At 36.1% G+C, this 72,089-nt stretch overlaps 3 protein-coding genes across 3 annotated transcripts in view; 1 reads left to right on the top strand and 2 right to left on the bottom strand.

The window, feature by feature from the left end:
• Positions 1 to 33,954: 33,954 nt before the first annotated feature.
• Positions 33,955 to 47,856, top strand: LOC121420406 (3-oxoacyl-[acyl-carrier-protein] synthase, mitochondrial-like). Its single transcript, XM_041615023.1, has 12 exons — positions 33,955 to 34,157; positions 35,876 to 35,992; positions 36,759 to 36,823; positions 37,238 to 37,345; positions 38,069 to 38,140; positions 38,868 to 38,954; positions 40,759 to 40,910; positions 41,882 to 41,996; positions 43,070 to 43,136; positions 43,867 to 44,004; positions 45,132 to 45,283; positions 47,375 to 47,856. Exons 1-12 carry the CDS (start codon positions 34,034 to 34,036, stop codon positions 47,555 to 47,557), a joined length of 1,380 nt encoding a protein of 459 aa, XP_041470957.1. The 5' UTR covers positions 33,955 to 34,033; the 3' UTR covers positions 47,558 to 47,856.
• A 995-nt stretch (positions 47,857 to 48,851) lies between these two features.
• On the bottom strand, positions 48,852 to 67,744 carry LOC121419668. The gene is made up of 9 exons (XM_041614127.1): positions 67,607 to 67,744; positions 58,440 to 58,867; positions 57,778 to 57,981; positions 55,821 to 56,062; positions 55,162 to 55,296; positions 53,688 to 53,857; positions 52,538 to 52,720; positions 50,816 to 51,103; positions 48,852 to 50,472 (listed from the first exon to the last, which is right to left on the bottom strand). Exons 2-8 carry the CDS (start codon positions 58,714 to 58,716, stop codon positions 50,845 to 50,847), a joined length of 1,470 nt encoding a protein of 489 aa, XP_041470061.1. The 5' UTR covers positions 58,717 to 58,867; positions 67,607 to 67,744; the 3' UTR covers positions 48,852 to 50,472; positions 50,816 to 50,844.
• A 3,060-nt stretch (positions 67,745 to 70,804) lies between these two features.
• The window catches only part of LOC121420405 (ATP-dependent RNA helicase cgh-1-like), a 20,988-nt gene continuing 19,703 nt past the window's right edge, over positions 70,805 to 72,089 (bottom strand). The window contains exon 10 of the mRNA XM_041615022.1: positions 70,805 to 72,089. This exon is cut by the window's right edge and continues 8,291 nt beyond it. The gene's annotated coding sequence lies outside the window, so the exon portion shown is untranslated.

The raw sequence follows: 72,089 nt of genomic DNA, 5'->3' as shown, positions 1-72,089 counted from the left end.
TACTACTCTAACTCGCACAAGATGTTCAGTGATACATGGTTACTCTTATGTCCTCTTTTTATGAACTAGACCAATAAACTTACAGAGATATGATGGTTATTCAACAAAAAACCCCAACATGGCCAAAGTTCATTGACCTTACATGACCTTTGACCTTGATCATGTGACCTGAAACTGGAACAGGATGTTCAGTGATACTTGATTACTCTTATGTACAAGTTTCATGAATCAGATCCATAAACTTTCAAAGTTATGATGGTAATTCAACAGATACACCCAATTCGGCTAAAGTTCATTGACCTTTGACCTTGGACATGTGACCTGAAACACGCACAGGATGTTCAGTGATACTTGGTTACTCTAATGTCCAAGATTAACGAACTAGACCAATAAACTTTCAAAGTTATGATGGTAATTCAACAGATACCCCCGATTCGGCCAAAGTTCATTGACCCTAAATGACCTTTGACCTTAATCATGAGACCTGAAACTTGCACAAAATGTTCAGTGATGCTTGATTACTATTATGTCCAAGTTTCATGAATCAGATCCATAAACTTTCAAAGTTATGATGGGAATTCAACAGATATCCCCAATTCGGCCAAAGTTCATTGACCCTAAATGACCTTTGACCTTGATCATGTGACCTGAAACTTGCACAAAATGTTCAGTGATGCTTGATTACTATTATGTCCAAGTTTCATGAATCAGATCCATAAACTTTCAAAGTTATGATGGGAATTCAACAGATATCCCCAATTCGTCCAAAGTTCATTGACCCTAAATGACCTTTGACCTTGGTCATGTGACGTGAAACTCATGCAGGATGTTCATTGATACTTGATTAACCTTATGTCCAAGTTTCATGAACTAGGTCCATATATTTTCTAAGTTATGATGACATTTCAAAAACTTAACCTCAGGTTAAGATTTCGATGTTGATTCCTCCAACATGGTCTAAGTTCATTGACCCTAAATGACCTTTGACCTTGGTCATGTGACATGAAACTCTAATAGGATGTTCAGTAATACTTGATTAACCTTATGGCCAAGTTTTATTAACTAGGTCCATATACTTTCTAAGTTATGATGTCATTTCAAAAACTTAACCTGAGGTTAAGATTTGATGTTGACGCCGCCGCCGCCGCCGCCACCGCCGCCGCCGCCGCCGCCGTCGCCGTCGGAAAAGCGGCGCCTATAGTCTCACTTTGCTTCGCAGGTGAGACAATAAAATGGATCACCAAAGATATAAACTTACCAAAAGAAGTTTCTCTGTGGTATTTTAGGATCCAGTCTGCCTGGACCTAAAGGATGAAATAAAAATATGAAATGTGAAATTATTTATCAGAAAAACAAAAGCAGGTTTCTGAGATCGTGAAAACAAAATATAACCAGACATCCAGTGGAAACTACAACTTGGGAAATGGTCCCCAAACTTTAAGCTTTGAAATAGAAAAGAGTAAATTTAAAACATGTATTAAAATGTCATCGCAAAAGCATGTACATGCATTATGTGTTGATATTAAAAGTATAAAAATCAGAGCAGTACTGAGAGAAACTGAACACCATTGTGTCAGGAGATCTTGTGGATGAAATACACCTTTTGCAAATACTTTTTTCAAAATGTAGTATCAAACAAAAAATAAGTTAAATTGTGTAAAGCACATATATTGTACATTTACAAGGCGAACGTCACTTTAAAACATAATCTGTACATTAAACCAAATCAATGTTTTAGGCCTATAAAATATATACTGTATTAGGCACGAGTGTACAGAATGGTCACACTCTATTGAAAATTACAACGACAAAACTCTATAAAAAGTTCTCTCTCAACCAGACTACAGTAGACAATAACAAGTTCATCATATGTCATGACCTAGTGTAAGGACACACTCCATTGTTAGTCTCAATTCAGGAGCAAAGGATATTCTCACAAAATAATCCAAAATAATAAACCCCTATCAGACTAAACTCGTGCTCTCATCACATTGGAGTTTTCTCGCAATCAGATAGATTTAATGCACAGTATTCAAATCAACAACTTTTATTTTAGAATCCCTTTTTATATAGAATTTGATATTGTTCTGTGTTTGTGAGTGAGACTAACTACACCAAGCCAGCTGGCTCTGGTGTTTGTGTATGTGGGGATAGGAATGTGCAGAGCAGAGCCAGGTGTGGTCCATTTGAATTGTTCAGCGCTGAAAAAATGTACACCTACACCTACATAGATTTGAATTGCACAGTATTTACCAAACAAACTCACTATATTTTTACAATTACAGTGTACAGTTGATGTTATTTTGTCAGAGTACATACTGTAAAAAGTCAAATTTCCCATTTTGGATTATTTAAAAAGAGGAGTGTAATATACAGTTAGCACTGTTTTTTTAATCAATGGACTACATATCATGACTTTTCGAGTGCAATATAATATAACCTTTGGAAGTAACTGATTTGCTATCGTGAGATGATACTCTATTGATTCTGCTAAACAATCAGCACAAGAAAATGATGCACTTTGGCCATGAATATTATGTTTACACAATTGATCCATCGCACAATATACAATGTACACTGTACTGCCATTAAAGTTTTACAGACAAAAAAAATCACAAAAATAATAAGTCAGGAGTTTAAAGACAAGAAATTGCTACAATAAGACTCTGTTCAATGGGATACAGTGTAGTATTCCATTCGAATCAAAATGACAAAATAGCTTCAGTTTGAGAGAATGACTGCTGGGTTTGTCGATGACATCAATAACAGATTCTCTTTCTATTTAAAAAAACAATAAGTCATTTTCCCAAAATGACCAAGTTCTTATCATCACAGCGATGATATATGATTAATATGGGTCATTATTGCTGGGGTAAAATCCCAAAGGTCAATTAGATAATCTGATGGTGTCAACTCATATCACATGTTGCTTGTTATACTTAATCCTGATAAATTGATACAATCCACCTCAGTCATGGAGGAGACTGGTCGGACATATTAAAGATAAATTCCAGTTTTGGTAACGATCTCAAAATGACTTTTTACAGAATATAATAAAATGACCACCCAAGTGTCTGTTTGTATAAATAAAAAATATGTGCCAAAGGATTCTGGGAGAAATTGTGTAATTGCTGAGAAATAAGCAAAATAAGCGCGGATTCGGTCACTTCCGTCGGGTCTTTTATTCCAGCAATAATAATACACTGTCCCACGTGTGCCTATCTGTGTTAGTGATCTTCAGTGTGAACGTTTTTCAGCGTAGATTTCAAGATTTCACAAAGTTCAGTTTATGTAACTGTACCAGATCTAGATCCTCGATGATATACTGACAATTAAGCCTGGTTTTACAGACTTTCTCATGAAATCAGTGTTTACTGCAACTACTGGAATTTCTCTTTAACACCCAGATGCTATTTTTAATACTGCAACGAGTATCTAGACTTTCTTTGCGATGATGGGCCTACATATGAAGCACTATAAATATCACTTCTAAAGGGTATAACAAAAATACTTACATGTAAAAAAAAATCTTTAAATTCCTTTTATTGTTCGAAATAGACAACAGAAATTAAATACTCAAAAAATTTGTTTTGCCCAATTGATCGTGGGCCCGGCAGCCGCTGTGCAGCGCCAGATCGACAAGGCTCTACTATCCCTTTATTGTTGAACGCCAAACAGGGTACCAGCAACTCCCACCTTTTAACGTCTTTTGGTCTGACGCGGCCGGAGTTTGAACCCCCGACCTCCCGGTTGTGAGACGGACGCTCTACCAACTGAGCCAACACAGGTTCCAACTGAGCCAACACATGTATACTGTACATGTATATGTACCTGTATGTAAATATTTGGGGGGTGGGGGGCTAATCTTTAAGCTCACCAGCCTAACATAGCTACATTAACACAGTTTATATTAGACCCTATAGAAATTTCGGGGGCTCTTTTTTTTTTAGGGCTCTTTGGGACTTTTGGCGGCAAATTAAACCCCAAGCCCTCATGTATTTTTTTTTTAAATCAAGGCTTGTGATCATGGCCTAAATGTTACTGCAATATACCTGTCTGTCACATCTTCTGGGAAGATCATAATTTCAGGAATTTTATCCTTTGGCAAGACATAATCTAATTTGCAATGCTAAACCCACCTTTTCTTTATGTAGGTATAAAATTAAATGCGTGCCTGGCAGGAATTAATTCTTCAATTGTTTAGTGCTGTATTAATAAGGCTCTCAGGCTTTGAAAGCTGGGATAATAATATCCAAATTCCAAACATATTGATGGATGTAATGAAATAGTCTGCTCACGTTTTCTCGCATCACGTGTGATATTAACTTGATAAAAACCATGGCATTCTATTTCTAGACAACGCCCTCAATAGATGAAGTTCATTAATATGCAAAGACAGAAAGCCAACAATCCACAAAACCTAGGGATTTTTCCACATTACTCTCACTTCCATGCATATATGTATGCACAGTGTAAAAATACCAAGTGTTCAGAACATCAGCCATTGGTATTCTAAGCAGGCAAAAAAAATTGTTTTCAGTGGCTACTTTTCACAACTTACATACCTAAATCTGCAACAATTTATTGCAGTCAATGGAGATATTCAAGGGCTCTTTGAGCATTTCAGGGGTGAAATCAACAGAGCTCCCATCTAATTTTTCCCCTAATTTATGAGGGAACAATGCAGTTAGAACATACCATACACAGAACACCAAACAAAGTTTGATCATAATATATTACACTGTCTGATTTAATAAAAAAAAAGATTACTGACATACTGATTCAATTTATGTTTTGACATACAAATTATTTTTAAATGAAAAGAAAGTAAGAAACACATGGCGACAATTAGCATACATGTACACTATGAAAACAAACAATCAAATTCGCAGTGAAACGTGAGCACGAAGCTCCCCTGAAAACGAGGTTGAAATGCTGAGGCATTACAAATGCGAGAGGACCAGATGACTAAAGTCATCAAGCCCATGTCAGTTACTATTTGCTTCAATTGAGGAAATGGCCGATTTCGATCTAATCTCCAGATACGGTATACATGGACACCAAGTTCATTTGGAGCCATGTTGAGCATTACAGAGAGATCACACTCTCGCTGGAATGTGGACTACTTCAGAGGAAATACAGGCTTCAACAGGTTCATCAAATTTGAATCAAATTGATGATTGGTATCAAGTGGTTGAAGTGGTATCAGGGAATATGTTGATTGTAGAACAGTTTCTACTTCCTATATGTAAAGGATAAGATTTACATGTAAACCCTTCAAGAGTATTATGACAATCTGAAGATAGTTAAGTAGATTTAAATGAGTCCAAAGATCTCTTCAGATTGAGTAATGTCACAACTTGAATTAATTTGATGATCGGTAACACACAGTATCAGTGAGCATGTAGGCAGGAAAATATATGGGCCATTACTTCCTACATGTACATGTATATAGATTAAAACCCATTCAAAATTAAAACCTACAAGATCATCATTCAAAAAAATGTGAACAAGGAAGGGGTTGATTTGCGTGTCCTCTCAAGATATTTAAATAAATAATGTCATAACTGTGAAAAAAAATCAAAGGCCAAGTCGACTCATGGTAAACTTCAAAAAAAGATTGAATACAGATTCTTGTAATACATGCAGTATCTTGCTTTATGAGTAAAGTGGAAATTTGAATTTTTTTCTCATCAAGGCAAAGAATAGATATAAAATAAGGGACAAATAATTTAAATGTTTTATTTCAATATTTAAATTGAAGTAATTTGAAGCCCCAATATTTTCATGTACAGCTATCTGTACATTGTTGATGCCAACATGTAATAATCTAGTGAAGACCTTTTAAAGAATCAAGGTTCTGGTAGCAAACCGATTACGAAGGACGTCCCATAAACCATCCCATTATCAAAGCAGTGTCAGAATCACTTTGTAGATGACATCCGTTGCCTGACGGGGTAATTACTCTACCAAACTTGTGCACTATTTTGTTTGGTCATAGAGTGGACATCACGTTTAATAGCAGAAAAGACCCTGATCGTCCAATATTCTATCACGTTAGGATGAAAATTGAACCTCCAATATTGGATCATCATCAAGCATGTTAAGCAGTGCATACGAGGTTGCAATATTACAAAAATGTACAAACAATCAATCAATGGTCCCCCAAAGCGTCCCTCTCTGGGTTCTCCCTGCACCCCTCCCCCATGTGTACAAGAGAAAGATGAAAATGTGCCCCCTCCCGCCCCTTTGTTGCAAGTGTTGAAGGGACCAATCATCACCATGACCCCTCCCCATCATGTTTTGGGGGGTTTGGTTCACATTTTGAAGGCTGATATTTTTCCAGATTCAGGCAAGATTCCCCCCCCTTTTTTTTAATTCCCGTCACATCTAAGGTTCTAATTTCATTATTTCTATTATTATTATTTGTTTGGGGTCACCTGTGCCTGGGAGGCGAAAAGCAAACTGAATCACTATGACCCGCAGCCGCAGGTCTCTCCTCCCGATATAACTGATTGGGGGGAATGCAGGTGGACCACTACACCTGGGTTTCCCTCTATTCTTAAATAGTGCAGTGGTTTCCTTACGTGCAAAGGTGGTGAGTCTCCACTACACGGGGCTTCCATTTAATGTCCTCTCAAAGGGACGGAGTGTTTTCCACTGTAAAATAGCCTGTATCTATGCAACAGAGAGACGCTTACACACAACGCACTGGCTTCAGTCATCCGCCCGGGATGAACTCGAACCCACGATCTTTGCTTCGATAGGCAGATGCAATACCGTCTGGAGCCAACTTTGCTCTCACATTTGATAGGGCCTTTAAGTTTCAACCCAAGCTTGTACATGTACTTGAAGACTCATCCTATTAACAGCTTCCAGTATACTTGATGGCATAGTGATGAGAGATGGTGAAGAAATAATGAACACTAAATCTTTCATGATGGTTAGCCACAGTTCTAATTGACTTCCCTCATCAGGAGCCCATCACCAAAAGCATCCGACATGTACAACTGGTACATTATAATGATATATTATAACAACAATAATAACAATAATAATAATAGGCATTTATATAGCGCCATCTATCTAGCAATATTCTATTCCGAGGCGCGATGTTATTATTATTATCCCAGCTTTAGCTCGAGCTGCCTTTCAGCGCTCATGTATTCAAGGAATGAATCCTCCGGGTACCCATTCACCTCACCTGGGTTGAGTGCAGCACAATGTGGATAAATTTCTTGCTGACGGAAATTACGCCATGGCTGGGATTCAAACCCACAACCCTCTGTTTCAAAATCAGAAGACTAATCCACTGGGCCACAACACTCCACATTATACCATCCAATGGGATCCCTTGGGCCAATCTTATTTGAAAGATTTTGATGATTTGACTCGCGAGCTCATCGTAATGTTTCTTCCTCCTGATTGACACTGGAGCATATCATAATGATCTTTCTGGAGCCATAAAAACATTGCGGTCTTTTTAACACAAGTGATTGCGCAATGGATTGAGTTACCCACACCCAGCTTGCTTTGCCTGTTGCCTTGGCAACACAACAATTTAACACAAAACATCACTGATTTTCGGATCATTGGATGCACATTGTGATTAATTTACTCGCGATAAAAGAAAAACTGCAAGACCAATGATGTTTCATGCGGTCTTCATCGTGGAGTTTCGTGCGGGTTTTCTGTTTTCATCCAGAAAAACCCGCACGAATCCTTGCAATGATTCACGGCTAGTGTGAATACCCCTCAAGGCATGTGCATTGTATCTCGTAAATTACAGTTTGTACATATTACGCAAGAATAACACCTTTAATTATCAACATACATGTACAAAGTTCACAAACAACTAAATTTTTGTCGATTTTTTATAATACATGTTGACATCAGAAAGAAAGAGAAGGTTGAATATTTTGGATGCTGACTGCTTCAACAAAATTGAAGTCAACAACTGTTGCAGGTAACATTTCAGCACTTTGTTCTCTGGCCTGAAAATTAATGATTTATTCCATTTCTGTCAATCGGCCTATTTCAATCCCGCCAGTGGTAAACACTCCATGTTCAGACTATCTCTCAAGAACCGGGGGTTTTCCCTGTAACTCGAAAAATTCCCGTGAAATAATGTGGATGCCTTTACAGGTATACACTGCAATTTATTTGGAGCGTCGTAGCCCAGTGGATTAGTCTCCGGACTTTGAAACAGAGGGTCGTGGGTTCAAATCCCAGCCATGGCAGAGTTTCCTTCAGCAAGAAATTAATCCACATTGTGCTGCACTCAACCCAGGTGAGGTGAATGGGCAACTAGCAGGAATTCATTCCTTGAAATGCCGAGCGCATAAAAGCCGCTTGAGCTACAGCCAGGGTAATAATATCTAAGTCCTTTGGAAGTGCATAGAGACATTATTCATAATGTGTTATGCGCTACATAAGAACTGACTATTACTGTAGAAGCTGTTATTTTCGCGGGGGTTTTATTTTCGCGGATTTCGCGAATTTCAGATCGGCCGCGAATTTAACAACACGCGAAAATATTGACACATTTCTTAGTCAGTGCCAATGTCCCCAACAGCAAAGCTTTACTGTAGAAAACATCCTGTGTAGTGAGAAAATGGAGATATGCACCTGTATATGTACAAAAAAATTAGGCTTAAGAAGTACAGTTAGTGATTCAAAAAGTTAGCTAGAATTTCACTTTTTTAATTTCTCAAACAAAATCAGAGCCTAAACTATTTTTTTTTTAATATTTTACAAATATTTATACACTCTCTGTAATATCAAAATGCATTTTTCATGAAATAATTTGATTTTATTTTCATCGGATTGATTCTATACACATGTAGTGGAGCGTTGTGGCCCAGTGGATTAGTCTTCGGACTTTGAAACAGAGGGTCGTGGGTTCGAATCCCAGCCATGGCGTAATTTCCTTCAGCAAGAAATTTATCCACATTGTGCTGCACTCGACCCAGGTGAGGTGAATGGGTACCGGTAGGATTTTTCCTTGAACGCTTTAGCGCCTATTAATATGGCGGCTCAGCTACAGCCGGGGTAATAATATGATACCAAGTATCAAAGCGCAGTTGAGTATATGCACATAGTAACTGCGCTATATAAATGGACATATTATTATTATTATTATTATTATTATTATTGGCATCTATTTGCATACTCATTAATATTCATAAGTCACATGACCAGAGCTTTTATAAGTGAAGATTCTGTTCACAAAATTCCACATTTTTGCACTTTTACCAACTTTTTGAAAAATGAATCGAACAAATCACAAATTCCAAAGATTGGTTAACCCTGTAGATTACAGATCAAATTGTGGCATGATGAATTTTCAGATCTAAAGGTAAAAAAAGTAAAATTCAAGCCACCTTTTTCCACAGTTTGTATCTGTTTTTACAGGGACATATTTATGTACAAAACACACATCAGCATGGGGATTTTGAGGAGTATAGATTTGCACTAGTTTTGCTTCTTAGAAATGCTGTGGAAATGTTTTGTACATCTTCCAATCGCGAATTTAACGACCCGCGAAAGTGTCGGGACCCCCATGATTTGCGAAAATTCTGTATGCAAAAATAACAGCTTGTACAGTATTTATTTTATTCATTTAAATTTGGGGGTTTTAGAGTGACTTTGGGTGCAGATTATAGCCTACCTATTTAAAGTTAAGTGACAAAAAAAATGATGAAATGTTTCCCCTAGTCCTGTTGTGACTGCCTCTGACTATGAGAGACAATGTGAACGTAGGAAGAATCACAAATACTTCACTCTCCTTACACATTTCAATTAAGAATATTTTCAATTTGCCACCACCACCCTCTGACATATCCCAGACGAGAAATGAACAACGCGCCGCCTTTTCGCTATCACCTTCACCCCCAAGCCGCCCACTCTAATCCAATTTAGTCCTGGAAACGCTTCAAGCGTGGCACATCGGATGGAACAGTTTATGTGTAGCTTGAATAATAGGCTTTTGAATGGAAATAATATGCTAGTTAAAAAGTGCAATAACTATTGGAGAGCATGTACATGTACACTACTGTCTTTCAAAGTTGTTTTTCCACATATTCCAGAGAAATATCAAACTTTACAAACATTCATCAACCAAACCCTGTAATGTTGTGTTCTGGCCTTTCTCTCTGATAGTAACTTGTGAGCAAAGGGAATATTAACAGAACTTTATATGGAACTATCACAGAATTTCAAAATAAAAGGCCCCGAAAATATTGTAAAGGGTCAATAGCAGACACTCCAATCTTAAAAACATGTAAATGGCTTTTTAATTATCCGTAGAGTCTTTGTGAACATCTCAATTTTCAATTTGAGGACATTTATCAGTTATCACAATCTTTTTGGTATTTTGAAGGGCCTTTGGAAGTTTTAACACTTACAAATTCAGTAATTTTTGTATATCAGAAAGCTAAAAATGAATATATATCAATAATGTAGTTTATACTTTTAAAAATTCACATTACATTTTTTATTTGTTTGGACCACTGATCAAAGACATTGATTTATAACCTAGCGGGACATTTGATTTAATTTCAAATTTGGTTTAAGATATTACACAAATCATTTCCATTAATTTGTTCCTGTTTGTGTAGTAGGCCAATAGTTCCTTCTTTGAAGTAAAAAGATAGTCTTACCTGCACATCCTGTTCTGCTTTAAAAATATTTTTCATGTTTAATCTCATACAGGTTCTTAGAATATACTGTAAACAAGCCATTACATTCTTTGTTTACTATTACTCAAACCTGCCATGTAAACTGAATTGTTTTTATTATGAAGGTTTTATAAAGTATTGTGCATACAGTACATGTGTCTTCATCATTTTGCACAAACTCTAAAATAAAATCTGCAGTTTGGCACGAAAGTCACATAATTGAATTCACTTACATGTACTTCTGAAAGATCACAGTATAAACAGTTTTCTTTTTTTTAATACAATGCTGTTTTTATATTACACTTTTATTACAATTATTATATACACTGTATGAACTTTACATTTAATACAGTTTACAGTTTTAAACAAGTTAAACATACTAATCTTCCATCAATTATACATGGTTTTTATTGAACTGTTAAACAATGGCTATAACGGTCATGAAGTAAATATCGTTTTTACTTTGAAACTTCTTATTTTGTATTTTAATTCTAAAAAAAAAAACCTGGTCTGAAGAGGTAATGATATTGTTACTGTCATATTATGCTACTAGTTTCCTCACAACACAGTTCCCCATTCACTATTTGAAGGACAATTCCTGTTTTCTACAATCCATTTTGCTGCTGTCGTAATACACTATATGATTGCACAGGTCTGTAGGTCAGCAAAATAACATTATTCAATCCACTCTTCGCACACACAAAAAATAACTACAAAGAATGTAAATTTTTATACATGTACAAAGGCCGGCGTGTACCCTACATGTGTACACAGCTCTGACTTAATATGATTTAAGAACAATAATAATACCAATGTTAAGATACATGTACATGTACAAATTATAAATTCAAACCCATACATGTAGGTGGGGATTAGATTGAACCCCCTAAATTTTCAAAAGCAGGAAAAAAAAATAGGGGATGAAACCAGAGGGCAAATTGGACAACAGTTTTTGCTGAATACCTTTTTTTTTGCTTGTCAAATTTTTAACCTGGCAATGGGCCTGAAATACATGAAGTATATACAGTAATCAAATAAAATGAAAGCCACTTGCCGTTTCTTAGCAGGAAAGACACAGCCCTCGTGTTTTTTTTAACATAGTGCCTTGGCCCAAGAAAATGCAGTGAAGTGTACTTGTAGGCCCTACACAATTTTTAAATATTTTATGTGCTACTTTTCACAACCTACTGAGGAAATCTGAAATTCAGAAAAGCTTTAACAGTGAATGGGGATTTTCAAGGGCTCTTTTGAGCAAGTTTGAAATTGGCTAGTATTGCTGCAGGTTCTTTATTACTTGTGAACAGCTGTACTAACCACCCCCCCCCCCCTCCCACAAAATCAGGTTATTCCAGGGCCCCATCTTACAAAGATTTACAATCAATCCGATCAACATAAAAATCTAGGAAATCCAACAATGTCGTTACAACTTTTTGTAAGACCGGGGCCCTGGTATTTTCTTAATAGAGGGGGTGTGAGAGAACCTAACCAATATCTTGAACTTTGTGAGGTCAAAGGCCACCAATACACTCCTTACCAAGATCTTTATCCTCAGACTGGTAGAACCTAGTCTACACGCACAGACCCTGGTGTAAACTTTAATCAACAGATGGGCCTTGGCAACAACCCCAACATATTAGTTGTTTCTATCTCAGGGATTGGTACGCGATTAAATCTAGCCCAGGACTGCTGCAGGCTGAAGATTCCGACCATTTTTTCTTGTTTTGACAAATCTGGGCCTACAGAGTCTGCATGAAACTACAAGAGGTCTATGGTGTCTGCAAGCTAGACAGACCTTTGTACACACTGCAGGCCTACAATGTACTATGGCTGCGTTTATGCGACCACAACCCAGAATCATGATTGGAATCACGATTTGAATCATGATTCAAAACAGCAACATGAATCACGATCCGACAGAATCAGCGTTTATACGACCATCTTTCTAACGCTGTTTCTCCCTGAATTCGGGCCGATCCAGTGCGCATCACAGTGCGCAGTTTGACCCAGGAAGTATAGGTCAACATTTTCGCGCGTGTTTCTAACTTCACGTCGGCTGCTAGATTTTTGCTGCCACCGGAGCTAACGCGCGATCGTTTGTGCAAGTGCAACTCGGCTTCCGAAAAATAAATCTTTTACTTCCAGAATTCCGTGTATTGTACCTCGTATTGTTTTTGTTTACTTGTATTCAATCTTGTCGGTTCATCAAAAATGGTGTTCGGTAGCCGTAGTACTGGGCACGAATTCTGTTAATTTTGTCTCGACAGGCGGTGCCACATCTCCGTTGAAATCCCTCCCTTGCAAGCGCCGCTGAAAGGGACTCGTAGATCGTCTTATATTTCTGTGAATCCCGCTTGTGCTTCAGGCTGAGCCCAAAGCACAAGCAGAGCCCTGAGTTTGTCGTCAGTCCAATTTGTGCCTTTGGAACTTGAAGACATGATTGATGAAAACAGTGAAATCAGGGTGACCAGACGTCCCGTATTTCCCGGGATTGTCCCGTATTTCAGAATATTGAACAAAATGTAGTTAATACATTTTGTTCAATTTTCATTAAATAACCAACAGCTGACGAAGCAGGGACAACAATTAAATCGATAACTGTAAACTTTTGCAAGTTCTGCGATGATTTCTTGCTAATACATTGCAAACGAACTGGCCTCCTGCCTGTGTGTGGCAGGCTACTAGCTAGGCATGGAGGATCGAAGCAAATTCTCAAGATGCAAACATCTCACATGATAAACAGTTTTTCCACCAAAATAATCACAAAATCGGCGGCAAATTCTTATAATTATACTATGGATTCTCAGTTTAATGATTTGGAGATGTAATCGGAGGAAAATGTTATTGACTTTTCATAGATCTAGTTGTTTCAGCTTTCGTTTTGAGTCTTGGTGTGCACGATGCCGCGATATTTAAGTTTGACAATATGTTTCACTTTGAAATTTTATTCATTTCTAAAACATTTTATGTTTAAAATTTTAAAAATACATTTAAAAAAACACCAAATAAAGTTATGATTTTTATTAGATGATTGGATTTTTTGTTTACTTGAAGTTTGAACTTTTCCCTTTTCTTTATTTTATATATACCCTATCCTTTCTGCTTGCCCTTTTTTGTTCCATCTATCTTTATTTCCTATCTTTCTTTCCTCGACATTTTCTTTTCTCTCTCTCTCTCTCTCTGTTCATTTTTCTTTCTTTCCTTCTTTATCCAATATACTTTTTTATTTCCTTCATTCTTTCTTTCCTTTTAATTACCTTGGCTTCCTTCTCTCTTCGTCTCCTGTTTCTTTTCGTTCTTTCTCTCCTTCCATTATTTTCTATTTTTTCGTTCTCTTCCCCTTCATTCTTCCCTTCCATTCTTTATTCCTTTCTTCATTTTTCCCTTCTTATTCTTTTCCCTTATTTTTATTTTCTTTCTTTTGTTTCTTTCTTTCAAAGAATGAAGGAAACATGTTTATTTCCTTCATTCTTTCTTTCCTCCTTCTTTTTCTCACCTTTCCCCCTTTAATTGTCTCCTTTATTTTGCGAGACATTTATTAATCTTCCCTTCCTTTCTTTCTTTCTATATTCATTTCAAAGAATGACGGAAACCTTTTTTTATCTCTTTTATTATTTCTTTCATCCTTTTATTCTAACTTTCTGTTATTTTTTCTGTTTTCCTTTATTTTCTTTCCTTCCCAATCATCTCTTTTCTTTCTCTCCTTCATTCTTTCGTTCACCTTCCCTTCTAATTCTTTATATTTTTTTCAAAAGTCTTATTATTATACTATGGATTCTCAGAAGCCCACACTTTGTGTGGGCTTCTTTGTTGATCTTCATTTGTCAATTTTCCCGTATTTCATTTTGTGAAATCTGGTCACCCTGAGTGAAATATACAAATGACGCTACAGTACAACCCCGGGGTACAATACACAGAATGATAATTCCTAAATGCACATGACAATTGGCATATACCGTACTAGTACACTGGCAATCTGCTACACGAAAATTAACCTGCACGAAACACAGCGCGCGCCTTTGAGTCGAACCCGGAAGAAGCACGACACAATGACGTCATAGAATCATGATTCAAATCACGATATCGTTTATACGACCCTTTTCGTTCGTGATTCTACAGAAACGTCTTTCCAAACGCCCCTTTTTCCGTGTTTCATGTTTGTGATTTGAAAGACGTTTATTTCCACTTTCGACTAAACGCAATCGTGATTCTGCAGAATCGTGATTTGAATCATGATTCTAATCATGATTCTAGGGTAAAAAAGTGTCGAATAAACGCACCCCTAGTACACCATGCAAGGGTTTTCAGTCTACAAGGATACTCAGCATTGTGCTGCATAGAGGTCTGGTGGTAGACCTGTTTTGATGTGGTGGTATTGGTACAATGAACTTTGAATGGAGACAGGCAGAAAGCATCTACATACATGCATGTACATGGTTGACTGCACTGACTATACCAAGTACGTGTAGTGTACATGTACATAGGACTCAGCTCTGTCTTGTTATAAAACCGTATCTAGATGTCCCAAAGTAATGGAAAAGTATGGAATGACTTTTGAATGTAGCCTCCATGTAGAATGGGTATAGCATTTCCCCCCAAGAATGTAAAAGAATTATCAAAAGAGCTCAGAATGGTCTAAATTTGGATCATCCTCCGAATTCATAAGTCCCAGCCCCTGTGAAAATTTTCCACCAAAATATACATACATGTATGTGAACAATGCTCAGTAATTAAAGGCAGGTACACTAGTATACAGGGCATGTACATGTACATACTGTACATTTAAAAACTCATACATGTATATGTAGGCCTATATGTAATGTATATTCACAGAAGTACAGCAGCTGCATTTCAATAACTTTTGAGTAGACCTGCATGATTGCATTCAAGTGCTCTGGGTCAGGTGTGTTGTTGAAATAGTTTGAAGAATATGCCCTTTTAATGCCCTACAGAAGCCAATTAAATGTAGCATACCATATACATGTAATCAATAAATCATTCTAAAATCTACATCATATACCCAGGTCTGCATTGTTCTGTATGCATGCAGGTCATTTAATATGCATTTGCTGGTTTTATAAATGTACATTGCTCTAAACAACAATGTGAGTATAGAATGCAGACACGTACATACATGTACAAATGCTACAAGTGAGAGGGAGCAGTACATTTTGCCATGAACTCAAAGTGTATAACAAATCAAAACAAAACAAAAATACCAAAATAATGTGAACAGTTTGCATCTTCTGGTCAGCTCAGTAAGAGAGGAGAAGAACTTACAATTTCTTTTTTTATACCAATTTAACAATGGTACCAAATTCAGCAGAAATGTAATGTCAGGAAATAATTTTGCTTTACAAATTTGAATTTTATAGCATTTTTGGTCATAAAAGAAAAGCTCTCAACTATTAAAGTGATTGGTTAACATTGGTTTGACTTTTAAAAAAAAATGAGCTAGAAGGTCACACTTGTCACCTGTGTCTGTGATATGTTACAAAAATGAAGCCCAGAAAAAATTGAGTTCGAAAATAATTATTTAGTGCTTCAAAAATTGAAATATAAAGTGACCGGAAACACCATCTTAATTTCATCCCATACACTTATGTGTACTATTTAGGTGTCTATAAGACGCCTATTTACAAAATCGGGGTTTGCCCTGTAGTTCTAGCTTTTCATTCTCAATAATGGTTGTTTTCAGGGTTTATTAGCTCTAATACATGCACTTGTACACATGTTTCATCTTGGTTTGAGAATTTTTTAAATCGGCTGCTCACAAAGTTAAACAATACCTTTAAACAGTAAGTACTGTAGGCATAAATACAGAAATGGGTATCTGTGTGCACAGGTAAATATAGGCCTAGGCCTTTGGTGAGCAGAAAATAATACTGACAAGCCCAGGCTGTGGATTCATTCATTATACTCCAGATAAAATGGCCGTGAATGACAGAAGAATAATAGCCCTTTGTCTCTCTCTCACACCCCATTGCATTCATAGAGGTGTGGCCATTAGAACCTCTTTCTACATGTAGTCTTTTCTCAGACCTTCACAAAACAGCTGCAGTATTCACAGGTGCATACGACTCTGTACAATTTGTCTGACATTGTGAGAAGCCTATTTGCTGGTCATGATTGATAGAGTTTTATCTGACAGTTGTGTTTGTTTTCATTTGTTGAATGAATACAATGATAACACAAATTAGTACAGTCTTGAGACCAGCCTATTATCAGCAGCCCTTTCAGGCTGTAATATACATACATGTAGGCCAACATACATCAGAAAGTAGCTGAAATACATGATGTAGGCCTATGTTACTGAGTGCCTTCAATTTTAATATTTTCATGAAAAATCCTTGCACCTGAATGGCTAAAAGCAAATTTGCCAGTGAATAAAAATAGATATATTTTGTGAAACAACTCCAGAAAAAAACAAGTAGGCCCTATATGATAATGGATAATAGACTGGCAAGGATTAGCATTCAGATAATTAGACCCTTTGTGCTATTGCAAGTTTAATTGCTCTCATTAAACCCAACCTGTGCTTCTTTACTTTAAAGACAGCACCATTGTTGTCTATTATGTAACATCTCCTGAGTGGTACTATTATTCCTTGCCGGACCTCTAGTCAAAACACAATGAATGTATTACATGTATGCATGCATGCTGTATTAAATTTGTACACATACATGTACATGTTGTGTATGTATGCAAGGTAAAATAGATTGTCCAACACAGAACAGGTACATGTAGAACATAATAAAATGAATAAAGTTGGGCTCCATCAGAGATGCCAAGGTCAAAGACGAGCTATGCGTGAGATTTTCTGTGAATCTGAGTGAGATTACAGACATTGTGTACAATGTGGGGATAGGCTGTGATACATGTAGTTGCGTGAGACAGAGACTTGAGGGGATGAACAAGAGTCCAAATTCCAAAATGCTTGAGTCTCACGCATAATGCGTGAGACTTGGTAGCTCTGCTCCATTTGGGTAAATTTTGCAATGGGCCTGTGAAAGAACTCCACATGGAAGTTACAAAATGATTCAGACACATTTGAATTCAAGCCCTGGGTAAAATGTTTTTGGAGCAGTAGTAGGAGTGAAATTTTATCAAAATGTTAAACTCTAGACTAAGCTGGGTACAGTACACAAAGGTTAGCGACTAATCGTACGCTTGATTTTCACAATTAATAGTACACTGTAGTCAATGCAATCAATCGTCAATAAATGATCTACAATGATTGCTACAAAGCTTTGTGTTCCAGGCCTGCGATTGATATTTAAATTATATTACCTATAAATTTACACACATTTTTAATTTTAGAGACAGGCACATGTACATGTTGTAATAACCTACACTACTAAAAGGCAAAACAATATCTTTTCAATCAAGTGTTGTTTTCATACTAGTGTGCATTCCGAATGTTCATTTCTTTCAAAGAGTGAACAAATAAATAGCTTAGAAGTGTAGCATTGTCAATATGAAAATTGTAATGTGTGGTCCAAATCCAATTACATGTTTACATTTTTTATTCAATACAGGTACCTACATAGGGCTACAGTGTGAGGGCTGCATGGCTTCATTTTTACAGCATGCTATACTGTACCGATCAGTCTTATTTTCACTGGATTATTTCAAAGGCCTTGTCACTGTTTAATTTACCAACAGCACTAAGAAGACAAGTCAATACTGGCAAAGCTAGAGAATTAATTTCTGTTTACAATGAAGTAGGATCATGCATGTGTGTTATTGCAATGGCTATGAATGTGGGCCCGTATAAGGTACATCTATTGTTTTGTAGGGGTCTGTTATTTCAGTATTACAGAACCTCAAATATATGTACATGTATTTCATAACAAATAGGTGAATATTTAACAATAATTCAATGGACATAATATTAAAATAAAACTCATTCATTGGTCTTCTAAAACTAGCATGCAAAATTAACTCTCTCATACACCTGTACCACAGCCACACCCACATAACCAACTCCAGACCGATCAAGTTATTTCCAATGGCATCATCGGTCGATTTGGTACCAGTTCTGCAGGTGTGACTGCACTGCAGGGTAGCATCACTGTCATAAAGATGAACTTGGGCAGACAGAACTGGATTAAGAGCTCCAAGGGATTAGGATCTTATTAGTTTCATCACCTGTCCTTTATCGCGTTAAAGAGATTTTCCTCAAAACGCTTTGCGCTTTTCACACTGGCATAATTTTGCTTAACCCCCCCCCCCCCCAGAATTGGTTGGACTTGGGCTTCAGTCAACCAATTAGCCCCAATAATTTCCGAGACTTATGCCAAGCCCAGCTCTTTTTCATAAGACTCCAAGTGGACATAGCCCGCAGAATAAAAGTGGTCTGCACAGAAATACATGTACTACTGCCTTTATGGTGCCAATGCTATTAAAGCATGTTCATGCAAACAGGAAAGAGTTACATGTACGTGTAGTATGGGATTAAGAAGCCCAAAGTAGAAATAAAGTACATTCATGGCAGATTGAATGATGCTCAGTGCAAAAACATGAAACTGTAATCCCTACACTGTATTACGAGATGACCCAAAAATGAGTAAACTACACAACCGTATGGTAGTATGGAGCTTTTTAGGATTGTACTATAGGGAGCAAAACAGGGTGTGAAAAGCATATGAGCTGATGATGGCATTTAGGGGGTCAGCTCAATATAATAGCCTGACGGTGCCCAGTGGGAAAAACAATATATGCAGTCACTGTGGCTGATTGCCAGTTTTCTTGCAAAAGTGGCATGTGTATCGTTGCACACTTGTGAGCTTCCAGTCTAAAGGAACAGGTTTATAGCATCTTATAACAAAAATGTAGATGCATCCTTCAAAAAAAAAAATTACAATGTATCTGGCTAAATTATACTATGCAACTATAACAAAACAGTGTACTCTCTTTCTGCATGAGGGCCGCAGACGTGCTAGTGGATGTACAGTACGCCTCTAAAGGACAGTTTATACACTTTTTTTCAAGAATTTTGTAACATATTTGAATCAATAAAACAGCTACATGTAGGTAGATCTCTTCAGCAATTGTTGGACAGGACACAGGCGCATCAAGCACCAATATAATAAAAACAGTCCACAACCATCCCTATGGTTTATACATATATTGGGACTCCTTCTAGCAATTGCTAAAAATTACATTGATTACAAAATGCAGGGTCATCAAGAAGAAGAGTATGCGTACCTTACCTGAACAAAAAAAATACATTTTTATTCTGACACTCCACACTTACTACAGTAGTAGGCCTACATGAAAGTATAAGTTTACCACTTATGTCAGGTATAAACAAGGGTCATATTACATTGTGTCTTTTATTGGTAACTTGAAACAAGAACGTGATTAACAATCATTTATTATTGCTTAAAACGGTCATGAAATTTATACAAGACAAACAGGACATTGCAAGTTTACGAGTTAAGTATGTACACTGCAGGCATTTTCACTCCTAATCATTAGCAGGTTCACAGAAAATAAAAAAATTAATGAGTAAGCCTCATTTACCATAATACAAACTTTGCAACAGTGCATTTTTTAATGCCTTTATTACTTGTTTTGATGCCTTTAATACTTGCATGTATTTTCAAAGTTAGAAATTTGTCCATTGGCACAAAATTAATAATTTTGACATAAGTTTCAAAGAATTCCAGTTTAAGAAAGATTCAAACATGGAACAAAGGGCAAGGTCAATAATGCAATGTAAAGAACTACTGTTGATTAGGCGGTAGCATTTTGTATGTTTCTGCTTATATTGAAGTCCTACATGTATGTATTTTGAATGAATTTTAGGAAATGTGTTTATCAGAATTCAGAAACGACAAATGTTTGTATTAAACTTCGTCATAAATTGGCTTTATTCTTGCGGATAATTTGCCATCTAATGTATGTAAATGGGCTCAATGCTAATGGTTAGATACAAGAACCTTGATTTTAAACATACATACATTGTTACATTAACGTGTAGACATGTGTATGGGTGGGTGTGTGCGTGTGTACACATGTAGGTCTACATGTTTGACCTTTATTCATGTAATTTTCATATTGCTGACCGACATATCCCCACCAATCAACCTACATTGTACATCGGGTTGTACGATAATGGGACTAGATCAATACAGATATCATTAAACCAGTTTCCAATGTCACAGCGTCTGATAAGTCGATACTCGACTGTACTTTGACACTCCCGACTCCATCTTAAAGATATCACTCTGTTTTTATCTTTCGGTACTCTAATTTGATTTAAAAGTGTAACTGCAATACTTTATTCATTTGAATCAATAAATGTAGGTCTATACGTGTATGTCAAGAAATGCATACAGAGTTTGTTTTCTTAAAAAACAAATACATCTAGGTCAAGGATACTGTATATGCTTTGTGTGTGACTGGGAAATATCACCTTTACAGTATTTCTCATATCTATAGGGCCTACCTCAAAATAGAAAAAGCTCTGATTGTATAAGGTACATGTACAAAGGCTTATCAAAAAAAAATTATTTAACTTTGCAGGCATTCTGGGAGCAAATCAACTAGCCCCTGCATTATACGGGTAAGGCCTATATTAATGCCTACATAGTGTACATGAAGGCTATAAAAGTTGATTTGTGAGTATTCAACAGTACAGGTTGTATGGAATATAGATCGTCTGATTTTAAAGTGTTCAAGGTAAGATTATCCATCACTCTGGGCATTTTATAAAGGTCCACACAAAAATTTGCAGTCTACCAAATATTCCCTGGCATTGCCAGTGAGGCTTTTTTTAGGACTCCAAAACCACACAGTACTAACACCACACAATACAGACAGCTATACAATTTCTCATTGAAGAGAAGGATGTAGGATTGTGTTAATAATGCACTGCCATGCCCCATGAGCCTGCTGCATTGCTCAGATGACCTCATGCTGTGAGGTCACCCCAAGCTGGAGTCTGTTTTCACTCAACATCTACAATGCATGTTCAACTGGAAGTCGTGCAAATGCATGTATGTGGAACCTCCACGGTTATTATGCACTTTGTGGATGCAGCGTTGCGCTTGCAGAGTTTCTGATCAGATGTAAAACTTTCTCATACCGCCTTTTCACTTTTTGTGCCCCCTGACCCACTTGCAGCCCCACTTGCAGCCCCTACATTTCTCTGCATGTTTGTTTTGTTTCTCTGGTATTTAATATTGTATAAGTGGTTTTTTTATAAAATGTCAAATAAATAAATTAAAATAATACTGTACAGACGTACATCATGAATCAAGTACTGTAATTAAATTGCACTGCTATTTTACACTGCTTTACTCTTGATGTGAATTGCACATTATTAGCAGTACATGTACATGTATGTTGTGGTTGTTTTTCGAAATGGAGATAGAGGTGGTGATGCGGGGGAAATGACATGGGGGCTCAGACCAATTTCTTGAATCTAATCTGCTCAGGGCAAAATATCGAGTGAAAATTACTGAATATTTAATACCATGAGTCAGTGTACTCCATGAATATTCATGATGACATTGCATGTTCACACAAGCTTTCAGGGAAATAATAACACGAGGACTCGGGGCTAATTCGTCCTGAAAACCCCAATAGCCCTGGAAAACTATTTTTTTTAATTAAAAGAGGCCACTGAAAATTTCATCAAAATTGGATGTAAAATAAGAAAGTTCTGGCACTGAAGCTTCGCTTATTTTTCACAAAACAGTGATATTACAACTTAGTGGCATGCAAATGAGAGAGTTGATGATGTCCGTTACTATTTCTTTTGGTTTTTATTGTTTGAATTATACAATATTTCATTTTTCACAGATTTGAAAATAAGGACCAACATGACTAAACCATTTAGTATTAAACAATGCTAATTCCACATGTTCAGGGAAGAATTAATTGTTGTTTCACTTGACAATGAGGGGAAAATTAGAATATTTCATATTTAATATAATAAAATACAAAATAGTGATTGGATGATGTCATCAGTCTCCTCATTTGCATACCGACAGGATGTGCATAACTATTTTGTGGAATAAAACAAAACTTTAAAATCTCTTTCTAATTTTACATCCGATTTTGATGAAATTTTCAGTGTTATACTTGTTGGAAGAGCTGTTTATTCAAGTGAACTTTTTGTTGGGGTAGACTTGTCCTTTTATTAAAGACTAAAAAATTAAACCGAAGAAAATCAAACGTGTATGTATACATTGCATATAATAGGACCATAGACTGATAATCCCCTGTTTCTGAGTTTTTAAACATTTTCTGATTTTTTGGGGTCCTCCTCCTACACAGACTGATGACGGCCATTGGGCTCGTAATGGTGGAACAAACAACCGCTGCTTAACTAAAGCATCTATGGAGTAAGGGTGCGATTTTGTACCCTCCTTAAATGTACCCTCTTAAATTTTGCTTTTTGACGGGGAAAAAGAAAGAAATAATCAAGATAAACTTAATTCAAGCTTACCACCTTTCAGCTAAGTTCTTCTTCGATCGACATAGCTGTAGCTGCGCTGATCTGTTTGTCATCAAAGGTGGTAAGCTGAATGTATTTAATATTAATTTATCTTTATTATTGGTGCAGTAAATCTCTAAATGCAGAGAAAATCGGCAACTGTTTGTAATTTCATATTTATCCTATGAATTTTTATAGTATGAACATATTTTACATATTGAGGCAGAGGAAATACTATTGTTTTGCATGATAAATCGAGTGCGTAGCTTTAGGGCCCCTTCTACATCGGGAGGCAAAATCAGGTGTTTGGAAAACACGGCGGGATTTTTGTATGAGTTTTGTGATATTTTGTTCTTGGTTAAGTTTTATTTACATGTAGAATATTTGCCACAAATTAGACCGTGAAATATAATTTGTTCAGATATTAAAATTGGTAGAGTTTTTATCGTTGGTAAACAAAGTGCGTAGCTTTAGGTCCCCCCAATATGCAAACGTCTCCTCTCAATCATTCTCAATCTCTTACTCAGAATCAGTCTCTCTCACTCAGAATCAGTCTCACTCACTTTCTACATCAATTACATGTATGACGATCTAGTTTCTTCTGTCAAAGTTTCAGTGACACAGTCAGTCACAATTATAATTTAGACGTCTTCTTCTTACCACATATGTTATTGTTTACCCAGAAAGACATTATTACGTTTGGACTTTCCGAGTTATGTTTAGAACTCCACCCCAGGCCAGGCCAGGGTCGAAAGTCCACCACCCACAACAGCGCGTAGCTGCTCTATTGACGGGGTTGAGCCCGGTCAGATACACACACAGGTTTCGATGGTAGCCCTCTCATGCGTGCAGGAATTATCATACCGGTGTCACAACTTACCGATTTAGTGGCAGTAAAGTTGGCAAAAATCACCTCTGAATTACCACAGACTGCAAGATGACAGGCATAGATATAGCAACGAAATAGCAATATGTTCTTGATAAAATCCAGTACAGTAGTCCAGTTGGATATAGACAACTAGCGCCAATGAAATTATGAAATAAATCATGAAATTTCCCTAGATTCGACTCGAAGCTTGCTCTCTGAATGGGCCACTTTGCAGCTCTATATTTTTAAAAGGTTGCGCTCTATGAAATATAGTCCTGTCTTCAGTTGAAATCTTAGGCAAATTTCTCCATCACATCATTTTATTCTCCTGAATAAGAATTTTGTATTGATGAAAGAGTTCACTGTCATTTGTTTATCAACAATTTCTCAAAATAAAAAGTTATTTACCACTTCTAACTTTAAAGATTTTCATCCGCGAGTTATGCGGTCACGAACATGGCTGGCTTGTGTATACATTGCATTACACACGCACAAGTGCGATGCTTGCAAGGCTAAATACTTCCTGGATTTTTTTGTCAGCATTTTGGTTTTCTAAGAAACTGGTGACCTTGGCGAATTTTGAAGAAATTAACAGTTTATGAAATACAGCTTATTTCAATGATGCATGAATGATGTCTTGTTAACAATATGACAATACTATTGTACCTTTCTTCTTTTTTATCAGATTAGATTCTTCCTTTATTTCTTGTAATCCAGTCACAAACCAAAACCCAAGAAGAGAAGCAATCTTATCGGAAAGAGTAAAATAAGTGGAACAATTTAAAAAAAGTTTCATCAAAATCGGTTATGAAATAAGCAAGTTATGGACGATTAAAAAGTCTTGTTTTACTTACTATGTGGATCCTCAAATTGGCAAACGTGCTTCAAAATGGCTGATTTTGTGGACAACTCTCCATTTGTTTTGTACACATATTTTCAGATTTTCCCCTTTATTTTACATATTTCACATTATCTCCTCCTGATCTTGACATATATGGTGTGGATTATATTTTCCCATGACATATGTTGTGCTCAGAAGGAGGCAAGATGCAATTTGAAAGATAATGAGGAAAATCTGAAAATTTGTGTACAAAACTTTGATCGATGAACAGGCTTCGTCCTACAACATCGTTGGAGTAAACTAAACTAAACTAAAACAAATGGAGAGTTGTCCACAAAATCAGCCATTTTGAAGCACGTTTGCCAATTTCAGGATGCCCATAGAAAGTACAACAAGAGTTTTCAATTTTGATGAAACTTCTTTTAAATTGTTCCGCTCCTTTTACTCTTTCCAATAAGATTACTTTTCTTCTTGGGTTTTGGTTTCCTTTAAACACCTTTAGAGGAATCCTACCAAGTACATGTACCAAGCATCGAACTTGTTTTGTTTGTTATAGTTGTAGGCTTATTTTATTTTTTTTGGAGGGGAAAGGGTACAAAGATTTACTGTGGAGTGCTGTAGTAATATTTGACAGGGGTGAGATACAATCGGAGTGAAGAAGGACCAGAGAAATTAAGAGTGGGATGAGTTTTAACCAAACAACATTCATAATGCATCAGACATAGTGCATTTGAGATCCACATTTTCTCTCTCTGACTTTTATTTTTTAAAGGAGTTATTAAATTTTACACGTGGTTAATAGTAAAGTCAGTGGCGTAATGAGCCAAAAAGTTTGAGGGGGCTCGATATGGCGTATCGTGTAAAATTAATGAGAAGTTGCGAGCATTTCATTACAAAAATCCAAATTTGTGATAGATTTTGACATGATATTCAGAAAATATACATATCACCATTATCCCTTTTCTTTCTTTTTCTCTTTATTAATTTTTTTTATTAAAAAAATGTGAAAAGCCCCATGCCCCCCCCCCGTACACCCATGAGTAAAATCAAAGAGGTATCATGAAACCCCCCCCCCAAAAAAAAAGGGGGGATGCTATAGATGACCAAGACAAAGAGAAGGACATTTTATATATGTCCAAAATATTTCTCTAGGCGCCAAGTTTGGCCTCCATACTTTTGGTTCATTACACCATGATACTCCATTAAAGGGGAAGTTCACCCTGACAAAAAGTTTATTGTAAAAATAGCAGAAAAATAATAAAAAATATTGCCGAAGGTTTGAGAAAAATTCATCAAATAATTAAAAAGTTATTAGAATTTAAATTATTTGACTTGTGTCGTCATATGCGAGCAGCATTCCTACATAGCGAATGGTAAAAAATCAATGAAATGTCATTTTCTCAGAAAATTGAAAATGGTTTTCACTGTACCTTTTGTATATTTCACACCCGATCATGATTAAGTCATCAGGAACCATGCAAAATTTGAAATTAATGCATTTTATATTACATAACACCGTATGGGACAGCTGCTCGTTTATGACGTCACAAATCCAAAACTTTGAACTCTAATAACTTTCTTACTCTTTAACGGATTTTCTTCAAACCTTCACTAATATTTTTACTATTTTTCTGCTATTTTTACAACAAAGTTGGCTTCAGGGTGAACTTCCCCTTTAACGCATAAATACCTCCGGAATACATCTTGAAACAAATGGACCAATGCCTAACTTTTTTTATCATAAAACTATTGAACCTCAATCTATTTTAACCTACTCCTCATTTCATAACTGAGAAAATCAATTAAATAAAAAAACACCGAGGAAAATGTTGATTATTTTCATCGATAGAAAAAAATAAAATAAGCATAAACGTTGAAAATTTCACCAAAATCGGATATAAAATGAGAACGTTATGACATTTTGATCTTTCGCTAATTTTCACAAAACAGTTATCATGCACGGTTACACTTCGTAATTCCGAAGCTTCGTAATTCCGAAGGTTCTTTATTCCGAAGGTTCGTAATTCCGAAACACGTAAATTGCCTATACCTCGATGTTCGTTAATCCGAAAACGAAAAAGGGTTCGTTAATCCGAACATTTGTGGCGTTATTCCGACGGTTCGTTATTCCGAAGGTTCGATAATCCGAAAACGAAATAAGGTTCGTTTTTCCGAAGGTTCGATAATCCGAAAACGAAATAAGGTTCGTTTTTCCGAAGGTTCGTTAATCCGAAAAAGAAATAAGGTTCGTTAATCCGAAAACGAAATAAGGTTCGTTAATCCGAAAACAAAATAAGGTTCGTTAATCCGAAAAATGAAAACCGGGAAAGCAGAGGCAGAGGCAAGGGGGGGGGGTGGACACTTGCCGTTTAATTGTTATGAGGATGGGAAGGCAAGGGCGGCCAAACGAATTTTCGTTTGGGGGGTAAAGCCAAAAAATGAAACTCATACGTCAAAATGGGCACTTTGGTGATATTTTCACCTTTAGATTATCAAAAAAAAACTTTTTTGAAATGACTTCTTATTATGGAAAAATGTATATTTAGCCTTTATTTTTCGGGAGAGAGTATAATGAGCGAGCGGCTTGGTAAAAAAAATCAAATGTGAAGTTGTAAAACTCGTTTTGGGGGTCAATTATTCTTTAAATGGCATTATTGCGAGGTGTTGCGAGCGTGAATCACAAGCTAAAACTTAAGGGTATTTCAATAAAAATGGAAATAAGTTTTTAAAAATCCGAGCAGATTTCTGCTGTCACTAAAAATATGTACATCTAACTAAAGAATTAACACGAGCGCAATACGCGAGCTTAAACATACTGACCAGAAAAGGAATCTTAAAGAAAGAATTTAGTGACCTCTTTAGGATACATATTTCACCAATCGAATAACTGAGAGTGCGAAGCGCAAGCTGAAAATTTGCAATATTCCAGCCTGAAAACTTTACTTTAAAAAGAGTATTTTATTTCGAAAACATGAAAAACAGCAAATTTATTTTTGAAAAAGGATCTTTCCCATTTTTGGAAAAATATGCATTTCCCTGCTTTTTATTTCATTTTTGGGGTGCAAGTGCCCCCTGCCTCCCTCCCGGCGGATCCAACTTTTTTCAAATGAGGGGGGGGGGGCAATTTTTTTTTCGGCCATATTTTCCTCGATCGGCAGCTTAAAGTTGATTTTTGTTTGTTTTTTGAAAGGGTAGTCCTAACAGTCAATAATTAGCTTTATACTTATAAAATAAAGTAAATATGTAATAACATGATAAACCCTTTTTGAATAATGCGAGCGCGAGCTATATTTTTTTTTAATATGATGGGCAATATGTTTGTGATCTTCAAAACGAGATGCCTATTTAGTTAGATAATAACTGCGAGCAAGAAGCGCGAACAGAAATTTTAAATATAAGCTCTGACCTGATCTAAAGGGGACATTTTAAGAACTTTTTGCAGTTAGCCATGAAGACGATGCGTGTTTCAACCAGTGGCGGCGGAACGTATTTTCCTTTTTGGGGGGAGCCAAAAAAGGGGCCAATAGGGGCATTTTGGTGCAAACGGATATTTTCGCCATAAGATTATCATCTGTGTAAAGAGGTTGTGTGTTTTGTAGTAATTAAGTTGAGCAAAAAAATTAAGTGATCTCTGATTGGTAAGTTATATATTACGTTTCATTTCTGCGAGCGTAGCGAGCAAGCGGTTTTTGGGAAAATGTAAAATTCGCCTATTTGGTCAATTACTGTTAAAAGGGCATCCTTGTGAGATGTTGCCAGCGAATCACGTGCTCAAACTTTTGGAAATTTCATGTAGGCCTAAAATGATAAAAAATATATTATTTACCCAGGGAAGCCACTTCAGTTCTGAAAACTGTTCTCCCAGCTATTATTATTATTATCCGTGTTTGTTACCAAAATGAATAATTTTCATTTTCGGAAATACGAACCTTATTCAATTTTCGGATTAACGAACCTTATTTCGTTTTCGGATTAACGAACCTTCGGAATTACGAACCTTATTTCGTTTTCGGATTGACGAACCTTCGGAATTACGAACCTTATTTCGTTTTCGGATTGACGAACCTTCGGAATTACGAACCTTCGGAAATACGAACCTTCGGAAATACGAACCTTCGGAATAACCGAACCTTCGGAATTACGAAGCTTCGGAATTACGAATGTATGCGAGCGATCATGGTTAACTCAGTGACATACAAATGAAAGAGTCGAATGTGTCCATCACTCACATTTTTTCTTTTTAATTATACAATATTTCAATTTTTACCGATTTGACATTAATGACCAACTTTACTGAACCATCAAATGTAATGACAATGGTATTACCACAAGTCCAGGGCGCGGGAAAAAAAATTTCCACAGGAAAATAAGGAGAAAATTAGAATATTTCATATTTCTTACAATAAAATACAAGATTTAGAGAAATATTGAGTGGGTGGCGTCATCAGTCCCCTCATTTACATACCAACCAGGATGTGCATTGAACTCTTTTTTTTTTAATTAAGCAAAATTTAAAAATGAATAATTTACTCATTTTACATTCGAATTTGATGAGATTGTCAGCTGATGTAGTTTTCTCTATTTCTTCAAATCAACCTCTGTTGGGGTGAAAAATTTTCTTTCTTTTTAATGGCGCCCTGACAAGCTTGTGTAGCTGCATGCTCTCATGTTTCTCTGCAAAATGGTCAATGTAAAATAGTGATCTGCTTTGTTAATCAAAGTATCATTACTATCAGGGGCGGATCCAGGATTTTAAGAAGGGGGGCACATTTTCCCGATGAAAAGCAAAAAAATAAAAAATAAAGAAAGGTGTTTACCTGAAATTGACGGTAATTTCGTCAGCTGAAAAATTGACAAGCCACAAAAAAGGGCCTCACTTTCAAAGGGGGGGGGGCATACTTACGTAAATACGATATATTTACATTACAAATTTTTATTATGGCTCTCTCAAAAGGGGACACGGGCCGGCTGTGCCCCCTGGACCCGCCACTGTATTCCTGGGCTATTAAAGTTTTGCCGGCAAAATGGCAAATTTAAAATGCTTTGATTAAAAAAAATCCTTTTCATCATTTATTCAAACGCCTTCATTTATATTCAAACCAGCACTCTTTGTTTTACAAGATTTGTGATTTCAGGTTTTATGGCCATGAATGCAGTTAGATTTCTTATAATAATGTTCCAGTGACCTTCAAATACATATACATAAATGATAGAAAATACAATGTATCATAACGATATGATGCTATACACAAACAAAATAATTCAATAGCTTTCTATAATAGCTTTTACATAAATATAATCCGCCTTGTATGTTTGGATTATTTCCTTCATTTATACAGAGCACTGGCAGAGCCAGGGGGCACAGCCGGCCCGTGCCCCCCCCCCCTTGAGAGGCACAATTACAATTTGTAATATAAAAATTCCGTTAAAACAGAAATGTCCCCCCCCCCTCTTTTTTTTGGGCTTGTCAATTTTTTCGTGGACTAAATACCGTTAATTTGGGGTTATTTTTTATTTTTTTTATTATTATTATTTCTTTTGCTTGTCAAAATTTTCTTCGGAAAAATGTGCCCCCCCCTTTCCAAAAATCCTGGGTCCGCCCCTGATATATAGAGTATGGTAATTTCTTCATATTTGTTCAGTTTGTTGCTGCTTCTTTTAAAAGAAAGGAATCGGTATGCCTGTGATACCAAGTTTGACACACTATTTCTTTACATTTTAATTGAAATGTATTACTTGAATTTTATGCTGATTAAAATTAAGCGCATTATTGTCCCGAAAAGGGATGAATAATATAACGACAGTCATGTTTGTCGGAATAAGTGAAGAGGTTACGTATCTCACAAATCAAAATGCGAGCGCGAAGTGCGGGCTGAAATTATTTTAATCTTCAGGTAAGGAAAAGGGACATTTTAATCACTTTTAGTAATAATGAAAATGATGTGAATATATCTTTAAACAAAACAATGAAAGCTACAAGCATTGGCGGCGGAAGCCAAAAATTTTAGGAGGGGACAAACAAAAAAATTTTGACAAGCAAAAAAAAAAAAAAAAAAAAAGGTTTTCAACCCAAACAATTTTAGGGGGGACGTAGGAAAATAAATTGACAAGCAAAAAAAAAAAAAAAAAAAAAAAAAAAAAGGTCATCAACAACAAATTTAGGGGGGGATCGTCCCCCCTCCTCAAATTTAGGGGGGGACACGTCCCCCCTGTCCCCCCCGCTTCCGCCGCCTATGGCTACAAGCACGAGCGGAAATAGTTTTTTGTGTATAGGATATATATAATGGGAGTCAACAGGTCTTCGTGGTTGGGGAGGGTTGACTGACACAAATATTGTTCTCTTTGTGGGTTTTTTTTTCTTCTTCTTTAGTTTAAGGGAAGGGAGTGAGTAGCTTTACGAGTCTAAAGGGGCCAGTTATGGCGTAAATGACAAAATTTATTTTTTTAAATACAAAATTTTCTTATAGGTTTTGAAATGATAAGCCCTTTGATATTCCTTTCTTTCTTTGTCATTCTTTCTTTGGCCCCAAGCCTCTCGTCTACAGGCAAGTTGCCAGGGGGGGGGGGGGGCATAGTCCTTAAGACCGAATCAAGTACTAGCTTTATACAAGATAAGGTATAGGTCTACTTTGTAAGGACGAAATAAATAACACGAGCGCGAAGCGCAAGCTATAATATTTTGAAAAAAATACCTAAAAATTTGATATTTTGTAGACTCTTATCGGTTTTTATGGTTATTTTTTTAATTTTTAACATTCTTTCGAATTTAATTTCTCAACTTTTGTATGTCTCCCACTTGTTTTACATCATGCACCTGAATTAATAAAGAAATTAACTAACTAAAATTAAGTGATAGTCAATACAGGGTGGAAAAAATAAACGGGGCACACCCAAAACATGCGCTTAGTTGCGGAGAGGGGTAAATTTCAAAACGATAATATCTTGTATAAAAGTTAACAAATGAACATGTTGTTTTGTTTTATCCGGGGTGTTGTTCTTTTCCATCCATCTGTTTGTAACAATTTCATAGTATCCGAAAAAAAGCATGCGGAAATACCATATCCATCACTGCCCATCATGATAATCATTATGATTAATACTGATATTATAGTACCAATTATATTATTAATATTATTATCATTATTATGATTTCTATTATTAATATTATAATGGGGGATGATAAGACAGGTCATTCCCCACGTGAAATCCCCCCTTCCCGGATTGACCACCATGGATGTATCTTATCAAACCGGTAATGCAAGCGCGAAAAGCGATTTTTTTTTCATTCCAATTCTCCCCCTCTTATATCATTCCATGCTCTTCGATCTTTGATATTTCTTCCTGTAAACTCTTTCAAATAATAATATTGATCCTTGCCTGATTTTGATGAAAATTTCAGGGTATTTGTCAAATTTTACTTCATCTGTTTAAATCATAACATTTTCAGCCGTGAGTACCCTTCTACGGTTAACTTGAAGGAAATGTAACCTCTCTGGGCAGAAATTCCTAATGGTAGGTTATAACAACTATAAACCTTTCTTGAAATGGGACAGAGTGAAAATTTAAGGTAACTCGTTATCACAAGATCGGGGGTAAAATGGGACAAGCGAATAAGCAAGCAAGCCAAAAAATATTTTAAAGATCTCAACTCCAAATCGGTCTACATATTTTTTTCCTCCTGGGACATCTTGAAAAGAAAAAACAAAAGGAGAGGAGGTATTGATGTATGTTAATAATCTATTTGAACGAAGTAAAATGATACAAATCATGCATCCCATCTTATATTTTAATGAGTCAAACTAGCAAATTTATTCCAAGTGAGAATGATAAAATTTTGAATTTATTATTGGTATCCATGGGCGCTGAATGAAGGATGCAAAAAAAAAACCCAAAACCCTCTTTAAAAAGTAAAGCAAAACAACAAATAGGCGCCAACAAAACAAAAGAAAAAACACCACTAGATGGCGCTCGAACACTAATGCTCATCTTTTGATCTTCGCAACTCAATGATACCCTGAACTGAATTATCAACAATTCGCAATATAATCATTTATAATCAACATATTCATATTTTTCTATTCCTCCATCCCCTTTTCAGCTGAGATTTTCTTTTCCTTTTGTTCAGGAATTTGTTTTCATTATGTAGTTCTTCCGAATCCCATGGACATCTCCCATCCATTTGAAGAAGGAGAAGAAGAAGAAGAAGAAGAAGAAGAAGAAGAAGGAGAAGAAGAAGAAGAAGGAGGAGGAGAAGAAGAAGAAGAAATTGAGATAAAACTAAATCATAAATTAACATTATTGGCGAGAAAATCGTGACTGGTTTACTTATCCATTTGACGTGTAATGTTTTCGTGGTTTTTCCCTTTTATCAATGTACTGTTATATAAAATGCGATTTACTTATTTTCCTCAGAAAATGCCCACCTCCTGAAACAATAAAAAAAATGAATACATTTTCTTTAAAAAAAATAACAAAGGAAATTTTAGTAATTTTGTGCAAGGGTAAATATCCTCTCTTCCCTTCAGTACAATGACATTAGGCGAGCATGCGACCAATTTGAAACCCCCATATCGGAGTAAAAGATTTTTTGATAGAAACAAGATGTTCGTCAGATATTGCCGAATGAAAAAAGACAATTAATGCATGAACTTATTTAAACGATAAATAACTATACCTGGCTGGCTGTAGCCTACTTTTAACTTCTCGATCCCACTCCATTTTCCCCCCATGTTACGATAAACCAATCCGCTTAGAGATCATTTTTAATTCCATTCAGGTTTTTACTTTTTTACTTCTTTGCTAAAATTATGTTCAGAATTCAGCGAGGGAAACCAAGGAATTGAATTTCTGGATTTTTTTTTTCTCAGCTGAGGAGACTGAACATGCATGCAAGGGCCGTGAAAGAAACGAATTTTTAAGTTAGATGGGGGGAGGCTAAGTATCTTGGTAGTAGCCCACGTTTTGTGCATTGTCACTGAAAGCAAAATGTGTGTGGGGAGGGGGCAGCTCCTGTGTATTAAGCATGTAATAGATGGAGCATTTTATTTTATAATATTCACCTATGTAGAGAGCGTATTGTTGTTTCGGGCTACTCGGTCACTTTTTCCATTAAGATTTGTCTTATCTCCAACACCAACAATCTTCTGCTTGAAAAAGATTAGAAAACATAGTTTTAGGACCTTTGAAAAATCCCAAAAATGGCATTCAACTTCAAATTGATATCTGCATTGAAGGGAACAACAATGATCGAAATTCAAAGGAAGAATTTTGTCAGCTCTGTGGCTGCTTTGAATCGCAGGAGAGTCGTCGTTACTGGCGTTGGTAAGATACACTGTCCCACCTGCTGTAATTTATGTCATGTTAGTCAGTGGAGCTTCAGTCTGAGGTTCAAACTCAAATCACGTTTCCTAGCGTTGTTTCTTGCGGTTCTCATAATTTTACCAAAAGAAAAGATAACATGAATATGCAATGCCGCGATGGGATGAGGGGGAAAATTCTGATAGTTTTGTGATTTCTTTTTGTTTGTGTGTGTTTGAGATTAAAATTAGAAAAGTTTTAACAAAAATATGTTAATAATAATAAATATTTCTTAACCAAAATTTAGGAATATTAGTTTTCTATTTTCCGCCAAGTTAATTCCTTTTGAGCTAATGTAAAAAATCATTAGTGACCTAAACTGAAGACTATTTCTGAAATTGGATGTCAAAATTCTGTACCAAAATCATAACCTTGTTCATTGAATAAGTGAATAGATCTATTGCCAATAGTATACTATTGGAGTATTTACCCTAATTAGATTTGGAGATTTAAAAAAAAAATGCATATGGGAAAGAGCTTCAAATATCGACTATACGTCTAGGCTCAAAATTATTGTGTTGGGTCTAGACCTACAACAAATTCTAAAAATGGCACTGAATAAAGACATGCTTTACTTTTTCCATGTTGCACTTTAATATCGATAGGAAATGCAGGAATAAATACAGAATTCAAAATGAGACAAAGCGAAATGGTATCAAGAAACACTGCGAAGGTTCTTAATAAATGCAAGATAGAAATGAATATTTTGAGCATGTTTTTATTCAGCAATCAGCAACATTTCAATGTTTTAGAGAATTGGGCAAAATTATTCATAGTATTTCTTTATGTTACGGTACAACTTTTCTTTATGACTTATGTTACACAGAGCATGTCAATGTGCCCTGTTTGATAAAAAACAACTCTCAAATTTTCAATTAAACCTAATTGTAAGTCTGTGGCGAATCATGTACAAACTCTCCCAATCGATTTTAAATATTAATCATATCCCTTTATGTTAACCCACCCCCAGGCTCTAACATAAAAAATGCAATCAATTTTTTAATTAAATGGGAATGAAACCTTTGGAACAAATAGGTTTGTGTAGAAACAGAAAAATCAAAGAATAAGAATAAAGAAAGTTTGAGAAAAATCGGACAAATAATGAGAAAGTTATGAGCACTTGAATATTGCAATCACTAATGCTATGGAGATCCTCCCATTGGCAATGTGACAAGGATGTGTGATGTCACTGATGAACAACTTTCCCTTTGGTGGACTATGAAATACCCTCAAAATGTCTCTTTTTGCTTTTTCTTATGATGATACAAACTCTTTATCCATGATGTATTCTTAAAAAATATGTATTACATGCCCTCATGTAGAAAGAACACATGATCTATGGATAGATGTGATAAAAGAGGCAATTCAAGTGAAATATATACTAAAGTAATGGGGAGAGTTGTTCACAAGCGACATCACACATCTTTGTCGCATTGCCAATTTGCTATCTCCATAGCATTAGTGATCGCAATATTCAAATGCTCATAACTTTCTCATTATTTGTCCGATTTTTCTCAAACTTTTGTTGATCTGTTTCTTTGATTTTTCTGTTTTCACACAAGCTATCTTGTTCCAATGGTTTCATTCTCCTTTAAAGGTAACTGTAAGTCTGTGGTCAGTCATGTACAAAATTTCCCAATCAATCATAAATATTAATTTATCTCTTCTTGTGGAACTCTCAGGTGTGGTGTGCCCCCTAGGTGTTGGTATTGATGTGGTGTGGCCGAGGATTCTTAGAGGCGAGAGTGGAATCACGAAGATCACAGGGGATCAGTTCAAAGGCATCCCTTGCCAAGTTGGTAAGTTACCCAAGTGTTTTCAATCGAGGCCCTGTAACATATAACGTATTGATTGGTCTTACTGGTTATTTCTATGATTGATTCATTTGATTATTGTGAATGATCAATAACAAAAATTTGCCATGTGATTAATTGCTAAGCTTTATGTAACGGGACCCAGAATTCAGAAATAAAGTGTTTTGCAGGTACCACAATGAAAAAAATAGCCTCGAGTATAGACATGCTGAGGATTTTTTTCTTACTTGCACTCTGTATAGCAACATACAATCATTAAAAGATGGTAAAATCATAGAAGGATTAATACTATAGAAGGGAATGGGCATTTCACTTTGATTTTACAAAGACATGATTAATCAGGGAAGGGGGGGGGGGATATGTCCTTTGATGTCATGATGTCAAATGTCATCGTTTCCATGGGTAACTTCAAACACTAACAGCTTTGGAAATGTTGAAACCTTTATCCTGCAGCGTGACTTCTAATGTCACTTTTAACCAATACGTAAAGTTAGGTTGTGTTCAAATTTCTATTGGCCAACCGTGGAATGATGGGGATTTACTTTAGAAATTGAATAACAATAATTAAGTAAGCAATCCGTGTGATAAAACGCATAGAATTAAATAGCTATTGTGAATAACACCATAGGCTTAATTTATGTGTTAATATGACATCTCTAGAGATGACAGAAGCAATCTAGCTTGGTGGTGGTAGTTGGCCATAGCAGGGAAAAGGTTAATAGTTGACTAAACGGTTTTTCTTTTATTATAGCTGGTTTTGTTCCAAAAGGCACTGGGGAAGGTGAATTTGATGCACTCCGATATGTTTCATCATCAGTGAGTATGCCGTATTCCAATCCCTGTAAAGACATATTAATTCAAGACAGCATGACTTTATATTGTTATTTGCCTTGTTAAATAATCACTAAAATCTTCAAATTGGGAACTTGATGAAATGTCATATTCAGTTTCTTCATTTAATTATGACCTGGCACTTTGTGCCCCATGTCGTCTTCTCACATGTTTTTCAATTCAATTCATTTACTAAAATACCTCTCTTATTATTAATCTGTGTTATTTATTTTTCATATGTACATGTTTGTAGTTATACATCTCCATGGCTATGTCAACTTCTAATGGAGTCGCCTTAATAAGAGGAAAAAAATGAGTAAATGCATAAATGAAAAAACAACAAAATGAATGCTTAATATTCTGTGGTACATATTAGTTTATCTATTTCTATTTTTGAAGGACCTTCGTAGCATGAGCCAGGCAACCATCTTTTCTCTTGCTGCTGCACAGGAAGCCCTTGCACAAGCAGGCTGGAAACCGGAGAGTGACGAAGAGAGGAACAAAACGGTATTATATTTTTCTGTCTTGTTGTGAATTAATTTCCTAACAAAACAAATATGGAACACTTTGACCTCAATCATAAGAACTATGACTACCATGCTCTGTTTGATGTTTGACATTAATATTACTTTGGTCGCTGTTTCCATTTTGCATCCATCTATAATTACAACTGCCGTCAAGAGCAAAACTGTATTGACATAAAAAAAAACAATCATGCTGTCTACATTATTGTATTCATTATACTGGTAATTACTATGTGGTTTTTTTTTCAGGTCTGCGGTGTAATAAAGGAGAATTCAAATTAGAATGACTATAATGCAATTTTGATGGCATTAAACAGCATATGGCAATTGCATATAATTAAAAGAAAACTTACCATTTACATTTGACAATGCAAAATGAATGAATGGTGTTGAATTTTTACCTGATTGCTAAGAAAGCATGAATGCTTGTAAGCAAGCTACCGGAGGACCGATGTCTTAAGGTCCTCTCCGAGGGACCTGGTAATGAGGATGAATGCCTTTTCAAAGGGTAGGAGCTCACCAAGTGGGAATCAAACCTGGGTTACCGGAATCCCAAACCTCCGCTGTACCGACTGAGCTATCGCTATTAACAGGAAAATAACGCTCAAAGAAATATGCTATTATGAATGCTTTTGAAAATAGTGACAAAATAAGGAATTTGCAGATTAATTGTTTACAGATTTTCTTTGTATTATGTGTCAGATAGGGTGTGGCCATTGGGATGGGCATGGCAGATTTACAAGAGATTGTGGATACTGGTCAGACTCTAAAAGATAAGGTTTGTTAAAATTAATGGAATAGAGCTATGATGATGATGATGGCAATGATAATAATTATGATGGTAATTGATGATGATGATGATGATACTGAGGTTGATGATTAATTTATTATAATGGTGATAATGATGATGATCATGGAAGATGGTGGAGGTGATGATGATGGTGATGATGATGAGGATGATGATTGTATGTCTATGTATTGTATTTATGTCTATAGGCGTATCCACCACAAGTCTTTGCTTTTAGGGTATACACCTTCTTTAAACCTAACATGTACACGAATTTATGTTTACAAAAAATGTAGAAATTTGTGAAATGGGTCACGGTCTGCCACTGATGATAATTATAATGATGATGGTGATGATAAAAGATTATGACTGTGGTAGTGATGATAATGTTGTTTTGATAACAATGATGGTAATAGTGACGATGATGATTATCATAGAAAATTGTGATTGTGATGATGATAATTATGGGCACATTTATTTGTACACATAGTGTAGCATATGAAATAAATTCATATTTATGTGTATTACAAAATGTACAATATTTGATGTTCCAAATGTCTCAAGTTATAAATTAAGTCATCAATGACCCATCATTTGTGACCAATCTTAAACAGAATCAATTAAATTAAGAACAGCTTAAGATGCTCTAAATATTTCTGATGAAAATATTGTTTTAGGGTATCAGTAACTCAGTTTTCTCTCATTTTAACCTTCTCAGGGTTACAAGAAGATTAGTCCATATTTTGTTCCAAAGATTCTTCCAAATCTTGCCGCTGGTCACATCAGCATTAAACACAAACTGAGAGTAAGTTATTTTTATTAATCATAATTTGCAAGTTTAAAGCATTTTTAAAAAAATTGGATATTGCTCAAAGTTATTGTGAAGGCTGTGTGTAATTTCCCTGAGAACCGGTGTTTGCTTGAAAAGCAATGGAATCGTCAAAATGCAAATATACTCATTTTTCTGAAGGTCATTTGCACCGCTCATAGATCTAGAGAAGCATATATGGGACAAATCTCGGGTTGTCTACCTTAACAGTTTCTGCTGTATTCAGTTCCTTCTCTGTTGATGTATTGTAACTGCTATTTATATGTCTGTAGGTCAATTTGAATTATATTACATTGATATTTGTTTTTATGAAATTTGTGGAAATAAATTTGGATTCAATTTGAATTAAATTGAAAAATCAAACCATTTCAGTTTTTGTCTCACCTGCATAGCAGAGTGAGACTATAGGAGCCGCTTTTCCGACGGCGGCGGCGGCGGCGCCAACATCAAATCTTAACCTAAGGTTAAGTTTTTGATATGACATCATAACTTAGAAAGTATATGGACCTAGTTCATGAAACGTGGCCATAAGGTTAATCAAGTATTACTGAACATCCTATTAGAGTTTCATGTCACATGACCAAGGTCAAAGGTCATTTAGGGTCAATGAACTTAGACCATGTTGGAGGAATCAACATCGAAATCTTAACCTGAGGTTAAGTTTTTGAAATGTCATCATAACTTAGAAAATATATGGACCTAGTTCATGAAACTTAGACATAAGGTTAATCAATTATCACTGAACATCCTGCATGAGTTTTATGTCACATGACCAAGGTCAAAGGTCATTTAGGGTCAATGAACTTTGGCCGAATTGGGGGTATCTGTTGAATTCCCATCATAACTTTGAAAGTTTATGGATCTGATTCATGAAACTTGAACATAATATTAATCAAGCATCACTGAACATTTTGTGCAAGTTTCAGATCTCATGATGAAGATCAAAGGTCATTTAGGGTCAATGAACTTTGGCCGAATTGGGGATATCTGTTGAATTACCATCATAACTTTGAAAGTTTATTGGTCTAGTTAGTTAAACTTGGACATTAGAGTAATCAAGTATCACTGAACTTCCTGTGCGAGTTAGAGTAGTTTTCAAAGTCAGCACTGCTGCTATTTTGAATCGCTTGATGCAGGTGAGACGGCCAGATGCATTCCACTTGTTATTTGTAATATTTCAGTTGTCACTTGGCACAAATTCTGTGCTCACCTTTCTAATTTTTCAGAAATTACATAGTTTCTACCAGAGTCACTTGGCACATAATTTTCCTTTCATATAAACAGTTTGGTGGTTATATTGTTGGTTTTTGGTAACCTTTTCAAAGATTTTGCAACAAGTGAAATTTATGTTTAAAGGTAAATGCTAGTTTTGGTAACGATATCAAAATGAGTTCGTACAGAATCCAATGAAATGACCACCAAAGTGTCTGTTTGTATAAATAAAGAATATGTGCCAAAGGATTCTGGAAGATATTGTGTAATTGCTGAGAAATGAGCAAATAAGCACAGGATTTGGGTCAAGCGTCGGGCACAACATTCAAAGCAATAATAATACACTGTCCCACGTGCGCTTATCTGTGTTGGTGATCTTCAGTGTGAATATTTTTCAGCGTAGATTTCAAGATTTCACAAAGTTCAGTTAAGGTGACTGTACCAGATCTAGATCCTGGATGATATACTGACAATTAAGCCTTGTTTTACAGACTTTCTCATGAAGTCAGTGTTTACTGCAACTTCTGGCATTTCTCTTTAAGTGTATTCTTGATGAAATCTCTTCCAGGGACCAAACCACTGTGTATCTACGGCCTGTACTACAGGGGTTCACGCACTGGGGGATGCATCAAGGTTTATTCGTTATGGAGATGCCGACGTCATGGTGGCCGGTGCAACGGAGGCGTGTATATGTCCTGTAGGATTGGCAGGTTTTGCTCGGTGAGTTCAGAATTTTTCCATTTTCTCCAGATATTGACTATTAGTGTTAGTCTTCAAATTGGCATTATTGATGTAATGGTATCTGGAGCAACAGAGTATATCCTGTAGGGTTGGTGGGTTTTATGAGGTTAGTATTTATCTTCTTGCTTCAGACATTTATGAATTCTTAATCCTCAAACTGGCAATGGTTTTTTTTCTTTTTCACCTTCCTTCAAATTTTCCTGTCAAATCAACAATTCCAAGCTTTACCGTTATGTATAATGTGACCAAAACACTGCAGGTATTAAAATTTGTAATCCTCAAGTTGGCACTGATGATGTCATGGTAGCCGGAGCAACATGGGCTTGAATATGTCCTGTAGGTTGGTTGGTTTTGCTTGGTGAGTTGTTTTTTTCTACTTGCTTCAGGTGTCAACAAGTTTTTAATCCTCATGTTGGCAGTGTTTTTGCCTTCTTCAACTTGTCTGAGGTTTGCCTGTCATATCAACAATCCCATGCTTTACCTTTACTGTGACCAGTATACTTCAGTATCTCATTATACTTGATGTAGTAATCTTCTTGGCAGCTCAAACAGGAAGCTATACTGGGATGATGAATAAAGTGAGCCACTGGAATGAGTGTCATGTAGTGCAAAAATAGTGATTGATAGACATAGCAACTTGTTTATACAGTAAAACATGCTATGCCGAGTGCAAGTAAAAACCAATTAGATATTGACTTTAAATCAGTTGGGATCCAACGGGAGGCTGCATCATTCTGATGGCAGGGACAGTAGCCTCTTTGAAACTGGACATTCCTTTGGTGTTGACAGCTGAGCTGGGTAGCTGGTTCCAGTTCCTTATCGTTCTTGGAGAGGAGAACTTGAAGGGGCCAATTATTATATTCCTTTACACTCCATGAAAGAGAATTATAATGGTTGCAATATTCTTGTTTCATTGACATTACTGTGTATGATTTTTGTCACCACTGTAGAGCGAGGGCGCTAAGCACAAAGTTCAACGATTCACCTGAGAAAGCATCGAGACCATTTGACAAGGAGAGGGATGGCTTTGTGATGTCAGAAGGGGCTGCGGTAGTGGTCCTTGAAGTGAGTATATATACATGTATGAGACTTGAACACAGCTTGCTCAACTAAGCGATAGTCTTGGTAATACTGCATTTATATAGCACTTTATCAATCTACGACTGTTCAAAGCGCTTCACAATTATTATTACCCGGTCACTGGATTCGTAGCATTTCATGCAGCTTCTTAGGCGCTTACTTGCTAAACCAACCACATTGACGGTTGTTTCCTACCGGTACCCAATTAGCACACGGGTGAGAGTGGCAATGTGTGGATTGACGCCTTGCCAAAGGGTGCTAGGCCATGGTGGGATTCGAACACACCACCCTCTGATTATAAGGCGAGAGTCAGAACCGCTACACCATGGTGCTTCCATGTAATGATGATGATAATGATGTAACAAACCTATTCTTATTATAGGCATATTAAAACTGCTCTACAGAAAGCTCTCCAATTTTATGTACAGAAAAAAATGTCTTTGAAATGATTCCACTGATGTCCAATGGTACATGGACACCATGACAATTTTAAAATTTTCTTTTGAAACTGCAATGTATGCATAGGCAATCTGAATAGCTAATTGACTTAAAAGGTAAATGTATGCATTGTTTCAAGTTTTAGTCAGTCTAATTGCATTAATTTATGTTTTAGGACCAAATGTAAATATCCCAAATGCTACATGAACACTGTGTCCACTAAACAGCATTATATACTGTTTTGTTTAATAACTTAACTGGAAAATTTATAGTCAAAATGCCCCCAAATTTCCAGTACTTTTTAATGGTCTTAATACAAATGTAAAGCCTACCAACAATAAAAGTATAGTATGATTAGTATTTAGTTATGCTGAAATGTTACAATTTGTGCCCCAACTTTATGGAAAGACCCATGTATATATGTGAGTAATTTTTCTTACCAAACTTGATAAGCATTTTTGGTCATGAGAGAAAGCTCTCAATTATTAAGTTTTGTGTAGTCCTACGTAAAAATCTGCTACGCCAAAGACTTTTTGTAGCAGTCTTTAAAAAGTGGAGCATATGCAATGTGATACCCTCTGAAGCAATGAATTCTTTAATGAAATGATATCATTTTATAGGAAATGGAGCATGCCAAGTCAAGAGGTGCTACAATTCTAGCTGAAATCCTTGGTTATGGTCTCTCAGGTAATGATTTGATTAAGAATGTAAGCAGTGATGAAAATAATGTTTCAGTGCAATGACTTGAGTCTTTTTATTAAGTAATTGATTTATCTATTAATTACTTAATTCATTCATTCATTCATTAATTCATTTATTTATTTATCAATTATTCAATTAATTTATTTTTCATTCATTAATTCATTTCTTTATTTATCAATTATTCAATTAATTTATTTTTCATTCATTCATTCATTCATTCATTCATTCATTCATTCATATATATATTTATTATTTTTTCTGGGAGGGGGGGGGGCTAGTACATAATGTATGAATATATACAATTCAAAAATTATTCAACTCCCCATGGTATAATTGCTATATACAGCAAACTAATTTCATTTTCATTCTTTTTGTTCATTACATAATGCTCCGATGATCATGACTGGTATCATTCAGATTTATTATACACGATATGTAATCCTTTCATTTGAAACACGCTTTCTTGATATTTCAGTTGATTTTGTTTAGTTTGACAGGAATTGAAAATGAAGTATTGAATCTTGTAGATAATCCCTGTACAAAGTCAATGGAGGAAATCCCTTGTTGAACTTTTTTTGTCAAATACATTACATATAAAAACTAGTAATGAGGATAAATGTCTAATGTATTTTATGTCAGCATACATAAATGTATACATTCAACAACATCTTTTTGCTCATGTAATTTCATTTATGTGATGTTTTCTTTTTATCAGGTGATGCAAGTCACATGACATCACCTAGTGAGAATGGTGTTGGTGCCGAGCTGTGCATGACAAGTGCCCTGCGTGATGCTCAGATGAGTCTGAAGGATGTTACATATATCAACGCACACGCCACATCTACACCGACAGGTCTGTTAGTCATTAGTCTTAAGTATGATATGTCTCTAGCATAGTCATCACTGCAATCATCATCTATACCATTACTTTGTTTTGTCAGTATCAGCAGCGTCCTCATAATAACCAGTGACACGGCTTTTGCTCCGGCGACAATTGCTCTGGGCTTTATTTCATCTCAGATATGGAGTTAGTGTTTCAATACGGTTTATGCTAGGTTTAGGGTTAGGATAAGGTATGTTAAATTCAAGGTTGAAGTTGGTCATTATATTGTTGTGGGGAATTTACAGTGGAGCTATTGCTGCCTGAGCAAATGTCATGTAACGTAGTTACCGCCACGCTCATCATATTTCTGCCATACCTTTGATATTGTCTTCATATCAAAGTTGCCATTCCCATTATTGTCATCCATCTTTGTCATCACTGTCAACATTATCAGTACCACCACCCTCACATTTATTATCATCATCTCCACCACCACCACCATCATCACACTAATCAACATCATCATCAATCATCATCATCATTACTATCATCACCACCACCACCATCTTCATCATCATCAACATCATCATCATTACCACCATCATCATCATCACCACCACCATCATCACCACCATCATCATCGTCATCATCATCACCAATCATCATTATCATCATCAATCATCATCATCACCATCATCATCACAATCATCATCATCACCATCATCATCACCACCACCATCATCATCATCACCACCACCACCATCATCATCACCAATCATCATCATCCTCATCATCATCAACATCAATCATCATCATCACCACCATCATCACCACCATCATCTTCACCACCATCATCATCACCACCATCATCATCACCACCATCATCATCACCATCATCATCATCACAATCATCATCATCATCATCACCACCACCTTTATAATCACCATCGTCCTCATCACCATTACCATACCTACATGTACATCCTTCAACACAAGTCATCATCCTTACCACTGCCTAAATCTCCAATGCCACACCATCATCATCATAATGATCAAGATCATCTTGACAAGAATTAAGATATACGATTAATGGTCAGTCCCTTTGCAATCGAGACCATCCTCGATCTCATCCATCTTTCATTTTCCTCTCTACACAGGAGATGCCATTGAGAACATGGCAGTAAAGAAGCTTTTTGGTTGCCATAGTGATCATCTTCCAGCGGTATCCTCCACTAAGGGAGCAACAGGTCATCTGCAAGGAGCAGCTGGAGCATTAGAAGCTGTCTTTACCATCATGGCATGTCATACGGTAAGGTCTATTATCAACATTTAATTCAAAGAAATGAAGTATCAATCGCAGTTGCAATGTTTCACCAATTATTGAATGGCTCCTTCAGGCGATTGACGGACCCATTAAAAGGAACACCCTAACTTGTAATGCCAGATAGTATGCAGATTCTGTGCTTGTTGAACCATGTTTAGCTTGCAAAAATAGGTTCATCATTCACCCAAAGATGTCAATTAGGAATCAATCAAAATGATTGAGAATCTTTGGTTTCATAGGCCTGAATTCACAAAGGTGGTTTTGAAAATCCACAGTTGAGTCTATGGTTTATGCAGATTTCCTGTATAAAGTATGCTTATTTTACCGCATATATTAAAAAATGTCCAATGCTGATGCAGGATTTTATCACAGTGTGCCAAATTGACGCCTGTTGCCGTGGTTATCCACACTATTTTATTCACGAGTCCACTGTTTTGAATAATGAGTCCACTCTTCAAACAGTGGACTCATTGATAAAAGAGCGTATCTAACCATGGTAACAGGCGACAATTTGGTGCACTGTGACAAAAGCGCACATCAGCATTGGACACGCTCTATGCACGCTAAATTAAGCATAATTTATACAGGAAATCTACATAAACCATGGATTCAACAGTGGGTTTTCAAAACCACCTTTGTGAATTCGGGCCTAGTGCTTTCCACTGACAACTTGCTTTGAGCAATCAGATCCAAGGATTTTGGCATGAAAACATTATTAAACATTACTCTGGACTGTCAATGATATCAAGAGAAAACTCTAACTCAAATGCATACTGTAAAAATAAATATATTTATTACAAAGCAGTTGCAAAATATCATAGAGAATAAATGTAAAAAGTAGAAAAGTAAACCAAGTATAAGAAAGCACATGTCACAAACACACAGGTTTGATATGAAGGAATGATGATTGAAAATATGTTTTTTTTACATAAAACCGATTGGCATGATTTGAGAAAGGCAATAATTTTTACCATTGCCCTATCCAGAAAAAATAGATGTATAAAAGAAATATTGACTGATCTTATTCAGGTAATAGTCATAGCTTATTATTCATCAATGAATATTCATCAATGAACTAGAGACTAATAACGAGTTTCCCTTGAATTTGAGTTGAAAATCAGCTCAAGGCAAAAGTTATCCTATTGCCCTCATAACCATTCAGAATTGAATTAAAGTAGTCCATCAGATTCAAATTAACAACATAACATTGCTGATTGCTATATGGGGCTGGTTTCATAAAGAGTTGCAACTTTTGTAACTTTGCCATTATGGCAACTACCAGGGTAACCTTGATTCTGATTGGCCGCTGAGCCCCGTTACCATGGTAGTTGCCATTATGGCAGTTACATCAGTTATAACTCTATGAAATGCGCCCCAAATGTATATATACGATTACGAACTTGAGGCTTGAAATAGCCATAAACTTCTACTTAATTTAAATACAACTGAATTTCATATTCTCCCATCAGGGGCGGATCCAGGATTTTTCGAAAGGGGGGCACATTTTCCCGAGGAGAAATTTGACAAGCAAAAAAAAGGGGTTTTAACCCCAAATTAGGGGGATATTATCCACGAAAAAATTGACGAGCAAGCAAAGAAAAAAAAAATTCTTCACTTTCAAAAAGGGGGGGGGGGGGCCACACTTCTGTATTAACGACATTTTTACATTACAAATTTTAGTTGTACATCTCAAAAGGGGGCACGGGGGCAGGCTGTACCCCCCTCCTGGATCCCATTCTCTAATTTCAATCCGTTTGTTCTTTCCTTTTTCTTTCCTGTATATACACGCATATATGAATAAGTCAATATTTTTTTCATTACAAAGGGGATCCACACTTTACAAGCTTTGCTTATAGTGGACCCCCTCATTTCCATTTATGCTCAATTTTATACTTTTTTTTAGAAGTAAGAATGTTCATCTGTAAAATTGTATCTGATTTATATTACTTTGCAATATGTTTTGAATGGAAATGGAATAAAGAATTGAATTATCTCTCAAGGAGCAGCTTGTCTGAATATGCATATTCATGAGAGCATTAGTATTTATTTCAGAGTGTTTTCTTTTCATTGCTCCAGGCGCAACTCCCACCTACGATCAACCTAACTTCAATGACCCCAGAGTTTGACCTCAACTATGTCCCCCTCACCTCACAACCGTGGGAAACGACAGGGGTCGGGTCAACGCGACGGGTCGCCCTGACCAACTCATTTGGGTTCGGTGGTACCAACGCCTGCCTGTGTATAGGAAGTGTATCGTGACAGGAGATATGTGATCATCCACTTCAAAACCTGAACTAATGGGGCGTAAAAGGAACTTAATGTTTGATTACAAGTCAAGGATGAGTCCAAGTAACTAGCATCATGGGATGTTGTAAGAAAGATGAGTCTCAACTGAAAACGAAACAATTTCAAATTTGAATTTAATCAATTTGAGACGTATGTTTGATTGGAATTGAATGAAACTTTTGTGCGATGCCTGTTACATGCCCAAGCAGGTTCTCTGTAAATTGGCATATTATTCATTTTGGGCTATAAATTCAAAATTTAGACAACTAGCTTTTTTTTGGAAAAACAAGTCTTTTCATATCTGGAATCTAAATAATAATATTCACATGTAGTTGAGAACCCTGGCACCAATAGGTAGATAAGCTGTAAATGGGGAAATGTGCAATGGAAAGGAAAATTTATGAGGTGCCTAGTACTAGGAGTCCACTGTGCTAGCGCCAGTTTGTGCTAATGCAAAGCAGCTGTGGAGCCTTGTGTTACCAATAAGGTGCCTAGTTGCGTGCAGTTGCTCATACTGCCTCCTAACTGGCGCGTAACAGCGACAAATCTTGAAATTGGCGTGACAAAAATTTAGTAAAAAATTGAATTTGGCGTGACAAAAATTTCAAACATCTCGTTAAATTTTTGGCGCCACCATATGCCAGTTGGGGGCAGTTCGAGCCACTGCACGTCACTAGGTACCTTATTGGTGACACTAGGCGCAAAAGCCGCTTTGCATTGGTACCAGACCACTGGACTCTTAGCGCCAAAAGCAGCTTGACTGGCCATTATCACTCGTGGATGGCCCACTGACTTGTGATGTTTGAACAACATGTCAACAAAAATACAGTTCTTTCTAGAGCCATCATAAAGTCAAGAAGAAACAACACTTAATTTTGGCAATTAACTCATAAAACAATTGCAGGATGTTAAATCATTAAAGATAAATTCCAGTTGTAACTATTTCAAAATGAGTTCGTACAGAATCCAATGAAATGACCACCAAAGTGTCTGTCTGTATAAATGAAAAATATTTGCCAAAGGATTCTGGAAGAAATTGTGTAATTGCTGAGAAATTAGCAAATAAGCATGGGAGTTTGGTCAAGCGTCGGGCCGACATTCAAAGCAATAATAATACACTGTTCCATGTGCGCTTATCTGTGTAAGTGATCTTCAGTGTGAACATTTTTCAGCATAGATTTCAAGATTTCACAATGTTCAGTTTATGTAACTTTACCACATCTAGATCCTCGATGATATAGTGACAAGCTTGGTTTCACACACTTTCTCGTGAAATCAGTGTTTATTCATCTTTAAGTACAATTATAATTAGTGTTTTCATGATTTATATGGTTATATTCACAGTTTGGCTAATTATGTGTCACATGATTATTTCTATAAATAAATACCATACTTAAAAATAAATATCATACTATTGGGCTGTTTTATACATCATTACTCAATCTCTTGGTGTATTGCAAAGGATACCACAATATACTTGTTTCATAAAACATCAATCTATCACATTAATAAATATTTGATAATTACACATTATTGGTTTATTTAGTATTCTCTATTTGCTGGTGTTTGTAAGCCAATAATTAGGCTTTGGTAGAGTTATCTATAAATCTCTTGTGTGTACATTTAAGTGGTGCTTTCCGGGATTCTGATATTGATACATGTATTCATATCATTTAACAAAATTCTTATACCAAGATAATTGGAGCAGTTGGTCATGAAGAGAAAATGACGAATGTAAAAATATTATTTACTGTGTACATTAAAATTTGCATTTTGAATATAAAATAACCCTTTCTAAGACAAGGCACATAGATAAGTACATGTTGAATTTCAGATTAAAAAGGCATCTACATCCTTAATCAAACATACAAACCTACATTATTTATAGTTTAAAGGCTTGAAGTACTGATTTTTTTCAGAAAGTTCAAAATAATTAAGATGTAAACACATCCATCTCCTTGTTAAAGGCATTTATGTTAAATTCCTCATTAAATCAAAATCAAATCTCTGCACGCTCCACCCATCAAAATATTTGCACAGAGCTGCCAACCAGAAAAAGAACATTTCAGTATTTTCGAAGCTGAAAATCAGTATTTCAGTGAGGAAATCGGTATTTTAAAAAAATACCATAGGACCACACATACAGCTGACTCACTTTAGAAATCAGTATTTAACAAGAAACTAACAGTATTCTTCTCAGTACTCTTCAGTACTAAATACTGAAAATCAGTACTTCTTGGCAGCTCTGTTTGCACCATCAGCACTTATTATCTCTATGAATCTTCCATCATACATGCTGTACTATATGAAATATTCTAAACAGACATTTAGTCCACTTTTTCCAATGACACAGACTGGGACCACTGCACCATCAGTGTATACATGTAAACTCGACGATTCCTTCATTATACATCCATTCATTTTACATTCTCAGCCTCTTGAAGTATAACTATGAGCTCTTCCATATCGCGACTGGTTTTTGTCTTTCACTGTAACCATTGTACCAAATATAATCTCAGTAGTTTTTTTTTCACCTTAACATGACAACGGTTGAAACCACAAGCATCATCAGTGTATATACCTCACTACATTCCCAATATCAGCCTCTTGAAATATGTCTTTGAGCTTTTCTATATCACAACCGCTTATTTGTCTTCTACTGTGCAAAGCTGTAGCTTGTAGCTCTCCGGGATTACCTGCATGTTGCACCAGCTGACACCGATGTGCTGCTTGAAGCACCATAAGTATGTATACTTGACTAAATCCCCAATCTCAGCCTCGAAGTATAACTTTTAGCTCTTCTATATCGTAACTGGCTTTTGTATTTCACTATGCAAAGCAGTACCTCATAGTTCTCTGAGGGTCACTGCATGTTGCACCAATTGACACTGTTGCACCGCTTGAAACCTTTGTACCATCAGTATATATACCTCACTCAATCCCCAATGTCAGCCTATTGAAGAACATGTCTTAGAGCTCTTCTATATCACAACGTTGTTTCGTCTTCCACTGTGCAAAGCAGTAACTCAGTCCTCTGCGGGTCCCTGCATTTTGCACCGCTTGAAACCTTTGTACCATCGGTATATATACCTCACTAAATCCCCAATCTCAACCTCTTGAAGTTTATCTTTGAGTTCCTCCACTTCCACTTCATTATTGGTTTTTGTCCTCCACTGTGCACAGCTGTACCTTGTAGTACTCTGGTGGTCAAGGCATGTTGCACCAATTGACACTGTTGCATCGGTTGAAACCATGTACCATCAGTGTATATACTTCACTAAATCCCCAATCTCGGCCTCTTGAAGTATATCTTTGAGTTCTTCCATATCACCACCTGTTTTTGTTTTCCACTGGGCAAAGCAGTACCTCATAGCTCTTTGGTAGTCTCTGTTGAACCTATCTGCGATTCCTTCAGCTTCGTTGAACCCAATACCGAGGTGGATACACAACGTTGTGTAGGCATCAACAGGTACGTATTTGGCTAGTCTGTCCAGTATTGCGTCCGCTTTCAGATCAGACCTATGAAAGGATGATACGTATTTTGGCTTTAAAGACATTACAAAGGCTCGTATTCTGAAATCTGGTTTGATTTAAAGTTGAGGTTTAATTACGAAGAGAAAGATGTTACACACATCTAACATTCCAGGCTCAATTCATCAACTCATTTTCCCAGGGGGGGGGCACTCAACTATATTGCTGTACACAAGCGCACAACCAAAGAAACGTGTAAGAAGGGTACTTTTTGCTGTTCATGGCACATCATGCGCATGACACATTTAGGGTGTCAAAAATGCCAAAAGGGTATGGTTGTGGGGTTATAAATGTTTACAGGGCAAAATTGTCAAAAATGCTCTTGAAAATACTTGAAAAGGGTATTATTTGATCAATGGATAAAACTTGTTTAGGGTGGGTTTAAAAAACCTGTGGTCACGAGTGTGTACAGCCATATAGATTAGTGGTCCCCTGGGCTCATTTTATACTGTAATCACTAGTACCTGTCCATGAACAATAACTAATATAGTATGTCTTTTGAATAGACATACTGTACCTCTGTGAGCTAATAAAGAATAGACCATTTTGAAAGAAGAATGGATGAAATATTGATTCTGATTCGAAACAAGGGCCCTGTTGCATAAAAGTTACAATTATGGTAACTAACATACAGTGGTAACTACCATGGTAACAATGAACAACAGCCAATCAGAATCAAGGATTCCATGCTAGTTACCGCTGGATAGAAAAGTTACCATAATGGTAGCTTGTGCAAAAGGGCACTGGGGAGCCTATAATCTAGGCGGAGCCTGCAACTCAATTATGCTAAATCCTTAACGTAAGCAATACATTTAATTTGCCGAGACTATTAACACTGGCTTCTGAGCCATTGTCTATTCCTTCTCATCTAGCTTTAGTCATGGGATTCTTTATAATCAATGAAAGTCCTGTGGCAGTTATTCACACGAAAAAAAAAAATCAGTCCTGGATCATAGTCGATAAAAATAAAATGGCTGCTACAAAATCATGAGATGGTATAGGTAATAATTATTTCACAACCACTGTTCGTAATCTCTCCAGAGCAGAGACACCTCTTACATTTGGCTTGAGATAAATAGCTGCAGCCTCCGTCTTGATTACACCCTAACATCAGCATTGAGCGTCATGGCCCAGTGGATTAGTCTTCTGACTTTGAAACAGAGGGTTGTGGGTTTGAATCCCAGCCATGGCGTAATTTCCTTCAAGAAATTTATCCACATTGTGCTGCACTCAACCCAGGTGAGGTGAATGGGTGCCCGGAAGGATTAATTTCTTGAATGCACCGAGCGCTGAAAGGCAGCTTGAGCTAAAGCCGGGGTAGTAATAATAAACAATGCGCCTCGGAATAGAATATTTCTAGATAGATGGCGCTATATAAATGCCTATTATTATTATCAGGGTGGCATTTCTATTCAAACTTACTCTGCAGGTGTTGCTGCAGCTGTTACCATTGCGGGAGTGGATGCTGTAGTCAAAGCTGTTGCTGGTGCAGTTGTTATTGCTGATGTCATTGCTGCTGGTTTTGCTCTTGCTGACACTGCTGCCATTGTAGTTGCCGGATCTTTAGTCAAAAAGGAAAGAATTACATTGAAGATATTCAATAAGTCCGATGTCAGTCAAGCATTTTTATGGTAGAACTGCATCTTTTTAATGTCTAGATATATCCATTCTATCATTTGTGGGTTGGTCAATATGGAGGTGCACTTCTTAGTTTTTGTTTCTTTACATTTTTTTTCTTCATTTATTAAGATTACATTATTATTTTCCTCAGTAATTTATGACAGGCAGCAAACGAAAGCTTGGAAATATCTGTTTTAAGCGCCATACAAATGTAATAACAATTATTATTATAGAATGGTATCATAGTATATAATATTTGCTGGAGATTATTTGGTCCAAGAACAAGTCATCAATCATGTCTTATTAAAGTTCTTATAGAGGAAATTCACCCTGGCAACAGGTTGGTTTAATAAAAGTAGAAAACTTTGAGCAAAACTATTGGTAAAGACTTCATGAAAATCCATGAAAGAATACTATGACTCTTAAAATATTTCCAATTTGTGACATCATATACAAGCAGTTCCCCCATCTATCATGTAATATAAATTCAATTTTTTTTTAGATTGAGCATGATGAGAAAAAATATTTTTCTTACAGAAGGGGGTACAAAATGATCCCACTGATGTTATATCCCAGCATAATTAAATTGACTTTCAATCTTTAGAGAAAATAACACTTTGGAGAATTTACATCACACACCAAAAAAGTTGTGTTCACCTGAATAGGTAGCCTAGGTTAGCCTGGGTAATAATAGCAGGGCCCGCTGGGAGAACAGTTTTCAGTACTGATGTGGCTACCCTGGGTAAATATACCGTCATTATTATTACTACTATTATTATAACATATATGGAGAAGCCACTGTGGCATCATTACAAAAAAATCATAACTAAGTTATTCTTAGACAGATTTCCATCTAACCATCATCAAAATTTTGCACTAAATTTTCTGATTCTATTTAAACCAACTCATCGTCAGGATGAACTTCCCTGAAAACAGGACATGGAGCACGCACTACGTACCGTCATATGGCAAGATGAATCGAAGCAATGTAGAAGATGAGAGTGACCTGTCTTGTTTTAACTTGAATCTAAAGAACCTCTGACTTGGGTCCGTCACCGATGACATGACATCGAAGGTGAGTTGTCTCCTATCAAGTCGTTGAAAATCTTGTTCATCTATATGCTATTTTAAAGAGAAAATCAACATTGGTTTCAGAACTACCAGAGATGGTGTATTTTCAGTTGGTCCTATGTCCAACTCGTCTACGATGGGTGCGTCGTGGTCTAGTGGTTCTCACTCTCGTCTTTGAAACAGAGGGTTGTGGGTTCGAATCCCAGCCATAGCATGTTTTCCTTCAGCAAGAAATTTATCCGCACTGTGCTGCACTCGACCCAGGTGAGGTGAATGGGTACCCGGCAGGAATAATTCCTTGCATGCACTGAGCGCCGGTGATGGTAGCTCGAGCTAAAGCCGGTGTAATAATAGCAGTGCTTTGTATCCTCAGGCAAAAAGCGCTTTATAAATCTATTTATCATTATTATTATTTGGTCTACCATCAGTTCGTCTCATTTCCACATGGTCTAATAGCCATTTCGACCACTCACCGTTTCGTCTAATAACCTGTTGGTCTGATAGCCATTTATAGTCCATATAGCATTTGGTCTAATTAGACTTAGTGTTTATTGGGCAAAGTGAAGCAGATATTAGACCAACTGGTTGTGAGACAAAATGGTCAAAGACAAAATGGTGATTAGACTAAATGATGATTGGAACAAATCCTAGAAGTCCTAGCATCAAATAATAGCATCTACATGCTATTTGATGCTACCCTTCTTCAACAAAATATATTCATGGAAAGAAAAAAAGAGCAATTTTTACCAGCACACTGGAACATCTGCCAACCTGTAGAAGTCGTACGAAATCTTAAAAAAGATGCAATATGGCCAGAGCTATCTAAATATTTGGGCTACATAACACAAAGATTGACCAATCAATATCAATGTTACATGCGTATTAGGTTTAAAATACTGACCGAGGACCAATCGGTGCAATTCTTTTATATTTGCAATTCATCGCAAATTTTTGTGTAACGGAGCCCTGGTCACTGTAAAAATTGAGCATACACATACGAATGATATAATGCACGTTAATTCTACCAATCATCCTTTTCTCTGCATTCTTAATGCACATATATTTTGTAATATCGCTTTATTACATTCATTTTTTCATTTTAATCTATTTTTCAAAATAATCACCATCTTTTTATGTACTAAAATAACAGAGCAGTTGTACGGGTATGACATCACACACTTTGGTTGCATTGCCAATTGAAGAACATCCATACTATTAGGGTCTTAACATTCAAGTGCTTTAAAACTTTCCTCTCATTTTTCCCCCAAAATTTGTTGGAGTTTCATTGAATTGTTTCTTCCATTAATCTGTTTACTGGTTTCATAAATTTTGCTTTCAATAAATATAGTACGTACCGCCTCGTCAATTTTCTTTTCGTTATCCTTCGGGCCCTCTAACAGCTCGATGTTGATATCTCCACACTTCCATTCTATGAACATGGGTTGGGGAGGAAACAGCTTTCTGTACTCTGACATTTCTTCTTTTACTTTCTGTATATTGGTGGGGGGAGGGGGTGGTGAAGAGACAAAACGCAGTTGAAAATAAAGTTACCCCTGTAGCACACCTTGCGCATGTCAAAAAAGCAGACGAAAAATCAATTATAAAACAGTCTTCGGGGCGACTTTTTTAGCTCGACAGCCAGGGAGAAAAATACCTGGAGGCTTGGGGCGATTAACCCCCCTACATTCAAAAGAGCCCCCTCCCCCCCAAAAAAAAAAATCCACATTCACTGCCATGTAAAAGCTTATTCAATGAAGCAGATTTTAGCAGTAGGTTGTGGAAAGTAACCTCAGAAAAATAAATATTTGCTATGTTGTATATTGATTTAATTTGATGTCATTATGATGCAAGTAATGCCTTGAATTTGTACGCAAAGTTTTATGGTTTGCCTGAATTTGTACAAACTTGTTCAAACAATCACCATCCTGCCTCTCTAATTTTCATACTTTCTTTGCAAACAAACTTATTTCGTTAAAAAAAATCCAATCTTTCATTTTGCTGACTCTAACATTACCTTAATAACTTCTGTAAGGTCATCATACAAGCATAGAATCATAATATGGGAGAAACCCTTTGTCGCAGGTGGGCGAAAGAACGGCGTGCAATTGATCCTCTTCCCGATAAAATAGCGGGTAAAAACGGCGACGATCCACCACTCTGAGAAATGATCAACAAAGAAATCCAAGTCCTTGGTCCTGACCTCACAACGTGGATAACCGTTGATAGATGAAGAGATTTTTTCAAAAGATTCCGAATCTACAAGCATGATAGTAGAAAAATGATAAAAATCGTCAAAAGAATAAACTGATGAACAATAACAAAAATTTTTACATGGAACAGAAGTTAACTCTATCATCAGTATCATAGTAATAAATATTAATTCAAGCAAAAATAATGACATTTTTTAATGAAACTGCATATTATGCGGAATGTTGTGGTGAGGAACCCCCCCCCCCCCCCGCATCCCCCATATACTGTACTTAGACTATTATAAAGTGAAATATAATTTTAAACAAGTGGAATGCCTCTGGCCGTCTCACCTGCATCACGCGGTTCAATATAGCAGCAGTGCTGACTTTGAATACTACTCTAACTCGCACAAGATGTTCAGTGATACATGGTTACTCTTATGTCCTCTTTTTATGAACTTGACCAATAAACTTACAGAGATATGATGGTTATTCAACAAAAAACCCCAACATGGCCAAAGTTCATTGACCTTACATGACCTTTGACCTTAATCATGTGACCTGAAACTTAAACAGGATGTTCAGTGATACTTGATTACTCTTATGTACAAGTTTCATGAATCAGATCCATAAACTTTCAAAGTTATGATGGTAATTCAACAGATACACCCAATTTGGCCAAAGTTCATTGACCTTTGACCTTGGTCATGTCACCTGAAACGCGCACAGGATATTCAGTGATACTTGATTACTCTAATGTCCAAGTTTAATTAACTAGACCAATAAACTTTCAAAGTTATGATGGTAATTCAACAGATACCCCCGATTCGGCCAAAGTTCATTGACCCTAAATGACCTTTGACCTTAATCATGAGACCTGAAACTTGCACAAAATTTTCAGTGATGCTTGATTACTATATGTCCAAGTTTCATGAATCAGATCCATAAACTTTCAAAGTTATGATGGGAATTCAACAGATATCCCCAATTCGGCCAAAGTTCATTGACCCTAAATGACCTTTGACCTTGGTCATGTGACATGAAACTCATGCAGGATGTTCAGTGATACTTGATTAACCTTATGTCCAAGTTTCATGAACTAGGTCCATATATTTTCTAAGTTATGATGACATTTCAAAAACTTAACCTCAGGTTAAGATTTCGATGTTGAATCCTCCAACATGGTCTAAGTTCATTGACCCTAAATGACCTTTGACCTTGGTCATGTGACATGAAACTCTAATAGGATGTTCAGTAATACTTGATTAACCTTATGGCCAAGTTTTATTAACTAGGTCCATATACATTCTAAGTTATGACGTCATTTCAAAAACTTAACCTCAGGTTAAGATTTGATGTTGACGCCGCCGCCGCTGCCGTCGGAAAAGCGGCGCCTATAGTCACACTTTGCTTCGCAGGTGAGACAAAAATTAAATATTTCAAGCATGGCAATTGGCCATAACCCATCAGCTGATATTTAACCAATTCCACTATGTGAAAAAAAAGTGACATTGTAAAACCAAGCATATTGGCACTATCGAGAAGATGAATAAGGGCACCCAAATTGTACTTTAAACCCTTTTAAAGACTCATGGTTTCAGCGTTATCATTTTATAAAACAAATAATGCACTGCTCTGTCATTGGCAATGCAGCGAAAGCTTGTGTTTCAGATGGTGCACATTTGGCAATAGCCTAAGCACCTAAATGTATTTCCACGTGCACTGCTTTTCCACTCAAGCACTCAGTTTTATGTATTATTGTTAATAAACTATCACATTTACCATTGCTGCGTGTGTAGAAGACAATTTCTGCACGTGTTGGATGAGAGAAATATGCATTGTGGTCCAATGTGACCTTGAGAGGTTTGCTGAGTTTAGCACCGGATGGTGAGAATTTGACCCCTGATGAAATAATTGCTTCATTCTCTTGGAGGACCAGCTCTCGGGGAGTGTCTGTTATGAATTCCCATTGAGCTTCATTAACATCTGAAAGATACATGGTGGGAGAAATAGGAAAAAATTATATTTTGATAAATATATTTTCTGAATTAAATTGTGGAAAATAATTATTTTTTTTAAATTATTATTACTAGCACCATTGTCATCTTCACTGTCACCTTGATGAAGACCATATTATGATCAACATTATCACCATCATCTTCATTATCATCACTATCACCATCTCCATCATCAACTTCATCATCATCATCACCATTGTCATCATCATCGTAATCACATCCATCATCACTATCATCACCCTCATCATCATCACATCCATCATCATCATCATCATAATCATCATCATCATCATCACCATCATCATAATCATCACCATGATTTTGACCATCAACCTAATTCATAATTTTTTTAATGTAAATTCACAATACTGAATTTTTTATCAATAGAACACCTCTCTCCCCCACCTTCCTGTGAGAAATACTCACCAATACTTTCTCTTTCTACCTCTGTATTTCTTCTCTGATTTGTTCTCCTTTCTTCTCTCCGTCTTGTGAACATTAGCCACTGAACCATTAAACATGTTACCATATGCATGACATACTTCTGGATAGGCAGACCATACAAAACTTTCACCAAGAAAAGCAGCAAGAAATTCTCTGTTGATGTTTCGATGGAAGCAAACCGATCAATCAAGTCATCAAGGCTGTATCCCTCTGTCTTTCTATTGTCTGACCAGATTCTGTAACGGTAATATAGGTACATCAACAGACCTACGTCCTCTACACCTAATTGTGGTATTAGAGCTGATCTGCCTTTTCCTGGTACACCTGATAGCGGTGTGAGAAACCCTCTTCTTAATACAGCTTCATGTTCATCGCCGAGCTGTCGTAATGCAAGTGAAACCCTTGCCAACCTGATAAAAATTAAACATGTAAAGAAAAATTCTGTGATCAAACTGTGAGAAGTAAAACCTATAATCTAAATTCAATGAGGGATAGGAAAGGTCATTTGGAAGGCATATTATTCAAAATAGAGCAAATTCATGGCATTGAAATCTATGTAAACCTATTTAACATTCAATAATGTAGATTATCACCCGTATCAGACATCTGAGCTGGTCATTTACAAAACCGTATTGCCCTACATTTTCTGAATATTGGGAAGGGTAGGTATATTGTTTGTATTTTCCTCGGTCTCAGTGCGCGTATTTACTTTGCATGCAGAGACGAAGCAAAATATACCTTTGTATTTTCCCTGGTCTCACATCCGGGAATTTGTGGATGCGTATAAAGAGATACGCTTCATAAGGATCCGCCCACCAACAATATACGTCATAATAAAGACAACGCTGAATCCGAGCGCTTGCAAGTACGTCATAATGGTAAAGTGCAGAGCCTAGACCGATATTAACATGACACAACAGAACTCTATTTTTAAAAGAAATATCCCCATTATCATGATTTTTGCTCTAGATATCTGATTTGGATGATAATAAAAATATTGACTGGCTCTTCTTTCGGGGAACATCAAATATATTGCCCTTAAATGACCCATATTGCCCTCGTCTAAAGACTCGGGCCAATATGATTCATTTGCTGGCAATATATTTGATGTTCCCCTCAAGGCCAGTCAATATTATATAATTAATTGGACTTGTACACTCTTAAAATCGGTCAAATTGACTAGACCAGTAGTCAGCTGGGAGCAACTGATATGGCAATCACTGATATTCACATTTCTGACATATATTCTAGTCAGACATAACTCTATTCTAGTAACATATGACTAGAATAACAGTTTCTCCCAGCTGACCCTATTAACCAGTCATTTTTGACTGATTTGTTCTTAAAGCCTGTGTATAGCTTTGGTAAAGGGTCAATAATGTGATTGATAATCGAATATCATCTACTATGACAGTCTTACTGAAGCGTAGAGACCGTTTTTCCAACTGCACTTCTCTGAGAAAATTTCAAATATTCAAATCTTGGATATATAACGCCCTCTCTCGGCGATGCTTGTTTTAAATTTAAAAAATGGGCATTCAAGCACTTATCTTATAAATTTGGTGATTAGATATCCGAAAATTACAGACAAAGTACATATCTTGAAAGTTTCAGCCCATTCCATGATTTGGAATAGGATTTAATTGAAAGACAAAACACACAGATATTTTTATTTGATCGGGTGACCCGATCAAGTTAAATTTCCATGTAAAATCGCAAACTTTATCCTGTAAAACACATTTTCATTTCATATCCTCCACATCATAACTGTTATAGGGCATATCCATTCATATTAGCTAGCAATGAATTGGAATAGTGATAGGTGCATTTTGGTGGATTTACCAAAACTATACACAAGCTTTAAAGTGTATCAACCAGGCAAAAAAAGAGAATTTGTCAGGAGCTACTGTTTACTACTAAATATGCAAAATTGGACAAGTTTTAACATTGAAGTGAATGGCGATTCCCCAGAGCACCAGTGCAATTTGTTCTTAATTTGTAATCAACTAACATTTTCAATTCTGACAATTTGACTCAAGTTTGATAGATTGTTGATTAATCTATACCTGCTTTGTCTAATACCAGTTTGGTCTCATCCTGATTGGTCTTATCCCAGTTTGTCTAAAACCAGTTTTTCAAATAACCACTTGGTCTAATAAAAATAGCCGATTTACCATTCATCTAACTTTCAGTTAGGCCATCATTCTGTCTTATATCCACTTGATCTAACACCACTTAATCTGAATGGTTTATGAATCAAATTGAAGTTGAAGTGTACAGTAGATCAACTGGCCATTTGACTAAATGACAATTAGACTAAGTGGCTATTTGACAAAGAGCAATGTAGACCAAATGACAATTAGAACAAATTAATAGTAGACCAAATGTGTTTAACCATGAGAATAATGTATTAAAAAAAAAATAATTTAACCAGTAGTTGATAAAAAAAAATCACTATTTACACTGAATCGTAGATCTCATCTTTTACACAAATATACTCCATTCGTAATAAATGGATAATAATAATGATAATAAATTCAAACTTGAATCTCTTGCCAATATCATACAAGATTAATTATGGCATGCTTTACCAACAGCAGGAAATTACATGTAAAGCTATTAATCAACCAGTATTCTGATTCAGAAACTTGTCTTGTTTAGCTTTATAAGCAATGGCCTAGTTGTGTTAAGATTATTGGAAGATGAAATGATTGTACTTTCCCGATAATTCAATGATGAAGAAAGCTACTGCATTTTTGAATGATCTGAGTGTCAAGTGAGCTGATGTATTAAATCTACATTAAAAACTTGTTTCACAATTGACCAGCCACATTTAACCACGTCTTTAGACCAGAGTCTGTATTAAAACTGAGAATACAAGCTTGTTGAAGGGAAAGTTCACACTGACACTAAGTTGGATGTAAAAGCAATTTTTTGTGAATGTTTGATGAAAATCCATACATGTATCAATAATCAATGATGCAGTCATCTAAAAGTAAAATGACTTTCAATTTTAAAAAAAATTGCATTTTTTTTTTCAGAATTTACATTACCCAACATAAAAGGAGCTTCTTATTGATGATATCACAATAAAAACTTTAAAAATTAATACAATTGGGCAGTTCCATGGAAAATGTTCACTTTAGAGAAAAAATGAAGTTTCAGATTTCACTTAAGCAGTCAAATTTTCTTAAAAAGTAATCTATAAAGTCTCAATTTCCAATAGAAAAATCGCAATATTGATAAAATTTTGTAGTTTTTTTCATCATCAAAAAAATAGAATAGTATATTGCAAAATGTAAAAAATGTGGCTATTTTTAAACAATTCATCTTTCCTGTCTCTACTAAAAGCAAACAAGGTCCCAGAGGTCTCTTTTAACTTTTGAATAGTTGATTAATGTTTAAATCAACAGAAAATAATCGTTAGATTTTATGCCATTCATCAATTTTACAGAAATCTGTCTTCAGATTTGTGTGATTTCTTTACCATTATCAGTGTCATGTCCGTTACGTTTTTCACTTAAAGTTTTCACAGCTTATAGGAAATTTGTCTAAGGGTACTGCAGATTCAGATTCTATGTTAGAATTAAACCCCCTACCATGTGTAGCAATTATTTTCCCTTACCATTTCTCATTTTTATAAAAATGGCGTAACGGACATGACAATTCGCGTAACGGACATGACGCCTTATATATGGCAAATGGCAGCATTTACAAAAACAAAATATTAGGCTCAGTGTCACAGACTGAGGTCAGTCTCAATTGTTTGAGGATAGCTGAATGTAATATTTCCTAGAATCTGCATGTCATTCAAGCTATTTTTAGAAGTTGGTGAATGATGAAAGTTCAGCTCCTGTTCTGGTAGATTTTTCTGAAAATTAACGGTATGTTACATAATTTTAGGATAAGATGCAGCTAGATCTGGCAACATACTCAGATCACAATCTGCATCATTTGTGTTTGAACAAACATTTGATTATCTTAGGTTCTTGCACTGACAGTTTGGAGCATGATAAAACTCCAACTTGTGAATTCATGATCATTGATGATATTACTTCAAAGTATCTGACTTTCACCAACCTCTACATGTACTTCTTCAGTGATGGCATGGGATCACATTTAAAAGCAAGTTTGTATTCGGATATCTGTGTTTCATGATGTACCTGTAGCTCTATGAATCCATGAATCTACAGTGGCACTTCTTTGCAGTATCACAAAGCAAAGGGGCCGTGGAAAGAATGTGGCGCGATCAATAAATTATGTCATCATAGTATTTTGGTCAGCCATAATCACGATTTGAATGATGTATCTTCAATTGTACACAAGCAGCGCGGACAATACAACGAAATTAGATACAGCCACATTTGTCAGCAAGCAAGATTGTAAGATTTAGAACATCCAAGATTTGATGAAAGGATGATTATACTCAGGATGATAGTTATTTTGAATGAAAAAAAAATCTCAGAAGCTATTTACAAGCATTCCGATTACCTTTCAACTCATACATAATCGATAATGAAAGACCAGTTTCCAGGTACTGCTATTAAATTTTAATACCATTTTTTGTAATCTTAAAACTGACATTAATACTAGTACATGTTCTTTATCATACAATACATTCCATAATATGTTCTTGGATTTATACAGGTCTGGTAAATTTTGTTTTCTTCTCAAAAAAATGAGATTTGGTCTTCTCAGTGTGTCGTAGTGGTACGATAAACGTTGTATTCAATATAAAATTATCACCTAGGCTATAGCTATTAATTTAATGATACCTGCTAATAATATCTACACATTTTTCATTAGAGTGTTAGTAAAGGTACTTTGCTGTTACATAATTACATTCATTATTGATATTTCTTTCATTTTCAAACTAAGAAGTGCTGATGAAGTTCACTTCGTAAGGGTGTCATGTCCGTTACGCTAGTATATTATCAAATATTAGGGCATGAATTAAAAAAATAATCTTTTCTATCAACTTTTTCTCCTTTAATTAGGTGTGGTGGATGGTAGTAACTGGAAAATACTCATTAACTGTTGTTAACCGGTGTAAAATAAATTTTTCTAAATATTTTTTTGTTTTATAAATATTGTACAAAAAGACCCCCTCTCAAATTGCAAAATAATAGGAGATATTACAGATTACCAGTTATGATATGTGTCTCTAACCTCTAGCCTTAACATGTAAACAATGAGACTTGTACCATATCTTGTAATAAAATAATTATATTCGCTTACAAAAAGTGGACAAAACTGTCATGTCCGTTACGCTTCGTGTGTCATGTCCGTTACGCTACATTTTGAGCTAGGAATACAGAATGCACTGCAAAACTGTTGTTAAACACCATTTTATGGATAGAGCATGATCTTAAGGTTAAATTAACACCAATGTCAGGTGCATGCAATCTAAGAATTCACAGGAATTTTGATAAGCAATAGGAGGTAAAAATGCTTCGTCCATTTCGTGTCATGTCCGTTACGCTCACAAAGAGTGCAATTTCTCCGCAACTGTTCAACAAAACGATTTGAAATTTTATGTTTATGTAACTGATACTTAAATGTGTCTGATAAGCTTAGTAACAATTATCAAAAGACTGCTAATTCTACTGTATAAACATTTGAATTACAAAAATTTGTCTGAACGTCATGTCCGTTACGCTGGAATTGACCAATTCTGTTTAGTCTTTTCAACAGATTTTAATTAAACTTCCACCAATATTTCTATTAAATTTTCTTTCATTAAAACCAACTTATTATCATGATGAACTTCCCCCTTTAATACATTCTTTATGATATAATTATTTACTCTTGATTCTCTATTGGTCCTTGATCCACAGCCAAAGCTTGAGATGTATCACTTCCTTCTTCCAGAGTACCATCATCTGAAAAGATATTGATATCCATTTTACCAATCATATTTAATTCCCCATCAATGACCCATTTCATAAAACTTGTTATTGCATAGACAGAATAAAAGCTACTGAAATCATTCAATATGATTGGTCGATTGTGCATTTGTTATCATAATAAATCTTAATCGCTAGAGGGTATTCATTTGTCTCGCAATCTACTATGGTCAACAAGGAAATTCGTGATCACTCTCGCAAAAAGTGTTCACTGGCTTTCTAGGAAATTCATGATCACTCTCGCAAAAAGTGTTCACTAGCTTACAAGTTCACGAGCTTTCGAGTGCCGCTGCAACTCTTTATCAAGTGACACTTTCATAATTGTAAATAATTCCGAAGCAGACAGCCTACTCGCATACATGAACAGCCAGCAACCGTCCATCCAGTTCACTCTGGAGACTGAACAAGGAGGGAAATTAGCATTCCTTGACACGCTAGTCCAAAGACACCTCTGTCTACCGCAAGCCCACTCATACAGACCAATACATACCATACGATTCTCATCACGACAAATCGGTCAAGAAGGGTCTTATTAAATGTCTGTTCGACAGAGCAGCACGTATTATAACTCACCCGCCTGAACTCCCGAAAGAAAGAGCCCACATACGTGGCGCCTTATACAGTAATGGCTACCCACGCCGTTTTATCAAGAATACTTTCAAGAAAAAACAACCACCAAGGGATCAGAAGGTTTTCAAGACTTGTACAGTCTTGCCATACATAGATGGCCTTTCACAACAACTTCAGGCCTACCAACCTGTAAACATACAAAATAGGAGTGATTCATTTACAAAATAGGAGTCACAGCATATTTCCCATAGATGACTGTACATAATATATGGACAAAAAAAGGGGAATTTTCTTTCCCTATGATATAATGGATATTAAAAATTTCCAAAAAAGGAGTAACTCCTTTTAAAAAGGAGTAGTTGGCAGGCCTGCAACTTAAACGCCGATTAGAAGGTCACGGTATCCGAACGGTTTTCCGCTCAGACACCACCTTACGCAAACAGCTTGTACGCCCCAAAGACCCTATCCCTGATCACAGACGTGATGGCGTAGTATACAACATTCCTTGCCAGGGATGTGACGGGTCTTACATCGGAGAGACAGCCCGACCGATAGTTGAACGCATTTCTGAACACAAGCGCGATGTTCGGTTACAGCGAACCGACACATCCGCGGTGGCAGAACATGCTTGGGAGAAGCAACACCACCCAGATTGGGAGGGTGTACATTGCATTGCCAAAGAAAGACATTGGTATACACGCAGGATTAAGGAGGCTATTAGTATACGTCTTTGTCCTAACAATTTCAACAGAGACAGCGGGATCGACATCCCCGATTTCTGGATGCGAACCATCCGACAGCACAATACCCCCTTACCTGGCAGTGCACGCCGACCCGATCGTTCCCGGCCCCGATCGAGGGACCGCTCAGCCAGTCAACCCCCGCCCACGGGAAACTAGCGAGCCCGCCAATTTTGGTCTCATTTGCATATTGCCGACCCACGGCGTATTTGCATATACCCCCGGCTTATTTGCATAACTCCTGACCAATCACACAACGGATCAGTGCCCACCTATTGTTCTCGCGTTTGTGCGTACGGTCTTTGAGGTTAGTATAAATACAGTACGATATCGGACAATCCGTGTCACTTGATAAAGAGTTGCAGCGGCACTCGAAAGCTCGTGAACTTGTAAGCTAGTGAACACTTTTTGCGAGAGTGATCACGAATTTCCTAGAAAGCCAGTGAACACTTTTTGCGAGAGTGATCACGAATTTCCTTGTTGACCATAGTAGATTGCGAGACAAACGAATACCCTCTAGCGATTATTTCAATCCACAATAATGAACCTATTTAGTATAATAAATCTTTATGAAACAGGACCATGATGATGAGGCAGATTTGATTTGATTAATCTATGATTTGATTTGATGATTAGGATTAAACATTTAAAGTTACTATATATTGCAGGTTAATTAGCTCTAGGATGAAAAGAAATAAGAGATACTGTACATGTAAGTGAATGGGCTACACATGTACACATTATAATCACACATATATATTATTTATTTCAATATGTATTCCATTTTTAAAGTATTGATTTATTTTGATTTATATGTAAATGCATCACAATTCGGCTTGGCCGCCATGATGTATGGTTTTTATCAAATAAACTATTTATCTATCCATCTATCTGTTAGATTCTGTGAGTTGCCAACTAATCCCAGTAAATTACCATTAACCATTAGTGCCCCCATTGCCCCCCCCCCCTAAATATAATTCATATATTCTTTAGATTTTTCTTTGTCAAATTTATGAAAGTTCTGCAAGGTTACTTCCTACTTCCTCAGTAATTAACATGGACTACTCTAAAATTGGCAAGTATGGTGCACTTGTTCACTGCTACCACCCTGCCTGTGGGGAATCTACAGGTAGGACTACGGTATGCCAATGTTGTACAGAGCACACACTTTAAAAAATCATTAAAATATCACTTTTGTGACCAAAATTACTAATTTCCGTACAGTTGCAATTTATTTTTCATTAATAACTTGTAAATAATTTTTGTATTCACCAGAGCGCTCAAAAACTTGTTTTTTTGGCATAATTTTGTGTACGCCCTCTATTAGTGGAAAGTAATATGGCAAGAAAATTTTTAATTAAGAAAAAAATGATTTAAAATTAAAATTAAAGTATCAAATATAAATAAGAGCCAAGTTGTATGAATAATAGGTGTAATGGAAACTGTCAGTGTAAAAACATCAAGCATTTGCCCCAAACAAAAAGAGAAAATTAGCCAAACATTGCCACCCTTATTTTGCCACACATGGAGATATAAATGAGAACAAAGTTATATCATAACCTTGTTCATTGAATGAGTGGTATGGTGATTGTTGTCCATGGCCCATATTCTGAAGTCAGGTTTAACTTATAGACCACGGTCTAACTCTGTGCAAAAATTATGAGAAGCTAAAAATTCAGAAATTCTGTCTATATTGTATATTTCCAATGTTTACTATTTTTGTTTCCTTTTGCTTTCATAATGAAGATATTATTATTCCCAGACAATTATGAACAACATGAGTGTCATCTGAGTTAATAGGGATTTGTGCCCCAATTGGCTTTACATACTTTAGTTAAACCACAACTTTAAACCAGGGTTTAATTTAAACCCGAGTTCAGATTTCGGGCCTATGTCTTCTTGTCTCTAACATATTTGCAAGAATGCTTCCTACCTCCTTGGTCTTTAAGACGTTCATATATGAATTGCCGTATTAAATCCTCTCCTTTTACTTCTTGTTCCAAATTTCTTTCAAGTGTGAGTTCTCCTCTTGGCTCGGATGGGTCTTTTCCAGCCATGGTTTGGGTATACTTCTAGGTCCTAGAAATGAACAGATTAACTAGAAAAATGATTCCAAATTCAAATCATCATCAACTTTCTAATCATAAATCAGGTCAAAGACATTGATCGTTGACAGACTTCTTAATTGATTTTTAATAATGTTATTTTGGAAAAAAAGAAATCATTATGTCGCCAGGGTATTTAATAAAAACAGAGTTGTGGCAGTTCGATCAGAACAAGCTTGAAGTGAGGTTGCCAAAATTCCAATATTTCTCAAAAGAAGCTTTTTTTCTGAGCTTTATGATAATACATCCATGTTTTTTTCTATTTTCATCCAATTCTTTTTCTTGATAGGGTGGACCTTTCTGTACCTATAAAAACTCATCAACTTTGTGACAGTAAGTGTCAGTAGGAGATAATTTGGGTGTGGAAATGACCAAATATGAACAACAATAACGTTTCATGTTTAAGTTTACTCAAAGTCCAGAGCTACCAAGTCTCACACATTATGCGTGAGACTCAAGCATTTTGGACTCTTGTTCATCCCCTCAAAACTTTGTCTCAATCACAGCCTATCCCCATATACATTGTACACAATGTCTGTGATCTCACTCAGAGTCACAGAAAATCTCACGCATAGCTGGTATTTGAACGTGGCATCTCTGAAAGTCTCAAATACTAATTATCGATACTCAATCAAGATCTGCTAGCTCACAAGCTCCATGGGGATGGGACATGAAAACAAAGTTAAAGTTAATGTGAAATAATGAACAATATCAATTAAACTAGATTTATTGGGGAAAAATGACTTGACCTTGACCCACATGACCCAGTGACCAGAAAAAGTGAAAGTAAACTGACAATACCTATCCCTGGTATCATAATTATCTGCAATTTAAAAGAATAAGAACCTAAGGCAGCTTGAAATCGATTTTGGTGGAAACATGTTGAAAAATGGAAATCCCCAGACCTTTTCTCGAATTTGCACGATTTCAGAAAAAACCCAAAACAAAAGTTGCAACACTGGCATGTTTGACAATTTGTAATTTGTCTACCCTGGCCTACCCCTCGGTTTGACTCGCCCACCATGCATTTTTTTCTGTGTGAAGATCAATTTCCAACTTTTTTTTTTAAACAAGTACACACCCAGTTACCAATAATGCATATCCTATAGCATTTCAATTTACTTGAAGCAGAATAAAAGAGCATTGCAGATTAAATGCGGCTGGGGATCATACCACAGACTTTCCATGTATAGCCAAAAACGGATCCAGGGGGGGAGCACATACCCCCCATCACCATCCCTTTTGAGAAGCAAATTTTTTTGTAATGTAAAGCTGCCATTAAAACAGAGGTGTGCCCCCTTTTATGAAAACCTTTTTTTTTTCTTTTTTTGCTTGTCAAATTTTTTCTGGTACAAAATTAAAGGCTTTATTTGTGGTTGAAAACTTTTTTTTGCTTGTCATGTTTTTCCAGGTATGTAATATCAAAAAAATTTGTGGTTGAAAACCTTTTTTGGAAAGAGTTCCATACATGCACCCCTCGATCACTAATAATAAAAGATTGAGACTTCCGGTTCATTCACTTCAGATTTCTTATCACTTTTTTACTGTTGATTTGGTTGGGACTCGAACTCACCTCGCTTTATAGACCTTTTCCGCTATGCTAGCGAGAAGCGCTGATACCGGAAGGGGTATTTTAAGGATTATCAGCCGATAGTTCGACCAGTATTGACTCACAGACCCTTTACTGACTAAATAAACCGATAGGCATATGGACAATTACTCGCATTAGATCCTGCTCGAAATTTGACGGAATAAAGCCATATTTTGGTATGTATTTCCACTTCCCCATCATATATGTTCTATATAAGGGCTACATATATTATTCTTAACCTTCTCCATGTTTTATTTTCAATTTTAGTGGGGGGGGGGTGCATATGGAACTCTTAGTCTTACTCTTACTCCTTTTTTATTTTGGCTTCACAAAATTTTTCTCCGAAAAATTTGCTCTCCCTTTTTCTTTGGAAAATCCTGGATTTGCTCCTGCCAAACCACTTGGCCACAGCACCTGATACATCTCTTAAACATGCAATCGATCATTTAAATTAAAACTCAAGCCAAAGTAAAGAAAGACATGGACTGATGGATGCGCGCTCAAAAGCACAGCACTCAGCACCTGAGCCTGAGCGAGGGTAGTGTGTGCGACCAAGACTGGAAACCACGCCAGTCGACACGGCGCGGCCGGGGTCTAAATTAGGCCTAAAACTGCCCCAACCTATACCCGTGCCCCCCGCTCCCCCCCCCCCCCAAAAAAAAATCCATAAGTAACTCACGAAGAGAAAAACAATCCTCTGGTAATGTTCGTTTATTCTGGCTCTTTTAAAAGTAGGTTTTTTCGCTAGGAAAATCGCATGTACCGAACAGGATCAGGATCTCATCAAGTAACCCAAACTAAGTAAGATAGTAATGGATGGAGATCGGCTATGGGGCGCCGTTAGTACCGGTACTTTCAATGATAATTAATTCGTGAAAATTATAAATGAATCGTAATGAACATGACTTGACCATTATCGATTGAAACTGCAAAATTCATTTTTACACACATTGAATGCGGTGTGATGAATAATTGGAGAAGTGAGCTAAATAAAGAATTACAATTATGCGAATAGTGCAAATAGTTATAATAAATACATGTAATCTGAAAACGGCGACCCATAGATGTAGGGTAACTACCTAAATAAAAAGCAGGCGGTGTTCTCATTTCTTGCATCATAATTTTTATTTGTTAATTTAGAATCTACTTTTCTGTTTTAAATCATTTTCTTTTTCATAGTTGCTTTATGTCTGCCTGTTTTTTTTTTGCTTCCCCAGTTTCTTTTTAATTTCTTTGATCTTCCGTTCTTTCTTAATCTTTCTTTCTCTCTTTCCCTCCCCCTTTTTCTCTCTCTTTCTATCTTTCTTGGAGAGTTGGCTCTGAAAGCTTAAATTCCTTTGTCGAGCCCTTGGCTCAGTCAGCCCAGCCTGGCACAAACACTGTTCATGAGTCTCGCCACTATACATCCATACAAGAAGAAAATAGAAACTGAATATTTGCTGGTTACATAATTGGTTTATTAGAATAAAGAATGAAAATACTGGGTGAAAATCTGACCAAGTCTGAAACATTGGTTATCAAGGGCATTTTTTATATCATACATGAAAGTACTTGAAAGTTGGACAATGAATATCACAGTACATTGTATGAACATAATGGGAAAACAAAATTTTAAATCAATTCATCTCTCACACTGCACAAGCAATGCTTAATTGTTATTGTTTCAAGGAATACATTTCTTTCAAAGACAGGAAGTGAGATTCATAAAATATTACATTATCTATCTTCCAAGCGACTTTAAAATGAATGAAATTGTAACCACTGTGTAGACTTATTGGGTAATTTCTGAGAGCATACTGAAATTGTACTCCCCAGGGAATGGAGAATGAGTGGGTACATCCGATTAAAATACCCTGACCAAGGTAATAATGAATCTGACAATTTTAAAACAATTATGAAGCCTCAAATTCCTCAAAATAAGGAATCCGACTTGCGTGATAATAGAGATTATAGCATTGTAACTGACTGGGAATGTTACTCAAATTCAAAAGTACCCTGTCTGAGTATACAAGTCAATACATTTACTTTTTAGACAGGACAAAAGAAAGAAAGGGGAAAACAGTGCATTTTGCATGAATGTCATCAACAATAACTTTGGTAGATAAAATTAATTAGATACTGAATGGCATGATTTGAACAGGGAAATAGATTTTACTATTGCCTAAAAAAAAGATAATATAAAACAAATATCGACTGTTGTTTTTAATTTTTCGCATTTGGATACTATGGGGGTGGGGGTGGACTGGCTGATATTTTAAAATATTGTCAACAGGACAGTTAAAAAATATAAAAGAAAGTTATTTTTAAATATCTTATGACAGAACATATACATTACAAATCTTCACACTTGTCAGTGCAATGTTTAGTTTGGTATGTAGACCTTTACAGATATCTTGAACAACTCAATTATGAACCAGCTTTTGATTATTTTGCATTTTTTTTCCTTACGATTTTCATATTTTTTTCAAAACTTGTCACTCCCAGAGTAATGACACACGACACCATGTTTTATCAGTTTAAAATCATAATTTTACCATCCTTTGGTTTCAATTTTAGTGACCAATAAAAGTAATTCTCTATTTCAGAATGCTTAACATCCTTGAAATTGTGATTACGACGCGACCTTGTGGATCCAAAGGCTTCCTCCATACATGTACTCATGTCCTAAAAGCACTTCCAGGAAATACTTATTTTAGAAGTTAATGATGGGATGTACTCAA

Source organism: Lytechinus variegatus, chromosome 8 (genome assembly GCF_018143015.1).
Source record: "Lytechinus variegatus isolate NC3 chromosome 8, Lvar_3.0, whole genome shotgun sequence".
In the NCBI taxonomy this organism is placed as follows: domain Eukaryota; kingdom Metazoa; phylum Echinodermata; class Echinoidea; order Temnopleuroida; family Toxopneustidae; genus Lytechinus; species Lytechinus variegatus.
Note: the sequence above shows the minus strand (reverse complement) of the source record. Positions and strands in the feature narration are given on the sequence as shown.

Excerpts from the sequence above, each read along its gene's own strand:
- LOC121420406 (XM_041615023.1), top strand. The coding sequence starts at position 34,034 with ATGGCATTCAACTTCAAATTGATATCTGCATTGAAGGGAACAACAATG. Across the intron at positions 34,158-35,875 it reads AGTCGTCGTTACTGGCGTTG|GTGTGGTGTGCCCCCTAGGT; the intron begins GTAAGATACACT and ends TGGAACTCTCAG. Across the intron at positions 44,005-45,131 it reads CGCCACATCTACACCGACAG|GAGATGCCATTGAGAACATG; the intron begins GTCTGTTAGTCA and ends CTCTCTACACAG.
- LOC121419668 (XM_041614127.1), bottom strand. The coding sequence starts at position 58,716 with ATGTACCTATATTACCGTTACAGAATCTGGTCAGACAATAGAAAGACA. Across the intron at positions 55,297-55,820 it reads ACCTTACAGAAGTTATTAAG|AAAGTAAAAGAAGAAATGTC; the intron begins GTAATGTTAGAG and ends ACCAATATACAG. Across the intron at positions 53,858-55,161 it reads AAAAGAAAATTGACGAGGCG|CATATAGATGAACAAGATTT; the intron begins GTACGTACTATA and ends TCTTTAAAATAG.